The sequence below is a fragment of the Quercus robur genome, chromosome 3, assembly GCF_932294415.1.
Source record: "Quercus robur chromosome 3, dhQueRobu3.1, whole genome shotgun sequence".
Classification (NCBI taxonomy): Eukaryota; Viridiplantae; Streptophyta; class Magnoliopsida; order Fagales; family Fagaceae; genus Quercus; species Quercus robur.
The window spans coordinates 63294586-63349856 of NC_065536.1; the positions used below are offsets into that span (position 1 = coordinate 63294586).

Here is a 55271-nt window from a genome sequence, read left to right on the forward strand (position 1 = left end):
AAATTGAGTCAATAATATATATTTTATTTGAAAAATTAATTGTTGAGATTTTCTAAATTTTGGTAAAAATATTATTTTGTCTTGAACCAACTCCCAAGGAAAGGGTTATCACATTTACACTATACTCTAAAATGACTAATTATACTACAGTTGGAGTTCCCTATAAAAGCCTATATAGAGCTCTAGCTAGTTCAACTTAATACATGACCAGTGTGGGATTCAATATATGTCCATGTAACATACATTCATAAAATATAATCTAATCCAAATACTTTAGGGCACTGCAAGAATGATAATTCTTTTTAATTGTTTTTATTTATGTTTAGAATATTTTCTTGGAAACACATCCCATTTCCCACATAAGGCAATTTTTCCATATGACCAGACAACCCGTACTACTTGAGAAAGGACCGTCCTGGGTTGCTGAAATGTTTTTGAGAGATTTTGGATTGTTGGATTGAAAGGCCTGGATCACGTGTGAAAGGTGAGGATAAGTGTGTCTCCCCCTTAAAAAAATAGACTGTTTTTTGCAAGTGGACGGAAAATATTTTATATGATCAACTATAAATAAACCCAATCTGTTTGGATGGAAAATGTTTTATCGGAATTTATACCTGTACTTCAAGCTGATTTAAACAGTCTCCCTTAATAATTATGCACCAGAATTTTTCTCAAAAAAAAAAAAACCAATAAAGTAGAAAACGTTTTCAAAAATTTTACATATTCAACAAGTTATTGTAAATGAACTCCACACAACAAAAATCCCTCCTAAATGAAACTTCTCTCTATTCTTCCCCTTTGTGTTGACTGACTGTTAGACTCTCTTTCTCTCTTTTTTTTCCAAATTATCCCTTTTACTCAAATCATTCTCTTTCCTTTTCTTTTTTTCCTTTCTTTCACAGGGTCTAATTTTTTTTTTCCCCTTCGTTTGAGACTCTCCTAAATGGTTCCATTTTTTTGAGATTTTTTTTTTTTTTTTGTAAATAAATTATTTTATATATAATTATTTCAGATTGTATGAAATATTGATGGTTTTCCATGCAAATTAAACAATAAAAAATGTTTTTTTCTTCATTTTCGGGATGAAACCAAACACACAAAAATAAGTAAGGTTTTTTTTTTTTAAATATTATCTATAAAATTATTCATTTTTCATAAAAAAATTCCCAACACAACAAAGTCTTATAAGCCAGACTCACTAATCTCATTCACCAAAAGTCTCATGCCCATAGTAGCATTATTTGCTTTTCTCAATAGGAGAATTTAGATCCAAATTCCATCACCGCTACTTATTTTAAAAAAACAAAAACAAAAACAAAACCTAGTCTTTTTCACCTCTTAATTACCCACACCCCTTCCCCAACCCCCCCACCCCCCTAAAAAAAAAAAGGGTGACTTAAAAAAGAAAGTAAATGTCTTTGTTACCCTTTGGACCTAAGCGCCAAAGCCCGCCCCTACAATAGGTACACTCCATTTTATGTATCATTTATATTTTTTACAAATAATAATAATAATAATTCGATAGTTGGGAGGGTCATGTGATGTGAGCACTGAAGGTCTCCACCAAAAATGTCATAATGTCCCAATTGAGTTATAAAACTTTTGACTTTTGTATCTCATTCACGTGTGAATCTACTATTAACAACATTTTTTTTTTATTTTTCACTACTCACAACTTACTACTTTTAAGAGTTATGAAAAAAGTTGTATCACTAAACTTATTCTAATTTCTATGAAAAAAAATCTGGATATTTTTTTTATTGGAAAATGTTTATTTATTTTTGAAAAACGTGTTTAAATTCTCTCAAAAAATGCTACTTACTTTTTTGGAAAAATTGACAATTTTTTTATTAAAAACAATACATATATTTTTATGGGCAAATATGATTTAAAAATAAGTCACGTGAATTTTCTTTTGAAAACATGCTGTTTTTTATTCTTATTTTTAAATATTTTCTTAATTTACTTGAAAACGTGGACTCCTTTATATTGGGAGATGCATTATTTTTTAGACGCATGCCATATTTTTATTATATATCCTTTTTTAAGATACGTTTAATAATTTTTCTTAGATATTATGCCTTTAAAAATTAGAAAAATTATGATTTGATAAATGCCATACTTTTATTATATATATTTCCATTTTTTAGATACATATCGTAAGCTTACTTTTCTAGATAAAATTCTAAAACATGATGATTTTCAAAATTATATACTATATAATAAAAATTAGGTATAGAAACTACCGTTAGTGTTATTCTTAAAAAAAAAAATTTAAAAAACTATTGTTAGTATTTTAATTTTTTGGTTTTTTACATTTCCAACAGCTTAATTGTTTTTATTAATATTTTTTTTTTTTTAGTTCTAAACTTTTTTTTTTTTTGATAAGATAGTTCTAAACTATTTGTGTGGGGTCCAATAATTTATGGGTCCGGCCCACACGCTTATGGGAAGCCCACCGGTCTTGAACTGAAGGAGGCCAGGGCCCAAGCTCGAAACTAGGAAACATAAAAATAGCCCGAAGACACAGCCGAGGACGGTTTCGTCCTCGGCAGGCCCAAAATCTCAAGGACAGGAATGAAACACGAGTACGCTAGAAAGATCAGAAAATATCCTGGGGAAGTTGTCTTTAATACCCTTCCCTAACATGACACTGCCCCTAACAGAGCCGGGATCTTAGGCTTTATGGATCATCTACAGTAATTTTGGGATTAAATTGATGGGACAGATATCTGTCCTGGAAAGATCGACCCTACACGTGGACGGGGAACAACAAACGTAGGCTAGTATAAAAGGAAAGATAAACTAATAAGGAAAGGGGTCTCCCATTTAGCTTCTAAAAAAAGACTTGATGAAAGAGAATGTCTGGAGAATATACGCCGGACACCACCTAAAAACCCGCCGACGGGTAACCGAGGACAACACCATCGCTCCTCGGACATGATCCGAGGAGCCAAATCCTCCTAGACGCAAGATTGATGGGCCTAAACATCCAGCCCAAAGCATCATCTCATGTTGGTTCACCTAAAGTCCGGCCCGAAATGTCATCCTGTGATCCAACGCTGGCCTTTTAACCCCACTCTCTACAAATATTATTGTGAGGGACTTTCCGTGTGCGAGCCCAACATCATCGTTGGGCCGTTAAAGATTTTGTGTCCTTACAATTTGATTTTACATTTGGTTAATAATATTGTGATAGACACAATAGAATTTACTTTTTCGTTTTCTTTTTTTAAATCTATCCTATTTGATTTTACATTTAGTTGATATGTTATTAACAATATTTTTTTTAATATAGGGATCTTTTGTTCTCATCCAACCTACATTTTAGGATTTGAAATGAAACAACCACATTAGCATCAACTCAAAATCTATTTTGTCTCTAAACCAAAAAAAAAAAAAAAAAACCACTTAAGCACTAAAATATCTTTTAAGACTCCCACTTGTAATTATATAGGTAAAACTATTACTTAATGTAGTTTTTTAAAAATAAATTAAGATTTAGAATAAGTACTACCAATCCAAGTTTTAAAAATTAAAAAAAAAACCAGTAGTTCAATTGATTATAACTGAGAATTGGACCATTGTTCGGTTCTTCAACTGTTCCAGTTTTTAAAACTATACTTTCAACCCAAACTTGTATTTTCTCATTATTAAAGTGCACCAAATGGATGAAATTGGATCATAGACTGAATTGGACCTAAAGGACCGAAATAGACCAAATTTTTGAATGAACTGAATTAGACCTAATTGACCGAATTGGACTGAAATAGACCTGATGAACCAAATTGGACTAAATTAAATCCAATGGACCGATTTAGACTGAAGTGCACTGAATGGACTAAATAGGCCGAATTGGACCAAAAATGTGCAATGCACAGGACCACTACTAATATATTCAAAATTTTGAAAATTGAGTCAATAATATATATTTTATTTGAAAACTTAATTGTTGAGATTTTCTAAATTTTAGTAAAATATTATTTTGTCATGAATCAACTCCGAAGGATAGGGTTATCACATTTATACTATAATTTAAAATGACTAATTAAACTACAGTTGGAGTTCCCTATAAAAGCCTATATAGAACTCTAGCTAGTTCAACTTAATACATGACCGGTGTTGGATTCAATATATGTCCATGTAACATACATTCATAAAATATAATCTAATCCAAATACTTTAGGGCACTGCAAGAATGATAATTCTTTTTAATTGTTTGTATTTATGTTTAGAATATTTTCTTGGAAACACATCCCCATTTCCCACATAAGGCAATTTTTCCATATGACCAGACAACCCGTAATACTTGAGAAAGGACCCTCCTGTGTTGCTGAAATGTTTTTGAGAGATTTTGGACTGTTGGATTGAAAGGCCTGGATCACGTGTGAAAGGTGAGGATAAGTGTGTCTCCCCTTAAAAAACAAACTGTTTTTTGCAAGTGGATGGAAAATATTTTATATGGTCAACTATAAATAAACTTAATCTGTTTGGATGGAAAATGTTCTATAAGAACTTATACCTTTATTTCAGGCTGATTTGAACAGTCTCCCTTAATAATACGCACGGAATTTTTCTCAAAAAAAAAAAAAACACCCAATAAAGTAGAAAAACGTTTTCAAAAATATTACATATTCAACAAGTCATTGCAAATGAACTCCACACAACAAAAATCCCTCCTAAATGAAGCTTCTCTCCATTCTTCCCCTTTGTGTTGACTGACTGTTAGACTCTCTTTCCCTCTCTTTTTCCAAATTATCCCTTTTACTCAAATCATTCTCTTTCCTTCTTTTTTTTTCCTTTCTTTCACAGGGTCTAAATTTTTTCCCCCTTCGTTTGAGACTCTCCTAAATGGTTCCAATTTTTTTTTTGAGATTTTTTTTTTTTGTAAATAAATTTTTTTATATATAATTATTTCAGATTGTATGAAATATTGATGGTTTTCCATGAAAATCAAACAATAAAAAATGTTTTTTTCTTCATTTTCGGGATGAAACCAAGCACACAAAAACAAGTAAGGTTTTTTTTTTTTAATATTATCTATAAAATTATTCATTTTTCATAAAAAAATTTCCAACACAACAAAGTCTTATAAGCCAGACTCACTAATCTCATTCACCAAAAGTCTCATGCCCATAGTAGCATTATTTGCTTTTCTCAATAGGAGAATTTAGATCCAAATTCCCTCACCTCTACTTATTTTAAAAAAACAAAAACAAAACCTAGTCTTTTTCACCTCTTAATTACCCACCCCCCCCCAAAAAAAAAGGGTGACTTAAAAAAGAAAGTAAATGTCTTTGTTACCCTGTTAAATATTGATAAAGAATCTTGCACCCATCCCCTCTTCAATCTGAACTTTGAAGCATGAAGCTATTTTTAGCCCATGGGGCCAGTTTGCTGGGAGAAAATTTAAACTTCAAAAGATAGGGAGGGCCCCCATAGCCCAGACAATGATTGGAGAAAAAAGGAAAAGAAAAGCTTAATAATAGCCCAAGAAATATCTTCCATCCAAAGAGTTAGTTGAGGCCCAATGAGATAATTGATGTTCAATAATGAGAAGCTCATATTATGGGGTTGAGTACTTGAGATAACTCCTGCTCCAGCTACCAAACGGTCTGCGAAATAATTCAACTAATCTCACATTGATATACCTACTTACCTAGTACTATAGGTCTACAGATTACAGACTCTAGGGTCTGTTTGGTTAGGCAGAAAACAAAAGGTGATGATGGGAACCTATGGAAGAAAAAAGGGAGATGATGAATTGAGTTTTCATCTTTTTTGTTGGGTGGAAAATGTGAGTGGAAAGAAAAGGGTGGATTTGGACCACCAAAGCTTTGTACTCTCAAATTGGAGGAGAAAATGGATAGAAAAATATGTAAAGATTTTTTTTTTTAGTTTTTATTTTTTGTTGTTGATAATTTGACAATTACCGCGGAAAATGAACATTTGAATTCTGGATATTTTGAAAACACTAGAATGTGCCAACTAGTTAAGTTAAGAGGCAAGATCGGGGGCCACCTTTAATTACTTTATATATATATATATATAATGAAGAGTTTTAAAATTTAGATGCCTTTATTGAAAGAGAATATTAGGAAATACCAAATGAGCTATAGTACTCCTGGCTTTTTGTATAATTTTAAAGCATAAAAGAATCGTATGGTTTCAAAATCAATGACTTTCATTGTAAAAAGATTTGACTTTGTTAATTATACAATATAATTACATAATAGACATCCTAGTTTTTTTTATATAGAAGAAATAGATATCCTCTTAATTCAATAATAACAATCCTTTTTTTTTTTTAACACAAAAATTATAATAAAAAAAAACTATAAAAAGAAAAATAATGCAAGAAGTTTGTGAGGTGTCATAGAAAATTGTATGTCTACATAGCTTCACCAAATTGACCTTGACATTTTGCCTACCTTCATTTCCGTACACACTTGCACAACAACAGCGTGTACCCAAATCAAAAAGGGGGGGGGGGGGGGGGGGGGGGGGGGGTGGGGGGTGGACTATACATTATATGCCCCTCCCTATATTCACATGAAAGCCTCCTTAAATGGGTGTCTTATTCATTAAGAAAAACAAACAAATAAATATGTGAAAGACCCATTTACCTCTTTTTCTTTTTCTTTTTAAGATAGAGGTTCATTTGTTCCTATCAAAAATAAAAAATAATAAAAGAGGTTCATTAGTTCCTATAAAAAAATAAAAGAGGTTCATTTGTTTAGGTGGATGGCATGAATGTATGAGTCAAATCCCATCTCTCTTTTTGTCCACCGTTACGCGTGCCCCAATTGTTTTTTTTTTTTTTTTTTTTTTGAGTAATGCCCCAATTGTTTTTGACCATCTGATTTAACTATTGATTGTTCAATGAAATCGAAATCCACAAAGAAAAGCAATTTGGTCCCTTGTGTTGTGTTATTTTTCACCAGCAAAACAGGTAGGCTGTCGGTGCCATTGTTTGTTTAACATAGGGACCAATGATTATAAGTGGCCCATATCTCAAGCATCACCTAAAAACGCCATTATCTTTTCTTTTTTCCTTTGTTGTACCTCGTAATTGTACGAAAGCAGTGAGGATTTCATTGTAAAAATCTATAAAATCCAGCTATTTCGGCTTGGCCTTTATACATAGCTACAGGCCTTGGCCAGCAATTTTTTTTTTTGTTTGTTTAAACAAAACTAGGACACAAGCATTGTTTGTTCAGATTTGTGTCATAATTAATCCACATGTTGGTCTGGTTCTTCCTCGTTAGCAAATCCATTCCCTTCGATTCTTCTTTGTCTTAAATGATATCACTCCAAAAATTTATATTTAACAAACAATGTTACAGTCCATTTATAGGAAAATGCAAAATTTGGTAAGGCTGGATTGTAAAATTCATATTTTATACCATCAAATGAGAGATTATTACATCAATTTTTTACTTAAAATTCAATGCATAATACTACACTTAATCATAACATCTCAATAAATTCTAAATTGGATTGGATTTTCATTTGTGTATTAGAATCGTTTGAATATAATTTTACCTATGCTTTAATATGAGATATGATAAGGTGACATGTTGAGAATAGAGAGTGTAAAACTTGAGTTTTACATCACATTCTTATAGAATTTGTGGGGGCCAATTAATTAGGGAGTACTGTTAAGACAGTGTTAACTGGGCCTATGACCCAATCCGAAGACATTAGACCATCCGAGAAGGTCCAGATAAGATTATAAGGAGAACGAAATGAAGAGAGGAGTAGAGACAATATGAGATAGGTCCAACAAGCGTCCGAGGATAAAAGCCCTCTCGGCAACATGTGTCCGAGGTCGATCTGAGTGTCATATCATCACGGACTTACTTCGGAGTTACATCATCACCAAGAGTTAGACGTCGGACAAGGGATAAGAAAGGAGAAAGACAATAAATATCTCCAAAAAGCTGCTACCTCCACATTAAATGACTCCCAACCAACTCTTTGACCGCATTAATGTGGAAGTTACGCTTGAACAGTGATCAAGCAGCATTACAGCTACTAGTTGATGGTTTTGGAAAGTGCTAGATGGGACAAGAAGGAATTCTCCAAATCTAACCTACACGTGTGTGGTAGGAATGACACCAAGGTTGGAATATATAACATGGAAAGGTATGCCAAAAGAGGGGGACTGGAACTCTTGTACTATTTGATTATTCAACAAAACCATATGATCCAAACTACTTGGACCATTTCGAGGATAGATTTTCTAATCTGACCTGTGTCTTATAGTCTGAAACCATTAAATTTAATCGTTTTTCTTATGGGATAGATCTAGTTCTTCCATCCACGCTCTACAAATTTATTGTCTGGGCTGCTTGGGTTTGAGCCCAATCCTGTTTTGAGACCAATCCAATTTCAGTCCTTATAGAATTTATTCTCTTATTGAAAATGGTTGATTCCTTTACTTTATTATGCTAATTTACATGTATTCCATTTAACTCAACTTATAGAATTTTTTGTTATCTAGTAATTTCAATTGAGTAATGTTAGAGATACAAACAATTTTACCAAAAAAAAATTACAAACTGCTAATATGGTGAATGATTATTAGCAGATAAATAAATAATATTAACGATGAACTTAGATGAAAACTAGTAAGAAGTTAGCCACAACATTAGTTTGTAAAAATGTTGAAAAATAGTTTGTGTTTGCAGTATTACTCATTTCACTTACACTAAAAATGTAATTTGTGTTGATAATCGTCATAAAGCAATTATTATAAAACAAACACTATAGATTCAAATCTAATTGTATCTAAAAAAAATGTTAATTTATCTTTTTTCCTATTTTTACACAAATTATGTAAAATAAACCAATGAAAATATACACACCAAAACACACTAAGCAATAAATCTAGTAATTTTGTTAAAAGACTCATAATTTAACTAGCACTTCTAGGTATTTTCAACAAAGATGTACATAGTTTAAATCACCTCTCTTCCAACTATCAAATCATCAACCAAAAAAAAAAAAGTAATAATTTTTTTTTCATAATAGTTAACTTTAAGTGTTTTGTTTACCATATAAAAGTGATATTATTTTAATCAAAATTTACTAACTTTAACAAATTATGAAAGAATTTATTCTTCTAACATTGCTATATAACAATAATAATGATCATTGTCATGAACCTTATAGTTTAAGTACAACCTCAAAGATGTTTTCAAGTCTCAAAGAATATCCCAAGTGCAAAAATTCCCCTCCCCAACTCTCCAAAAAAGTAAAAAAACATTAAAAAAAAAAAATCATAGTAATGATCGTTGATCACTAGGCAGTAACTCTATAATTGTCCACAAATGAATTCAAAATAGTTAAAAATTAAAAGTAAAAAGAGAAAGGCATAAAAGTATTTTGCTTCTCCACCATACATTTCACATTCTTCCAACCACGGCAGTCCACGTCAAAAAGTTGACAAAAAAAGAGACCAAGAATTACGCTACGTGGCATTCTACCATTGGCCACTGTAGTCAATACCCGCACAAAAGTTAGAATTACAAACACGCCGTCCCAAGTTTCAACTTTACTAGTAATCTTGCTTTTGCGGGTTGGATTTGGTTTTTAAATTTCAATTCCCCGCGAAATTAATTAACTAATCAGTATTTTTTTTAAATAACTAATTAAATAAAGAAAAAGTTAACTGATATCTTAAAAATATTAGATTAAAAAATATTTATAAACTTATTATGAGAAAAAAAAATTTTATAAATCAAGGGAAAAAGTTAACGAATATTATAAAAATAACTATCAAAGTACCCATCAAATAAAGAGAAAATTTAATTGTTGCGGTATTAATTTATGAAATATTTTTTTATGAGAAAAGAAAAAAAAAGCAAGTCATTTTTTTTTACAATTTTTTTATATTTCTCATAAATGTGATTTCAAAATTTTACTATAATAGTTTGTTAACAAATATACTAAAGATTCTTGTTAATAGAACCCTAAATATAATAAGATAAAAGTTAACCGATAGTACAAGGACATTGATTTAGGATATATATATTTTAATAATTTTCTTGAGAAAGCATAGCTAGAACATTCTGAACTTGAACCAAATATATCACTCCTGAAGTAAATCATCACACCTATAATCCAACCAATTGTAATTAATTTTTTTATATCTCACTATATTTTTTAATATTAAAATTTTCTTAAAACAATCTATTATCAAATGTTATTAGAGTATATGTTAATTAGACTCGATAAATAAAATATATAAAAGGAAAGAGAGAGCTTGGCACTTAGATTGTTTAAGACAGTCAAAGCGCGAATTCTAACAACTATGAAGACTTTTCTATTCACTCTATAAAAGAATTATGAACAAAGTCACCATTTTAGACCAAAAAAAACTGTTTCTCTCTCTTTCTCTCATTTTCAACTTTCAAGTCTTTCCCACCGTTAACGCGTAGTCTTCAAGTTCCAAAACGACACAGCATCGAACTTTCTCTCTCTATCTTTGTTTTCCTGAGATTTTCTCGCTGCCTCATTTTCCGGCATTTTCACGAGCAGAATTCCAAGGTAACTAAACTAACTTAACTGTTTTTTTTTTTTTTTTTGAATTTCAAACTTTTTGAATTTTATTTTATTTTCGTGTGGTGGAACTGTGAATTTCCTTTTCTGTTTATTGTTTGATTAAATATTTTTCCTTTTTTTTTTTTTGGCTTTTGCTTTTCCTTTTATGTTTTTTTGAAGTACGGTGAGTTCGGATCTGTTTGGTTGCCGAGAAAATTTGGAGTAAACTTGAACTCTGGTTTTTGGTGTTGAAATGAAGTTGATCAGTTGAATCATGCTTAAATTAGTAAAGTTGTTTAGTTTAGAGCAGAACAAAACTAATTTTTATTTGAATTTTTTTTTTTTTTGAATCTGTTATTTTCTCTCATTTTCTCAGTAACCAGTCAGGGCAGTATAAGATATTTTTGAGCTATTGAATAATTAGCGATTTTTTTTTCTTATTTTTTTTTCTTTGGCTGAGTCAATGGCGGCATTAAACTGCAATGGCAGTCAAGTAATTTTGGGAAAAAGATTAGGTTTTGAATGAGTAAACAAGGGGTTAGTGTAAAATAATCAAAATAGCCTGATTAAAATCGAATATTTTAACACTAATTTTGAATGAAGTTAGGATTTCAATTTGATCAATTATATTTTTTGAATAGTGGTTGAAAGAAATAGTGTGGTCCCATTTGCTTCTTAGTTTAGTATAGGTGATTCTAAGATGGTTTCCTAGTAATATATGTATAATTTTGTCTCTAACTACGAGTTCTTCTAGTTTAATTCAACGAGTCTTCACTAATATAATATTGGGCTAACCTTAGTGTATGTATTATATTGTTTTTGAACGAGGGAAGTAATTGCCATCTCCATTTTTAAGCATTTGGTGATGGTGAAGAGCTCAGGAAGGTGTTGACTCATATTTTTATAGGTGTGATTTGTTAATAATAATATATATTTGCATACCCATACAGTGGCGACTCCAGGAATTTTGTTCAGGGTGTTCCTATTTCACTTTGAAAAAATTTCGGGTCATTTCGGTCTATTTCGGGTGTTTCAGGACGTTTTGGTAAATACCGGCCGAAATTCAAGATTTTGCCTTAAAAAAAAAAAATTTCTTAAAACCAAAACAAATTTGCATTCTATACATCGAAAAACCTCAAAAGGAAAAAAAAATGAAAAGAAAAGAAATGAACAAAGGTACCTGTACTAAAAACTATGAGTTCATTTGAAATATTAATAAAATTATTAATTATTATTGTTTAGTTGTTTCATAAATTTGTTTGTCTTTTATAAACTATAATTTGTTGTATTGTTGTTTCATTAATTATTAAATTATTAATTATTGTTTAGCCTAACATAATTTAATTTGTTTGTCTTTTATAATGTATTAGTTAATTAAATTATTAATTATTGGTATTTAGTTGCTTTGTTAATTTTTTTTTTTTACTAACTACTAGCAGTCTAGTTAGCACACACCCCACTATGCATTAGCACACACTAGCACACACATTATTGTTGTTTCATTAATTATAAAATTATTATTTGTTGTTTAGCCTAACATAATTTAATTGATTTGTCTTTTATAATGTATTGATTTATTATACTGCTTTGATTATTGTTGTTTAGTCTAACAATAAACTATATTGCTTTAATTTGTTTGTCATTAATTATACTGTTTTAATTTTTTATATTGTTTAGCCCCATGTGTTAATGTGCACATTACACTAAAAGAGCCCCTGATGACTGATATGCACATTATTTATGTGTAGCACAATAATTAAAGCAGTGTGTAACCCAGCCCCATGTGCGCATCTCACCCCCACCTCATTCATCAGACAAGCACGCTTAATGATGCCTAATGCTCCTGCCAATTAGAAAATTTCACAATCACAAATTACACTAGTCTAAAAGATAATTAATATCAACACCAACACACTACACATACCAACCCAAAAAAAGTAAAAAACAGACAAAAAAATTAATAAAGGTGAAGTCTGGTTTGGCCAATGAGAGACACAGTTCAAATTTCAAAAGACTAAAAGGGAGAGTTAGTCTTATTAAAGAATAAAGAGAGAGAGTTTCATTCATTTTGTAATTTTCATTTCATTCAAGAGAGAGAGAGAGAGAGAGAGAGAGAGAGAGAGAGAGAGAGAGAGAGAGAGAGAGAGAGAGAGAGAGAGACTGAGAGACTTAGAGAGAGTCAGAGAGAAAAAGAGAGAGGAAAATGAAATACCTTGAGGGAGGGAGCTGACTGGCGACGGGCAAGCGACGACGGCGGAACAGCTGAGACAGTGAGACCGTTCTGATCTGCGACGACGGGCAAGCGACGACGGGCCAGCGACGAGCGACGACGGCGGGCGACGAGCGACGACGACTAGACGAGGAGCGGCGGAGGTCACGGAGCGAGCTGCGCCTGCGAGCAGTGGCGGCGCCACCGTGGGTTTGGTTTGCTCTGGGTTTGGGGTTTCTTTTTTGCTCTGTATTTTGTTTCTCTTTTGCTCTGTATTTGGTTTCTTTTTTTTTTTTTTGATAAACGCCTCTGTATTGCAGTGTTGGGTAATGGGGTTTGATTTGTTTTTGCTTTGTATAGAGTATAGACTGTCTTGATCTCTGCCAACGACGTGACCGTGGTTTGATTTCTGATTTGCTCTGTTTTTTTTTTTTTTCCTTTTGGGTGAGAATTCATGGGTTTTGATTATGTTGGGCTTTCCGGGTTTCCCGTGGGCTTGGCTTGCCGTGGGCAGTGGGCTTGGTTCTGTTAACAAATTTTTTTTTTTTTTTTTTTTTTTTTTTTTTTTTTTTTTTTTTTTTCAGATTTTAGTTCAAAATTTTTTTTTGGGTTTTTTTTTTTTTTTTTTTTTTTGGCTTGAAAGCAGGACAGATAAATTTTTTTTTTTTTAATTATTTAATTTGAGGGTATTCCTAATTTTTTGATTCAGGGTGTTCCTAATTTTGGGATGAGGGTGTTCCTAGCATAGATTAAATATAAAATTTTTTTTTTTTTTTTTAATTTTTTTCAGGTCAGGGTGTTCCTGGGAACACCCTGACCTGTACGTGGCGCCACCACTGTACCCATAGAGACAAGCCCATATATTTACAAACACGCGTACACAGCACAAATAGATTGTTTTTATCTACAAAAACGTCCTTCATGAATTTGAGAGAAAATGTTCCATTGTGTGGGTGGCTCGAGAACATTAATTGAGTCAATGGTCAAATTGGGATTTATAGTGGAATGAAATTGGTGCAAAACCCAATTGAGCTCATTGTGGAAACTTATCTCAACAAAGGGTAATGTTCAAACTTTTTTTATTTAGCTCCTCATTTTGTGTTTGTTTCATTAAAACAGTTTTCGTTATGTGATTGTAATACATGGAGGTTTACCACATTTTCATATTTTGGGCAAAATAAGGAGCGGATGTTCAGTTAGTTAACCTGTTGCTTACATGGTTTTAGATGCAAATATGTATATGTACTTTGTTTAGTTAATTTTGTTTGCAAACTTATAGACTGACTGTTTTGAATATAGGTTCAGTGTTGAGTGTCTCATGTCAGAGGCTTTATGAGTAACTTTGGTAGTAGATTTTTCATACTCAAGAGCAATCAATTTCAGGCAAGAAGAACATTCTTGTATAACCTGACAGTTGACGTCCGACGAGAACAGACTGAGAATGAGAAGATCTGAAGCATGCACTTCTGAGAAAGAAGTGCATGTTTTAGTTCGTATAAAGTGCGCGTTCAACCTCCATGTGACACTCTTACATTAAAAAAGAAAATGTTATCCCCATGGCCAACTGAGCAGAACTTTTACACGCATAAAATTTTGAAAATGTTCTCCCCATGGCCAACTGAAGTTTGCAAGATGGTAATCTTGAAAGCAATATGTGTTAGAAAAGACTGGTGTCTCTGTTGCCTTCAAACACGTTCACCACATTGGTCAATTTATTGTTTTGTATCGAGGCATGAGCTTTCCTGTTAATGCTTGTCTTGTATTCTAAATTCTAATGGCAATAGTGTGACTCGGAACTACTTTGAAAATTTAGTTTGACCTTTAGAGAATTGGCAATAAAATGTGGACACAGGATCCTAAAGGATGCAAAGATCATTTTAAACACAAAAACTTAAGGAATAAAAGAGTTATAACAGCCACTACAGTTGCTATGCCAACAATAATGAAATCATGGCCCTGCAATCCTCACTATATCAAATATTCCTAATGAATAGGCAGAAAAAAATAAATAAATAAAGGCCTGTGCTTTTAGATTATGTCTTTGAAAATCAGCTCTTCAACCTATTAAATACGAACTATATTCTTCCAGTGATCCAACCAAAGATATTAAAATGCACAGCCTTTTTAATTTTTGGTTAGCATGTCTTAAATGACCATCTCACCTAGTAAATTATTATAGACCATTTAGGTGTGATGTTGTAATGAAAATCATTTACAATTTATCTCAAACAATCTTGTACACAGCCAAACAAATTCGATATAGCTTCTAAAATTCAAAATGATACACATATTCTACAAAAGTCAGGATTCTATGCCATTGGTGTACATAGTTTTTTAAATTAAGAAACCAGTCAAGTCCAAACGAATAAATAAAACTAGGAAAAAATTATAAGTTGATATGATATCCATTGCCATTGGGTAAAAGACGAAAATGAAACAGTGCTACTAAAAAGGGAAACATATCTTGGCATAAAAAAAAAAAAAAAAAAAAAAAAAAAAAAAAAAAAAAAAAAAAAATGACGGAAACAGCAGAGGAGAAACAGTTTCAATCTGATTTTTTGATTGAGGCATATTTCTTCAGAGTTCATCAAAATGTCCTCAGTTTCTTCGAAGTTGACAAGTAATCAACAACATCATCATCATCATGTCCAGTAGTTAGAAGGGGCAAGCTAGGTATAGCAGATTCTTGAAGAGGACAGGTGCATTCTACGTGGACCCCCCACCACCGTTTTGTAGAATACCCATTGACACTTATTTTATAGAATACCTAGATTTGAACGTGATTCTGGTCAGTAGGATTTGATTCATCCAATTGCTGCTGTAGACGCCGTTGACTTGGAGAAAATAAGCACAGAAGATTATCATTTTTTTCCAATTGAAGAATATTCCCATATGCAAATATTTCACATTTTTCACAACCATTGATGGACAAGTAAACAGAGAAATGAAAATAATGTGGAATACAAACAACCAATTTTGGAAATTTGCGACCAACCCAGAAAAATATGGAAATTTCAACACTTTGATAATTAAACCATTTTGGTATCTCAGTTCCCCAAAAATGAATAGTACGATCAACACCCCAATCTTTAGATTCAGCATCCGCAGTTTCAGATGGGAAGTAATTGGATAACTGCAGATCCATTAATTTGTTGCTTCTTGCACTACCACATACACATACTCTATTTGGTAAAATCCCAATAATTTATATTACCTGCATGCAATTAGAAAATTCAATATTTTTCATTTAGCAAATCTTGTAAAGTATTTAGAGAAAGTAACAAAAATTGTTTCTATATGATGATGCTGAAAATACCACCAGTAAGCCGCACAGTCCTCGCGCACTACAAACGGCACCTGCACAATGAAAAGAAAGGACCTAGCAGAGAGTACCGGTGTAGTACCGGCCAAACACCCTCCGAAGGTCAAGTCAGAATTATTCTCATTGCTCTCGAGTGCTAGAGAGGGTCAATTATGCGTACCTTGGTTTGTGAGGGAGCATGGTTTTTATAGTAGTAGGGCTTGCCCTCTTTTCCTTGGAGTAGAAGTCTTTTCCTTATAGGAGTCTCCTTGTGCGTATTTTGCGGGATTCTTTCCATATAGGAGTCCTTAGGTTTCATGTAGCGTGGGGAGCAAGTTATTTACTTATACACGCAAACGTGGTGATCAAGCATTCAATGACTGACGCCGTCAGTCTATGTTGTTCCGTCAGATTAAGAACCGTTAGCTTCGGGATGTCGAGCAGCTTTATGGTACTATATGTGGAGTTCCTTCACTCTATAACGCCGTCAGCTCTTTAGAAATGCTGACGGCAAAACATGTCCTGTCACCCTAGTCCACTTATTTTATCCTCATCACTTGCCCCCTACTCCATTCTTCCGTCAGTATTTATACTGACGGGTTATGGAGTTTACTTTCCAAAGAGGCAGGGATATTGTTCGCACGGATCTGTGTATTTAATGCTTTGGACAGGTGGCTCGTTTCTATTGGCTCTGCTTCTGACAAGGTGTCGCTTCGTCTTCCGCGCCTTTTTTCCCATATATAAACAGCACCTCCCCTCATTTTGTACTATTTCAACCCCGCTGATCTTTTGGAGAGAGAGACCGTCGCCCACTTTTCGCCAGCTTTACTTCCATCATCTTATCCGTCGCTGTCTTTAGCGCCATCCAGAAGGCCACCATATCAGTAAGTTTTCATCTCCTCTCTTCTCTCTTCATCTTTTTTATTTTTGCCTCATTAGTGAGGACGTCAGTCTAGGTACTTAGATTCAATCCGTCACTTGTAGGTAGTCAGATGTCAAGTGACACATCTTGTGACGAGTCGTCAGTTCGCGAAGGAGCGGGCTATGACGAGACCTTTGGTTCTGGAAATGAGTCAGAGGACTTTTCAGTTCCGTCAGCAAGAGAGACGTCGGCCCAATCTCCTGACGGCGATGAGAGTTTCGCTGAGGGAGATAAGGATGAGGAAAGAGGGGATGGAAACGACGGGGATGAAATGGATGTTGACGGAGACAATAGTGACGGGGATGAGGGATCCAGCGAAGGAACCTCGGAGGGTCCCGGAGATAACCGTCCCTTCATTCTCCTTGAGGATTGGGCCGTTAACAAATTTTTGCCTAGGATGAGTGGTAAGGTTTTTAGGGAGTTGCGTATTCGTTACCAAATCCCAGACCACATCCCAATCTGTCTCCCTAGCGAGGATGAGAGGTGTTACTTCAGGAGGACCGCTGACGTTGGCATGTATGATGCCATGTTTGCTGCGGGCCTGAGGTTGCCATTGACGGCTCTACACTGTCAACTTGCTGATTTCCTGGGCATATCCGTCACCCAAATTGCCCCAAACGCCTGGAGGACTTTCATAGGAGCTGAAATCCTGTGGGGCAGTTTTAGTGGAGGACACCGTCAGCTTACGCTAGGAGAATTTTTTTATTGTTATAGACCCCATCATATTGCCTCGTCTAAGGGGACATATCACGTCAATGCCAGGGAAAAAGGGTTACGGCTTGTGTCAGACATGCCAGATTCCAATAGGAACTGGAAGAGTAGGTATTTTTTCGTTGAGGGGACGGATTGGGTTTGCCGTCAGGAGGAGTGGGCGACGATGTCCCGCGGCTATTTTGACAACACCTGGGCCTTTGTCAGGTACTTAGGTTGATCCCGTCGACTAGGTTCCTTCTGTTTTTTTTTTTTTTTTTTTTTTTTTGAAGTGACGCTACTAACACTTGCTTTTGTTTCTTTCAGCCTATACCCGTTCGCACATAACTGACGAGTAAGAGGAGTTCATCCAACGGATTCTGGAAATCCCTTTGGAAGACCGTAAGTGCAGGGATTTGATCACCCTTGACACCCCTCACTTATACTGTGGGGGTCCAGAACCGTCAGCGGAAGCTCGAAGGCTGGAAGAGTTTGCACGTCGACGTGAGTAGACTTTTATTTGCCCTGTCAGTTTCATTCCTCCGTCCCTTGCCCTAATAGTCTTTTTTGTGTTGTAGAGATGGAATCCGCGAAGTAAAGGATAAGGGCTGCCGCAGCTTGTCAAAAGGAGGAGAGGAAGGCTAAGGAGGCAAGGGGGGAGGCCTCGTCAACCCCCAAGGCCGTCGCCAAGGTGACGAAGAGGAAGCCTGACGGGAGTGACAGCCGTCCCTCAAAAAAGGCTGCCGTCTCTCCTGGAGACGAACCATGAAGGAAAAATCCCCTCCGAAGCCTAGCCATGGCGCGGGCAAGGGGGTGATGACTTCTACTAGTCCCGTCAGCGAGGGTCCCTGCCGCCTCCTGACCCATAAGGAATATGCCGTCGGGGAGGTTGAATCCCTAATAAACCGATGGACATAGAGCCTTGTGACCAGGTGGGGACGGAGGATTTAGGGGCGCCGGCTCTCTTCGATCTCACCAGGGTATGTTTATTACATTTTTGATTTAACAAACTTTATTTTGTTTTGGTATACTTTTTGACTGACGGATATGTTCTTTCAGGCCTTGGTGCGCGTCAAGGCCCTTCACGACCGTTGTGTGGCGAAGGAGGGGGTCGTCACCCGAGTTCATAAGCATAACAAGAATCTGTTGAATCAGCAATCTCAGTACAAGGAAGCCGTCCGTATCCTCAACCAGGAGCTGCAGGAAGTTAAGGAGAAGCTGACGGAGGTCACCCGTCAGAAGGACAAGCTCCAGGAAGAGGTGACGGATCTGGGCGAAAAGTTGCAGACGGCGGGGGCTGACGCGATCAGAGACTTTAAAGTGTCGCAATCTTTTATCGACTCATGTGCCGGATATTATGGCACTGGGTTCGATGATTGCCTTTGGCAGGTCGCGTCAGCCTTCCCGGATTTGGACTTGTCTGGGATTACCATGGATGATGGAAATGATGGAGATGACGCCTCTCCTCAGACTAATCCTACTCCGGAGCATGACGATAGTGTAGTCCTAGCTCAACCTGCTGCTAACCTTGCTGCTTCTGATTTTCCAGCTGTGATTGTGGATATTGAGGACCATTAAGCTGACGGCAACCCTGCTGAGGTTCCTGCTGCTTAGTTTTTATTTTGCATTTTAGCCGTGTATTTATTTTGTAAACAATCGTTGCATCTGAACATTTGGCAAACAGTTGTAGTTTTAAACAATGTTTAAGTGCCCTTTTGGTTTTCTTTGGGCTTTTGTTTATATACAGTTGTTATGCGTTTATTTCCGTTGCTTTTATATCTCTTTATTGATGATGGCCCCAGACGAAATCTTGGTAAAAATTCCCGTCTGTTTGGGAACCCGTCAGTTCTTCGAACTGTTGGAAGACTTCGTCGACATGACTTCGTGTCTAGTCTTCTTACCTCATTTTTTTTACCGGTTTCCTGTTGGATTTTCGGCCTTGTTTATTATTTTCCAATCCCCGTCAGCTTGGCAACCATCCAGTTTTCTGTTCCGTCTGCTGAAGCCCGTCGGTTGACAGCTTCGTTGGTTGGTCGCACCGTTTAATGGTCGTCAATCTTCAAAAAAAAATTTAGCCATCTTACGGGCTTAGTGTAAGTCCGTGGGTTTCATATCGGCTCGATCGTGTCTGGTGAGACTGTCAATTTTTCTTGTTCGTATGGTGATTGCCTCACCACTTAAGACCGTCAGCTTTTTTAGCTTTGGCCTTGACGACTGTCATCTTTGTAGATCTTTTGGTTTGAGGGCCATGTCCATATGATGATAGCTTCATCTATGGGATTGTCAGCTTTCTGGCCTTAGCTTTGCTGACCTTGTTATCTTAGTGGGTCCATTGGTTTTAGGACCCCGTCCACATGATGATTGCTTCATCTATGGGACCGTCAGCTTTTTGGCCTTAGCATTGCTGACCTTGTTATCTTAGTGGGTCCGTTGGTTTTAGGACCCCGTCCTCATGATGATAGCTTCATCTATGGGACCGTCAGCTTTTTAGTCCGTGTATTATGGACTTGGTCGTTTGGTTTGTTCACTTTTGCGAACTTAGTTGCCCATTCTATCTACTCTAAGTCGTAGGTTTCTAAAATAGATACATCAGCAATTTTGAATAAACTCCTCTTATTGCCATGCATTTGTAAATAAAAGTAATTAAAACCAAATCCTGCCCTTTGGGCTAAAAAAAAAGTATTGTTGCAAAAGAAAAAAAAACTAAAGTAAATGATAATTCTGAGGAGTGAGACTAAAGTTTGCTGGAAATAAAAAAAAAAAGGTTGATCTTCATGCTGCCGCTCCTACTGGTAATACTTCCGTAGGTGCTCGGTGTTCCATGGGTGTGGCAGTTTCTTTCCTTCCAACGTTTCTAGATGGTATGTGCCTTTCCTCTGCCACGACGTAACTCTGTAAGGTCCTTCCCAATTGGGGCCAAGTTTCCCTTGGGTAGGGTCCCTAGCGGCGCCCATGACCTTTCTAAGAACAAGATCTCCAACTTGGAAGTCCCTGTGTCGGACCCGAGAGTTGTAGTGTTTGGTCATGCGGTCCTGGTACCTAGCGAGCCTTTGTTCTACAGCTGCTCTGATCTCGTCTACTAGGTCGAGCTGTAGTCGCATAGCCTCGTCATTTTTGTTCTCATCGTGGTTGTGCACCCTGTAGCTTGTGAGCCCAACTTCTGCTGGGATGACCGCTTCGCCTCCGTACATCAGTCGGAATGGTGTCTCTCCTATAGGTGTCCTTGCCGTCGTCCTGTATGCCCATAATATGCTCGGCAATTCATCGGGCCATATACCTTTTGCCCCCTCGAGCCGAGTCTTGATAATCTTGAGCAAGGATCGGTTCGTTACTTCGACCTGGCCATTAGCTTGAGGGTGGGCGGGGGAGGAGTAGTGGTTCTTTATTCCTAGCTGTGAGCAGAAATCCCGAAAGGGGTCGTTGTCGAATTGCCTTCCGTTGTCCGAGACAAAGACTCTAGGAATGCCAAACCTGCATATGATGCATCTCCAAACAAAGCTTCGCACGTTCTTCTCTGTTATTGTGGCCAAAGCTTCAGCTTCCACCCACTTTGTGAAGTAGTCAATGGCTACCACCAGGAACTTCAGCTGTCGTACTGCTGTAGGGAAGGGGCCCATAATGTCTAACCCCCATTGCGCGAATGGCCATGGGGCCGTCACCGGGGTCAGTTCTTCAGTTGATTGTCTAATGATATTGCTGAACCTTTGGCATTTGTCACAGGTCCTGACGTAGGCTTCGGCGTCCTTCTGCATGGTGGGCCAATAGTACCCTGCTCGTATAAGCTTGTGTACCAATGATCTGGACCCTGAGTGGTTTCCGCAGATTCCTTCATGTACCTCTCTCATGATGTAATCTGCCTCTTTCGTACCTAGGCATCTCAGATATGGTCGGGAGAAGCCTCTTTTATACAGGACGTCTTTTATCATGACGAACTTCGCCGCCCAGACCTTAAGTTTCCTTGCGGCCTCCTTCTCGTTTGGTAAGACCCCGTCTTTCAAATATGAGACTATCGGCGTGGTCCAGCTGTTTTCGGAGCATATTTCCTGCACGTTGCTGGGATCTATTAGCGGAGAAAGCTGAACAAAGGAGAGTACATTACCCGGGATGGCCATTTGTTCTGCTGAAGCGGCCTTTGCGAGGCGGTCGGCTCGTTCGTTCTCTCCTCTAGGAATTTGGACGACTTTAGCTTCCAGGTCATCCACTCTCGCCCTTACTTTATCAAGGTATTTCTTCATCATTTTGTCCTTGCACTCGTAGTCTCCATTTATTTGGTTAGTGATGACCTGAGAGTCGTAGTAGATGACTACCCTTGCGGCTCCTGCTGCTTTGGCGAGGTCGAGCCTTGCTATCAGCGCTTCATACTCCGATTCATTGTTGGTAGCGGGGAAGTCGAGACGGACCATACATTCGATGGCGTCTCCTTCGGGCGATATTAGCACAATGCCGGCCCCTCCGGCTTGTTTGTTGGACGATCCGTCCGTATATATGCTCCAATGAGAGGACTCTTTTTGCCCCCTTGTCTTCGTCATGGGTGAATTCAGCTATGAAGTCTGCGATGACCTGTCCCTTGATGGCGGTTCGCGGGCGGTACTGAATATCAAACTCGCTCAGCTCTATAGCCCACAACGCCAATCGACCCGCAGCTTCGGGATTGCTCATTGCCCGTCGTAACGGCTTATCGGTCAGAACATTTACCATATGGGCTTGAAAGTACAGTTTGAGCTTGCAGGCTGCCGTAACTAACGCAAAGGCGAGTTTTTCCATAGGCGGATATCTTTCTTCAGCACCGCGAAGCGCTCGGCTTGCATAGTACACGGGCCTTTGTACTTTTTCTTCTTCTCTGACTAAGGCAGCACTCACAGCTGCAAGGGAGACGACTAAATAGAGAAAAAGCTCCTTTCCTGGTTGTGACGAGCTCAGCAGCAGTGGGGAGGAGAGGTAAGCTTTCAATTCTTCGAATGCTTGCTGGCACTCGGCAGTCCACTCGAAGGATTTCTTTAGCGTTCGGAAGAAGGGTAAACACTTATCGGTTGTCCTTGATACGAATCTATTCAGTGCCGCTATTTTTCCGTTAAGGCTTTGCACCTCCTTCACATTCCTTAGTGGCGTCATCTCCATGATCGCCCGGATCTTGTCCGGATTTGCCTCGATTCCCCTTTGGGACACCTTGAATCCTAAAAACTTTCCTGCCGTAACTCCAAAGGCACATTTTTCTGGATTGAGCTTCATGTTGAAGGAGCGAAGTGTGTCGAATGTTTCTTTGAGATCTGCCAGATGGTCTTCCTCCCTCCGGCTCTTTACTAGCATGTCGTCCACATAAACCTGGACATTTCTCCCAATCTGTCGTGGAAACATTTTGTTCATTAGTCTTTGGTATGTTGCTCCTGCGTTCTTCAGGCCGAAAGGCATCACTTTGTAACAGAAAAGGCCTTGACTGGTGACAAACGACGTCTTTTCCTGATCAGCTTCACACATTCTGATTTGGTTGTACCCTGAGAAAGCGTCCATGAAGCTCAACAACTGATGTCGGGCCGTTGAGTCTACAAGTACATCGACTCTGGGGAGGGGGTAGCTATCTTTGGGGCAGGCCTTGTTAAGGTCGGTGAAGTCCACACACATCCGCCATTTCCCGCTCACTTTTTTGACCATTACCACATTTGCTAACCAGTCGGGATAGTACACTTCCCTGATGAAGTTTGCTTCCTGTAACTTTCGGACTTCTTTTGCTATGGCTCGATCTTGCTCGGGGGCGAACACCCTCTTCTTTTGTCGGATAGGTGGAAAGGCGGGCGATACGTTCAATCGGTGCACCATAACTGAAGGATCTATCCTCGGCATATCTTCATGACCCCAGGCGAATACATCTCGATTGCCTCTGAGGAAGGTAATGAGTTCCTGACGGATAGCGGGGTGAGCGAGTGTTCCAATTTTGGTCGTTCGGCCAGTATCGGAACTGTCAAGGGGTATCTCTTCTAACTTTTCTACTGGCTCCGTTGCTGTCCGGTACTCTTCTATGCTTAAAGCCTGAACCTGATCTTCCATTTCCATCATGGCGACGTAGCATTCGCGCGCGGCCATCTGACTTCCGCGTAGCTCCCCTACTCCGTAGTCGGTTGGAAACTTAATCATCAGGTGGTAGGTGGAAGTTACCGCCTTCCACGAATTAAGTGTGGGTCGTCCGATAATAGCGTTGTAGGCAGACGAGCAATCGACCACCAAGAATGTCACGTCCCTGATTATCTGCTGAGGGTAATCACCTACTATTACGGACAATGTGACCGCACCCAGGGGGAATACCTGGCTCCCTCTGAAGCCAACGAGCAGGGCATTTGTCGGAACCAACCGCTCCCTGTCGATCCTCATCTACTGGAATGCTGGGTAGTATAAAATATCTGCTAAACTGCCGTTGTCAACCAGCACTCGGTGCATGTTGTATTCTTCCACCCGCAAGCTGACGACTATCGCATCGTCATGTGGATGGTGAAGGCGTCGTGCGTCTTCTTCTGAGAACCCGATTATGGGGCCTTCTCTTCGTGCTATCTTCGGCATGACTCCCGTCAACTGAACATTTTGTACCATCCGAAGGTAGGTCTTGCGGGCCTTCTTGGATGACCCGGCGACAGTCATTCCTTCTACGATCATCCTTATGTCCCCTATCGGGGGCCTCGGTCGCTCGTTATCTCGTCGAGGGTGTTGGTCTTGTGCGGGAGGATCCACCTTCTCCTTGCTAACGAATCTCTGCAGTTTTCCTTGTCTGATAAGGGCCTCAATCTGTTGCTTGAGGTCATAACAATTAGCCATATCGTGACCATGGTCGCGGTGGAAACGGCAATATTTATCCCTGGAACGTTTGTTGGGATCACTCTTTAGCTTTCCCGGGAATGTTAGAGCCTCCTCGTCCTTGATCTACATAAGGACTTGATCTATCGGGGCTGTCAGCGGAGTGAAGTTCGTGAATCTTCCTCCCAGGGGCTTGGGGCGCCTCTTTTCCCTTCGGTCTCCTGTTCTTGTCTTCTTTCGGCCTTGATCCTGCCGAGTTTCTTCTTGCCTTTCTCTTTTCCTGGGCCTCTCTTCTCTCTTCTCGGGCTAAGAGCGCGTCTTCAGCGTTCATATACTTTGTGGCACGATAAAGTACTTCTGACATGGTTTTTGGGTCGTTTTTGTATAGGGAGAACAAAAACTTGCCCTTCTTCAAGCCATTTGTGAATGCCGCAACAAGTATCTTATCGTCGGCTTCGTCGATCGAGAGCGCCTCCTTGTTGAATCGGGATATGTAGGCTCTTAGAGTTTCATCCTCTCGCTGTTTCATGCTCATCAAGCAAGCCGTAGACTTCTTGTACCGATGGCCTCCAATGAAGTGTGCGGTAAATTGAGCGCTGAGCTCTTTGAAGGTGCTGATGGAGTTCAGTGTCAGTCGGCTGAACCAAATTCTCGCTGCGCCCTTCAGCATTGTGGGGAAGGCCCTACACATGATGGCGTTCGCTACTCCTTGACGGTGCATTAGGGTTTTGAAGGTCTCCAGGTGGTCTAGTGGGTCCTTGACTCCGTCATAACTGTCTATCTGCGGCATGCGGAACTTACTCGATAAAGGGTAGGAGTTGACGGTGGCAGTGAACGGCGAGTCAGTTCGGTTGACAAGTTCGTCAAGATCGCTTGATACTCGCCCCTTGAGAGCGTTCATCATAACCTCCATTTGTTCCTTCATGGCCTGCATCTCCGCGATAATAAGTGGTGGCGTGGTTTCTGCGAGGGAAGGGATGCTTATGTTCTGTCGTTCTGGTTTGCTCGGGGCTTTGCTGGCCTGGGGTCCCTCCTGGTTTCTTCTGTCGGCGCTGGTTCCTTCTTGATCTGCTCCTTGGTTGTTTGGCGCAGCGTTCTTTTGGCGCAATTACTCTTCTAGGTCGCGGTTTTGTTGGGTGAGGCGTTCCACGGCCGCGGCGAGAGTCTTGACTTGCTTCTCGAGGGCGGTCGTGGGTGGTTCTTCTTCTTGAATGTCATTAGTGGTTGCCATTGAGCGGGTGAGCACCATGCGACTTTTGTGCGGGAAGCGGTAATATGACTTTACACTACGCGTTTCCCACAGACGGCGCCAACTGATGATGTCGAAAATACCACCAGTAAGCCGCACAGTCCTCGCGCACTACAAACGGCACTTGCACAATGAAAAGAAAGGACCTAGTAGAGAATACCGGTGTGGTACCAGCCAAACACCCTCCGAAGGTCAAGTCAGAATTATTCTCATTGCTCTAGAGTGCTAGAGAGGGTCAATTATGCGTACCTTGGTTTGTGAGGGAGCATGGTTTTTATAGTAGTAGGGCTTGCCCCCTTTTCCTTGGAGTAGAAGTCTTTTCCTTATAGGAGTCTCCTTGGACGTATTTTGCGGGATTCTTTCCATATAGGAGTCCTTAGGTTTCATGTAGCATGGGGAGCAAGTTATTTACTTATACACGCAAATGTGGTGATCAAGCATTCAATGACTGACGCCGTCAGTCTATGTTGTTCCATCAGATTAAGAACCGTCAGCTTCAGGATGTCGAGCAGCTTTATGGTACTATATGTGGAGTTCCTTCACTCTATAACGTCGTCAGCTCTTTAGAAATGCTGACGGCAAAACATGTCCCGTCACCCTAGTCCACTTATTTTATCCTCATCACTATATATATCTTAAAGAAAGAGAGAGACCTGACTTAATAGCCCGCTTGGAGATTGGGTATCCAACAACATGCAATTCTCTGCATCAACCTGCGTTATCGATTGTGGAATTCCTTGAAATACACGAAGAAGATTGCAATCCAAAATAGCAAGTGATTCTAATCTGCCAAATCAGCTAATGCTTCCAGGGGTTGTAACAATATTGTTTCCACATAGATTTATACTTCCCAATGCGGGGAAGTAACCAGGCTTCATCAAGAGATCTAATTCAACTATGCTTTCATAGCTCACGATACTCAGGTGTGCCATCTTCTCAAACCCATATCTAGAAGAGCTATCAAATGAATCCCACGTCGGTCTCAATTTGAAAGTACCAGTCCACAATTTCTGAAGCTGTTATAATTTATAAATGCCATCTGGAACATCCCGAAGGTTTTTGCACTTAAAAAGGCTTAATTTGTCAGGCTTAGTGAGATGCTCGATTGATGAAGGCACCTCTCTAATACCACTCCCATCTAAATATAAAGTCTTTAAACATTCCATTTCTGGATGAAAATTAGGGAGCTTCTCAAGCCTTGAGCAATCGGAAAGATCAAAAACATCAAGAGATTTCTACCTAAGCTGGCTTGGAAGAATTTGAAGATTTTCGCAATGATCGAGATACCGTGCTTCAAGCTTTTCAAGAGATCCAAAGCACTCATCAATCTCAACTAAATTTCGACAAAGAGAGAGGTCCAAATTCTTTAAATTTGGGGCCCATAATTTAGGTAATTTAACTAAATTTTCACAATGAGAGAGGTTCAAATTCTCTAAATTTGGGGCCTGTAATTTAGGTAATTCCGTAATAAATTTACAACCACTGAGATTGACATCTATCGAATTTTCTAACTGACCCTCCTATAGGGAAAAAAACAATATCAAAAGTTAACTACAACAAAATTTGAAATAAAAAATTCAACAAAAATCCCAATTTAAAAATATCCATAATCATACCTACATGATTAGCTTTGGCAATCTAATGTGACTATGTGGCATCTCAATAGCAACAAGTTGTTGAGAAAAATATTCGAATGGCTAATGAAAAGGATAATTGGGCCACTTAAGAAACATTAGACTATGGGGAAGAAATTCAAGTGGTTCACAAATATGTACATTCTCAACTATTAGAAATTTGAGATTTTCCATCTTTTTGAAAGCTTCCGTGTGTAGTTGCACGTTTACCGGTTGGGGCGAATGCAACATTATGCCTTGAATTTTTTTTGATCCCTAATTGGAGAAGCATCAAGTCAACTCATAATAGAATTTTCCAAATGTATAATGATTTTAAAATTTTAAGCGAAAATAATACTGATGAACTAATATTTTATAAAATGACAGGAAAAAAAATGAAAGAAAAAATACATTACATCTACCTAGTGAAAAAGGAAAAAAAAAAAAATAAAGAGAAAAATTCTACACAATCAACTTACTGTGTTATCTTCCAGTACATGAAGGACATCAACCTTGAGCCATAACCTACTACGACTACCAGGGTGTCCAGGGGACTCGCTATGAACAATTTGCCGACCTAAATCTTGCAGTAAATCATGCATCCACAAATATCCCCCGAAGATGGTTATGAGAGATTTTTCCACTAGAACATCTATATCAATGCTTGGCCTGTAACGGGGAGTTTGTAGCATATTTGTTACATGATCTTTATCTTCTCCTTTGAAGAAACAAGCAATATCTAAAAATATTTTTTTCTCTGTTTCTTCCAAGCCATCAAAACTTATCCGGAGTGTATACAGAACTTTTTTTGGAGGAGTTTCTTCTAGTCTATCTAGGGCACTTTCCCATGCTCAGGGCTTCTATGTTTCAAGAAGGGACCCAAAACATTAAGAGCCAAAGGAAGGCCTTGAGCATAACATATCGCTTTCTTGGACAACTCCACATAACCTTCTAAAGGATGGTCTTTCTTGAAGGCTTTTCGACTAAAGAGCTGAAGAGCTTCATCACTATTCAATTCCTTAGCCTTGTATATTTCAGCTCTAGCCACATCATGTTTGATCAATAGATGTTGATCTCTTGTTGTTATAATGACTCTACTCCCTTGACCAAACCAAACTCGCTCGCTTGCTAACGCTTCTAATTGATCAAGTTGATCCACATCATCAAGAACGATAAGAACACTTTTATTACATAATCTTTTCTCTATCACATTACTTCCCCATTGAACATCTGAAAAATTAATATTTCTTTCAATCAAGATATCAAAGAGAAGCTGTTTCTGTAAATGAACTAAACCATGTTTTCCACATTCTTCTCTAACATTGACAAGAAAGCTGCTGCCATCAAAATAATAACGAAATCTATCATAAACAACTTGTGCTAGAGTTGTTTTGCCCAATCCCTGTATTCCCCAAATCCCTATAAAGCGAATATCATTCAACCCCATGCCTAATAAATTCACCAGTTCCTCCATACGAGAGTTTGTTCCAACAAAATCCTTGTGGACAATTAAGTATGTAGAAATCAGTTTATTAGATATCTTTCTAACAATTTCTTCAACAACGTTTGCCTCATGTCTACAACGAACATAGGACAACAATTTGTTGAGTTAGCAAAGGCCATATGGAGAAAAGATTCAGCAAATCAGTTGTCCTTGCTTATCAAAGCATTTCTACACACACACGCACACATATATGTGATCTAAGTAGTGGTCTCATAAAAAAAAAATCTACATGGTGGTATCGAGTGAGAATGGTTAAAATATGCCAACATCTTTAAATATGAAATTAATAACCTTCAATTAAGCTTTTGAAATTGAAAATATAATTGAAATTATTCCTAGATTTTTTCATCACAACATGTCAAAATTAGACCAGGCAAAATGGGACTTGAGCACCTGATTAAACTTGAAGGAAAAAAAAAAAAAAATTGAATATGGGTCGGGTTTTTTTGGACACATAAAAAGACAAGTCAATTCAATCTTGTGAAAGTCTGGGTCAGGTTGACTTGCAGGTTGACCATTTTTTAACAACATATGAACTTTTCATTTTGAGTCCTTTTTTGTTCTTTTCTTCCATTTTTTTTTTTTTGGTCACTTCTACTTATTTAATTTCTTTTATAGAATAGTCATAGTTAAATAAAATATAGTTCTTTATTGACATGTGTTTATTGAATACTAATTTATATTAAAATTTTATATTGGAGTTGAAAATATATGACAATATTACTCACCAACTTGGTGTACAATTCTCAAATAAATTGAGATGTAATTCATATTAATTATTTACTTATTTTTCTTTTCCCCAATATGTTATATTTTATACGTAACATTTTATATATTTAGTTATCTTTGAAGATAATCTAAGTTTATTTATATTTTGGATGCAATAGGTGCACCTAATGAGGTTGTTAATGTGATATGGTCCAAATCTAGTGTTTGTTTTTTCTGTTCTTGTGTAATGATGATAAGATTAGTAAACAACTTTGGACCATATAACTTTAAATATTTATGTATTATTTAATTTGGACTATGTTCATTCATGATTTTATGTATTATTCAACTTTGTCAAAAAAAAAAGAAGAAGAAGATTTTATTTGTTATTCAACATTTATTTTTAAGTGATCTTATTTGTTATAAAAGGAAGAGAAGATAGAATGACTGATTTTTTTTCATTTTATATATATTTTTTAATGTGAAAAGATATGGGTGATATTAGGTCGACCTAGCCCTCAAAAGACTGGGTTAGAGTCGTAGGTTTTGTGACCCATTTAGGACAACTATTTCTAACTTGAAACCAATTTGATCCAAACTCAACTAGGTTGAACCCAAACTTGATCAACCCACCTCGTTTGCCAGGTCTAGTAAAATAATATATAAAAAGGATGGGTTCAAATTACATGTTATATGGTTTTATAAGAGTTAAACATTTTCTAAACCCTACAATCCTATTATAGATTTATCAATGAAAATTCAATAGATGAAAATTCATTATTTGTCATATTATAAAAGAAGACTAAATTACAATTTGCATCATCTAACTTTGACCAAAATTCAATTCATTTCTCTAACTTCACTTCCATTCAATTGAGTCTTCTAAATTTTAAATTTTCAAATTTATTCAATTAAGGTCTTCAGTTAGGCTTCGTTTGGGAGTTCATAAGAGAATGGAATGGAATGGAATGAAAATGAATAATCATAAAGAAATGGAAATGAATGGAATGTATTTAAGTAAGGGAAAGGAAATGAATGAAATTGAATTAAGTAACCTTGTTCGGATATTTTAAAATAAAGGAATGGAAATGAATAGAATGTAAGTAACCTTGTTTGAGAGTAATATAGAAGGAAAAAAACAGAATCATTTTATGAAAATATTACGATTAGACCCCTATTTCAAAATAAATGGCTAAATATATAGGAGTATTTTGAGAGTTTTAGTAAAAAATTAGAATAATTACATTCCCTCCATTAAAACTCTCTCAAATAAAGGAAAGGAAGAATATTCTAAAATTATTTTTTTCATTCATTTCCATTTAATTTCATTTCATCCTTCTAAACAAGTGCTTAAGATCATATTGTTATTATCCCCAAAAACATTTTTAAAATTTAAAATTAAAAAATCTAAAAAACTAATACAAACTTTTTAAAATGCAGGTGGCATCTACGCGATGAAGGTGGTGGACAAAGAGGCCTTGGTGAAGAAGAAGAAGGTGTAGAGAGTGGAGATGGAAAGGAAGATGCTGGACCATCCATCCTTTTTTGCCTAAGCTCCACACCGAGTTTGAAGCCTTGCATCTCTGTTGCATTGTCATGGAGTTTTGCTCCGGCGGTGATTTGCATCCCTTGTGCCACAAACAAATTGTCAGTGACGAAGAAGGGTGTAATGTGTGGAAGTTGTTTGTTTGTTGGGAAAATTATGGAAAGGTAAAGAGAAGTCGTTTCAGAAAAAATATTGTATAGAAAATTTGTTATATTTTTTTTTTTTTTTTTTTTTTGGGCGGGTTAAAAATGTATAAATTTTTGTTGTATTTATGTATTCTAGAGGAGATTTTTTTTAAAATTCCTTTCCCTTTTTTCCTCTAATTTGGAAAAGAAAAGATAAATATTTTTTCCCTGATTTATAATTTTTTTAATTAAAAATTTTCAAAATAACAAAACCACATATTACTGAGCATGAATTGTAATTTAACCTATAAAAATGAGTTACTATTTTGTGTAATTTTGTCTGTATATTAATTTGGGGCAAAAATTGTAAAAGTGAGTCTTTATATAGACATCTTTTTTTTAGCATAAGCAATAAGAATGTAGGGCAAGTTTAATACTATAATGGGCCCAAGCCCAGTAAGCTAACATGTATACACTAGCAAATGACATGGATCATCAATCCTCACAAATCTAATGTAATTGTTTAGGTAATTTATTAAACAATTTTTTTTTTTTGATTGATAAAGAAAATATAGTGTAGATGTAAGTTATAGCTTTTATTTTTTTTTGGGACAGCACCTAGTAGTATTGGAATTAGTATGACGACATTGTTATGTTTAAACTACATCATAATTTAAAGCTGACTATAATATATATATTTCAAAGAAGTAAACATGTAATTTTTTTTGAGAAGATGTAAAACATATAATTTGAATGCTTAAAAGTGAGATGAAAAAAAAATTAACTTGGAAGTATTAATAGTATGGTCATATATTCAAAAAATTTTAAATGTTCTATGTATGTCTTTGATTTTTTAAAGTCCTTTAAAAACTATATCGCAATGTACAAAAAAGTTTTAAAACAACAAATAAAATTCCAAAAATTGGTTAGAAAAAATTGTGAAACCATACCATGTCATAATTTTTATGCTACAAATAAGGATTTTTTTTCCTTGATTATATTGGAAGAGTTAAAAGACTAAAGTATATAGCAGTTTCAAAGAATTCTGAAAACAACAACATATAAAAATTGGCAAATTGATTAGGGGATATTGCGATAATATATCATATTATAATTTTTTTTTTAGATAATGACAGAAATTTAATTCAATGTGAATGTATATCATGTTATTATTTTAAGGTTACAGATAAGATTTTTTTGTGCTTTTGGAAAGTGTTATATTTTCAAATAAAAATATTAAATTAAGAATATTTTATACACACAAAATTGAAATCTCAATTTTTAGGAGAACCTGAGGGAATTTAGGGGTGGGGTTGGGGGCAATTGTGCCCACCCTACTGGTCTGGCTCCACCCCAGATGCAACAGATAAGTTCATCACCTCTTATAACAACACTCTTATAGAATGGAATATTTAATTAGAAAAGTAATGATTTGAGGGGAGATGAACTTATCTGTATTTAATAGAATTTCAAGAATGAGAGCGTCATATCTTGAAATGTCTCTCATTCTTGAAATGTTTGGGAATGAGTGTCATCTTGTGAAACCTCAAAGAATATTGGTGCATTACTTTTTAAATAATTAAAATACTAAGAATAGGCAAGTTTAGAGGGCATGAATGGAATACTAATATTTTCTACAATGGAATTAGACAAGAATGATGGACTTGTGACCTGCTATCTCTAACAAATATACATAAAGTAACTTATGTGTGATCCATATAATATTTTTGACTTGAAAATTTATACGAGAAAACTCATCAAATTCCCTTTGAAGTGTAATTGATTATATACAAACTTTGCAAAAGTTACTCAATTATCACAGTTGAAATTTGATTGACTTAAATATCATTAGCCAGTAGAAAATCAAAAGGCAAAAAGACAAGAAAAGAAAGTGATCGTATGGTCAAGTGAATAAATTCTTACTTGTCTCGTAAATCCCATCCAGCAATTTTAGCAACTTGTGTCAAAGCAGCTTTCCATCTATATACTTCCTCTATGTTATCTTTGAAAAACTCTTCATGTTTAGCAAAGGCTTCTCCAAAAGTATTCTTCAGATTCCTCACATCACTAGGATCTATGGAGTGAAAAAAGGAAAAGCTATAAGCCTTTCCTTTTCCATGCACTCAACAATCTTTACTAGTTCAATCAAACACCAACTCGATGAAGTGTAGTTTTCTGAGATAACGACAACAACAAATCTTGATTCTTCAATTACTCTCAAGAGCTCTAGATCAATGAATGTTCCTCGCTCAAGTTTTTCATCATCCCTGAATGTGAATATACCCTTCTGCTTCAAAGCAGCATATAGATGGTCTGTGAAATTTTTACAGGTGTCACTACCCCTGTAGCTAAGAAAGACATCGTATTTAAATCCAGATGTGGTAGAAGAAGAAGAGCAGGATACGCTTTGTGTGCCCACAAAAGCCATTGGATATTAAATTGGCAATTCTTGATCTACAAAATAGATATGCATAAGTATAATGAAGCCAAAAATAGAGAGAGAGAGAGAGAGATAAACCGGTCACTAGTCTGGTTTTTTAAACCCACAAATCCGAAAATTTTATCTTTGCAGGAATCTGTTCCGACCACGGTCAAACCGTCCGGTTGTCAGAACCATGCATAGGTTTGTCGGTTTCTTTCCCTAAATTAATTAATTTTTTCTAAAAATGCAATGGTTGTTAGGACTCAAAAGCCGAAGTTACCTCTTTTTTGCCGAATCTGTTTGTTTGGGGAGAGACTAACAAGATGGCTTGAGTAGATTAGAGGCTTTTCCAGATCTGCTGGTTTGGAGGGTGAATAAGTAAAGTAAGAGAGATTGAGGCTGGCCTGGGTTCGGATCGTGAAGTGAGGCGGAGGTAGAAAGAGAGAGATGATTGAGAAGTGAGAACTGAGAGAGGGAGAGAGGGTCAGTGAGAGACAGAAGTAAAGTGGGGTGGGGAAGAGAGGCAAAACGTACTAGTGGGGCTATTTTATTCTAAAACTTAAAAGGGTCTAGTTAATGTATGCCCTTAGGGCATACATTAACAAATCCGTTTTTGGAAAAATTTTATCGGGAATTGAAAAAAACTGTCAAAACTTTTTCAATTCTCAATAAAACTTTTTCTAAAAATGGTATACTATTGTGTACCCTTAGAGCACGTTAGTAAAATCCATATAAAGCCATGTTGACTATTCAGCAAAAAGGAAAGAACCATATGGAATACTGGAATGTTCTTTCCTATTTTTTATTATTTAATCAAGATATATATTAAATCTTTTTAAACATTATATTATTTTCAAATCTGTCATGGCTGCAATCCCAAATTATGTTATGCAGGGGGCTGCTTTGCCGAGTCATGTTTGTGAAAAACTTGATAAAGTCAATAGGGATTTCTTGTGGGGTTCATCTACAGAGAAGAGAAAGCTCCACCTTGTTGGATAGAGCAAAATAATTAGGCCCAAGGATGAGGGGGGGCTCGGCATCCAGGCAGCAAGGGCCAAAAACATTGCCTTACTAGCCAAGCTCAATTGGAGACTCTATCACGACCAAGATTCCTTGTGGGCAAAAGTCTTATTAAGTAAATATTGCTCCCAGCATCGCCGGGTTTCTTTGAATCCGGAGAAGCTTCCTTGCTCTTCTAATTGGGCTGCAATCAAAGTGGGGTTTCCTATATTTAAACAAGGTATTTGCTGGAATGTGGGAAACAAGTCGAAGCTGAGTTTTTGGGAAAGTAATTGAGTGAAGGGTAATACTATGAGAGAATTAATTGAGGGCCCTCTTCCCCAACATGAGGAGTCTCTTACTATTTCGGATATTCATCAAAATGGGCATTGGAACCTTGGAAAAATTTCTTTTGCTCTTCCTAAGGTGGTCATTGATAGAATTCAAGCCATTCCTATTCAATCCTTTGGTGAGAGGGAGGATACTTTAATGTGGAAATTTTCAACTGATGGAGAATTCAGTATGGACTCAGCCTACCGTTTAACTATTTCAGATCAACCTAAACCTCTATCCTTTTCTGGCTGCTAGGTTTGGGGTGTGGATACTTTGCCAAAAATAAGGCATTTTTTGTGGTTGTGCAACCATGCTAGCTTACCTACTAGGCAAGTGATTAAACATAGGGGAATTGATTGCTCTGCTCTCTGCCCCTTATGCAATGTGCAAGAGGAGTCGATCATACATACACTTAGAGACTGCCCATTTGCAAGGAAATTTTGGTTATCCATTGGGGTGCCTCAAGTTATTACTGATTTTCTTAGTCTTGATTTGCTGGTTTGGCTTAGAATTAACTGCTTGTGCAGCAGAAACATTCAAGCTAAAGGTCTTCCCTGGTGCTTCATCTTTCCTTTTGCGGTTTGGTGGTTATGGAAACATAGAAATAGGGTTGTTTTTGATAACTGTCCAGCCAACCCAAAGCTTTATTTGTCTTGTATCCAGGCTGTGAGAGAATATTTTTACTGTGTAAGCAAAACTCAAAAGTCCAAACATAATACTGCTGTTCAAGTGCGCTGGTTCAGTCCACCTATTGGCTGGTTTAAGCTAAATTCTGATGGGGCTGCACTTGGAAACCCGGGCAAGGCGGGTGGGGGAGGTCTAATACGTGATTATCAAGGGAATTGGGTTAAAGGGTACATGAGGCATATCGGTTTTGCTTCTAGTATCATAGCAGAATTTTGGCCGTTGAAGGATGGGCTGCTGCTTGCTTCCCAACTTGGCATCTCTAAGCTTCTTGTGGAGTTGGATGCTCAAATTGTGGTCAACTTGCTTCACTCTTCCAGAACTTGCAATAACTCTTTTTCTTCTCTGCTTAATGATTGCAGATTCCTCCTTCGCCAGTTCCAACAAGTCAGGGTCAACCATGTCTTTCGGGAAGCGAATAGATGTGCGGATTTTCTTGCTAAAGGTGGCTGCACCCTTGATGGGAATTTTGTTGTTTTGGACACTCCTATTTCGGAAGATCTTTGTATTATTTTAAATTCTGATGCTCGTGGAATGTACTCCTTAAGGTTTGTAGCCAACACTTCGCCTTTTATGGCTAGTTAATGCAGTATTCCCCATTAACCAAAAAAAAAAAAAACATTATATTATTTTAATCATTATTGATAAATTTTTTACATTTAATTTATTTATTTTTATTTTATTAATTATTAAAATAATTATTACGTCATCACGGTTCAACCTTGGTTGAACCTCGGTTTGACTTCAAAATCATGCCATCTTGTAGTTAAAAAATAAAAGTGAGGATTAAGATTAAGAAAAGAGAGTGAAGGCATTGAAAAAGAGTGAATTGAATCAAAGAAAGAAATAGGAATCAGATCCGTGCAACAGGAAATGTGTTTGCAATTGAAGAGAAGAAAGAATGAGAGTAAGAATTTGTAATTTAAAAGAGAAAAAAAAAGAAAAAAAGAAAAAAAAAACAACAGTAGAGTAAAAAAATGTGTTAACACTACACTCACACTCGTTTTCCACCAAGGTACTATACTGTAATTTAATTTTCTGACAATGCGCAATGGACTTAAAACTTAATCAATCATAAATGGGTAATGTGTTGTCAAGTTTGTGTCTGTGAATACTACCATTATATGCCTTCCCATATATAGATATATTTTTGTTTTCTAATATTTGAAATAAAAAGTGCTTTTAAATACATTACTAGCTTATGTTAAAAAATAGGCAAAACTACACTATTGGTCCCTGAAATTTACCCTGTGTGCGCAATTGGTCCCTCAAGTTTGAAGCGAGCACAATTAGACCCTTAAGTTTTAAAACTGAGTTATATTGGTCCTTTTACTATCTGTTGTTAACGGTGTTACTTACGTGACTATCGGAACAATGACTTGGCATTTTTTTAAATGATGTGGCATGTTTTTAATTAAAAATTAAAAAAAAAAAATAGTTTTCCGTTCAGATGAAATTGAAAAATCATATTGACTGGATTAAAAATAGATCATTGAGAAAGCTCCTCCGGTCTAGTCATCGATTGGGCTGCTCTTGGAACCGGCGCTGGTTTTCTTAGGCAAGAGCATGTTGTGAATGTTGGGCAAAACGCCACCGTTTGTGATGGTCACAGACCCAAGAAGCTTACTCAGTTCCTCGTCGTTCCTCACCGCCAACTGGATATGACGTGGCACTATGCGTGTCTTCTTGTTGTCTCTCGCTGCATTCCCAGCCAATTCCAAAACCTAAAAAAATGAAAAATTCACCGCACAAAACTTCTTTTTAAAATTGATAACAAAGAAGTAAACTTTTACTTTTAAAAGAAACGAAAGTAACAGAATTTGTAATTGTCAAAAACTGTAAACTGACCTCGGCGGCGAGATACTTGAGGATGGCGGCGAGGTAGACAGGGGTGCCACCGCCGACGCGTTCGGCGTACTTACTGGTTTTGAGGAAACGTGCGATACCGCCGACGGGGAACTGGAGACTGGCCTTGCTGCTCCGAGATGTGCTCTTCTTGGCGGTGCCTACGGCGAGAGATTTGCCTCTTCCGACCATTGAAGAAAGCGAGAGAGACAAAAGGGACTTTTGGGAATCGAAGAAGGTTTGAGAGGGAACTGAATGCGTGTGTGAGTTTCTTTGAATAGTGTGGAATGTGAGAGAAGATGAGTTGGGGTGCTCTCAGATCCTTCTCTTCAATCTTAGATCCTTTCTTCAATCTGATATTCTGGCTAGCCAAAATGATGCCGCCGGAGCAAATCCTTTGCCTACAATGCAGTGGCTATGCTTGATGATGGTGGATTGATCGTTGATAGGAATTTAAAATATCAGATTTATTTTTAATTCAGTGAATATGATTTTTCAATTTCATGTGGAAATTTTTTTTTTTTAAATTTTTAATTAAAAACATGCCACATCATTTAAAAAAATGTCAAGTCATTGTTCCGTTAGCCACGTAAGTAACACCGTTAACAGCAGTTAGTAAAAGGACCAATACAACTTAGTTTTAAAACTTAAGGGACTAATTGTGCTCGCTTCAAACTTGAGGGACCAATTATGCACATAGGGTAAACTTCAGAGACCAATAGTATAGTTTCGCCTAAAAAATAACTAGTTTATTTTGTTTTTTTTTTTAATTATTAAATTGTGAGATAAATATATTTAAGCACATAAGCTAGGGAATAAAAAGAAATGCACTAAAGTTGTTACGAACTAGGGCTCTCCACAAGGATCCTTCTCGTGCAGCCTTTACCTGGAAACGTAGAGAAAGAATCAACACAGGTGACAAAACAGAAACCCCTAGGTCCGTTGGAAAAAAAAAAAAAAGAACAGCAAATACAGAGGCTAAGCAATCCAATTCGAATACAAAAAGGTTTTAGGTGACCTTTAGAGATGAAAACACACATTCAGGAATGGCGGGAGCTGATGTTCAACCCCACCAAGAGCAATGAGTTGTTTAGCTTGGAACTGTCGTGGGCTTGGGAACCTGTGTACAGGGGAGGAGCTCGTTGAAATAGTATGGGCAAAAGATCACGCTATAGTGTTTTTAGTTGAGACACTTACAGACGATGCAAGGCTAGAATTTGTTCAAAGTAGTATTGGTTTTGATCATAGATGGGTGGTTCCAAGAGTGGGAAGGAGTGGAGGATTGGTTATGTATTGGAAAGATTCGGTAAACTTAAAGGTGGAAGGTTCTGATAGGCACTATATTGATGCCGTGATTGATAAAAATTCAAAGAGTGAATGGAGATTAACCGAGTTTTATGGTGAACCCGATATAGCTAGAAGACATGAAGCTTGGAGTAAGCTAAGGAATTTAAATTCACAACCGGAGAAGCCTTGGCTTTGCGTTGGGGATTTTAACAAAATTGTTAGACTAGATGGGAAACTTGGGGGTGCAAGAAGACCCCATTGGCAGATGCAGCAATTTAGGGAGGTGATCGATGAGTGTGGATTCGGACTTGGGGTTTGAGGGCTGGAAGTTTACTTGGAGCAAGAACTTTGAGGATGGAAGATCAATTTGGGAGAGGTTAGATAGGTGTTTGGTCACAAATAGCTGGTTTATGAGGTTTGCAGGTTCAAGAGTGTTCCACTTAACTTGTACGTCATCAGATCATGTTCCCATTCTCATCTCACTCTTAGGTTTGATTCCTCCGGTTTGAAAAAAATTATTTCATTTCGAACAAATGTGGCTTTCAAATTCAAGTTGTGAGGATGTGGTGTTCTTGGCTTGGGGTAGTGGAAATGGGCACGGTGATGGAGGAAATATTTTGAGGAAAGTGGAGAGGTGTGGGAAAGATTTGGGGCATTGGGAGAAAAATGTTTTCGGTAATGTAAGAATGGAGTTGAATCGGTTAAAGAAGGTTTTGGCCAAAGAGGAAAGGGCTGCAATGTTTAGTGGGAACAATTTTTGGGATAGACAAATTAAGAAAGATATTGAGGTTTTACAAGAGAGCGAAGCTACTATGTGGGCTCAACGTTCTAGAGTTCTATGGGCTAACCAAGGGGATAAAAACTCAAAGTATTTCCATTGTTGTGCAACAAAGAGATTCTGGAAAAACTCCTTGGAAGAAATTAGAGATGTGGAAGGGGTATGGAGAACTATTAAAGAAGATGTGGGTGAAGTCTTGGTAAATTACTACAAGTCACTATTTACTTCATCAAAGGGTAGTGTTTCCGCTAGCATGCTTGAATGTGTGCCTACAATGATTGATGAAGAGATGAATGCAGCCCTATGTAAGGAGTTTGAGGCGTGGGAAGTCATTAGTGCCCTCCAACAAATGACTCCCCTTAAAGCACCTGGACCTGATGGTATGCCGCCGCTCTTTTACCAACATTTTTGGAGTACGGTAAATCATGATGTAACTTCATCCATATTGTCTTGGTTGAATTTAGGTACCATACCATCTCCTTGAAATCATAAGTATGTTACTCTTGTGCCGAAAATAAATTCTCCTGAATATGCCCACCAATTTTGTCCCATCAGCCATTGTAATGTACTTTACAAAATATATTCCAAAGTCCTTGCCAATCGCCTAAGAAAAAAACTTCCATCCATTATAACAGAACACCAATCAGCCTTCACAAAAGAATGATTAATTTCAGATAACATTTTGGTGGCTTTTGAAACCTTGCATAGTATGAAAAACTATAAGGGGGGCTCATATGGGTATATGGCATTTAAACTAGAGATGAGTAAGGCTTATGACCGGGTGGAGTGGTATTATTTAGAGGGTATAATGAGGAAGATGGGTTTTAGGGAGAAGTGGATAAATCTTGTGATGGGGTGTGTGAAAACAATTTCATATTCTGTTTTGGTGAATAGTGATCCATGTGGGATGATTTTTCCTACTAGGGGGATTAGGCAAGGAGACCCACTTTCTCCTTCCTATTCCTCCTTTGTACGGAAGGGCTGAATGGGTTGATTAAGAAGGCTGAATTATAAGGAGATATCCATGGCTACTCCTTTTGTTGAAGAAGCCCTAAACTAACACATCTGCCCTTCGTAGATGATAGTCTTATTTTTTGCAGGTCTACTATGGAGGAGTGTGACAAGGTGTTGGATCTATTATACAAGAATAAGGAAGCCTCGGGGCAAAAAGTAAATAGAAGCAAGACCTTGTTATTCTTTAGCAACTTTTTACCAGAAGAAGTCAAGCATGGAATAAAGGTAAAATTGGGGGTACTGGAAATTAGGAACTATGAGAAATACCTTGGGCTGCCCTCTCTAGTTGGTAAAAGGAAAAAAGAGAGTTTTAATTTTATAAAGGAGAAGGTGTGGAGGAAACTTCAAGGTGGGAAGCAAAACTACTTTCCCAAGTTGGAAGGGAAGTGCTCTTAAAGGCAGTCGTCCAAGGTATCCCAAGTTACACAATGGGATGCTTTAAATTGCCGGTAAGTTTGTGCAATGAGATTGAGTCCCTTATTAAGAAGTTTTGGTGGGGACAACGGGGTGATCAAAGAAAGATTCATTGGGTGAAGTGGGAGGATTTGACAAAATCAAAAACCATTGGTGGAATGGGTTTTCGTGATCTTGCCATGTTTAATGACTCTCTTTTGGCAAAGCAAGGTTGGCGGCTCCTGCATAATAAGTCCTCACTCTTCTACAAGGTATTTAAAGCTCGTTTCTTCCCTAATTCTTCAATAATGGAGGCTGCTGATTCAAGGTTGGGTTCCTATGCTTGGAAGAGCATCCTTAGGGGGAGGGATATTATTAAAAGGGGGCAATTTGGAGGATTGGGAGTGGGGAAAAATCAATATATGGCAGCAACGTTGGCTGCTAAGAAAACAGCCTCCAAGGTAGCCAATGTGTCCATTGGAGAGTTTTGAAAATTGCATGGTGGATTTGCTCATAGACCCAAACACAAGAACATGGAACGAGGGGCTGATTGATGGTTTATTTGTGGAAGAGGATGCTGAATTGATCAAGAAGATTCCTCTTAGCCGAGCTGCAACTGAGGACACTTTGTATTGGCCATACTCCACATCGGGTCACTACACATGCAAGTCCGGTTCTATGTTCCTTAAACAAGAATTAGAGATGGAAGCAAGCCAACAAGCCCCACCAATTCATGATAAACAGGTCTGGAAGAAGATTTGGCAACTGCAAGTTCCTCCAAAAATTAAAAATTTCCTTTGGCGTGTGTGCCGTAGTGTTCTTCCTACAAAACAGGCATTGTTAAAGAGGAAAGTTACAGCTGACCCGATCTGTGTGAGGTGTCGTTTTGCTGTGGAGGAGTCCGTGCACGCTGTTTGGTCTTGCCCGGAGTTGGGAGAGGTTTGGGGTGTGGGTGAAGAGTGGTGTTTCAGGTCAGAGGTGGAGTTTATAGATGTGAAGGAGCTTCTGTCATGGCTGATTGCAGAAGGAAAACCACTAGAGTTATTTGCTTATACGGCTTGGATGGTGTGGACTCAAAGAAACAAAGTATGTGTCACCCAACAAGCTGTTCCACTCCATCAATTGGCTAAATAAGCGAAGCAAAAATTGACTCAGTTTAGAGTTGATCAGTAGAATTCTGAAGTGCTGGTCATAGACAGCAATATTGGAGGCTCTAGATGGTCATGTCCGCAAGATGGTTTGGTGAAAATAAATTTTGACGGAGCTGTTTTCTGTGAATCAAATCAGTCTGGAGTTGGAGTGGTAATCTGAGACAATAATGGAGCTGTGCTGGCTTCCTGTTCAGAAAAACTTCATCAAGCATACAAACCGAACGAGGTTGAGGTGCTGGCTGCTTTGAAGGCAGTCACTCTTGCACGTGATTTGGGCTTTCGAAAAGCGATTCTTGAGGTGATTCTCTCAGTCTGATCAAAGCATTGAAATCAACAGAGGATAGCCTTTCTCCAACAAGTCTGCTGATAAACAATGTGAAACGGGTTGCTAGTAGTTTGAACGATTGGTGTATTCTCATGTTAAGAGAAACGGCAATAGGGTTTGCTCATAGTCTGGCGAAAAATACATTACACATACCAGATTTACAAGTATGGATGGAAGTTGTCCCATTGCATATTACTTCGATTTTAGATTTGGATGTAATTGTTTCAAGTTAAATAAAATAAGTTAGCTTCTTTCTCAAATAAAAAATAAATAAATAATAATAATAATTGATAAATGGACTACTTCAAAGTAGTCCAACTAACAGTATATTCTCTCATTATCTAATTAACCAACTCTTAATAATAATATGTATTGTGTATCTAAGAGTTAGAACTCTTTAGATATACATCACTGTCAGTTTCTTTAAAATCTTCTCTTTTCTCCCTGTGTATGTTAAAAATACTTAGTATTCTAAAAAAAAAACTCCTAATAACAAAAACAAATCTTAAATAATAAAATTAAATAAAAACTAAGCACATAATAGAAGTGCATTAGCTTTAAGAGATTTTTAAAACAACTTTAGAGGTTAAAAAAATAATTACAGTTTTTGGTTTATCACTTTTTATATAAGATTATAATAATTTAATGTTACAAAATATTTCACATTATTCTAATCTCATCACCTCATTAAATGGTGGTAATCTTATATTACTTATGGGTAAAAATATAGTAATTTATACTAACAAAATTGTGCATACTAATAAATTTATTATATTTATAAAAATAATTAAAATTAAAAAAAAAAAAACTCTAAAATATATCAAAACCACTAAAAAGAGAATGTTATTGTTTGAAGTAAACTGCAATGATATGTAGCACTATAAACCCGTGTTTTCCACGAAGGTACTATAATGTGCAGTAGTCTCCTCTAATAATTTTCTGACAAGGCGCAATGGGTTTTTATCGGTCATTATCAATTACCCATATATTCATTCAAACGTACAACAGAAGCTTTACCACTCTTTCCACAATACATGCCTTCTTCTCTTGTTGACTGAGGATAATTAAAATGGGTTCGGTAACAAATTTATTTTTGAAAAAGTTTTATTGGAATTGAAGAAATTGTCAAAAAAATTTTAATTTTTGATAAATTTTTTAAAAAAAACAAGTTTACTATGGTGTACCCTGAAAAACACGTTAGTAAAATCCAATTAAGATTAAGAAGAGAGTGTGAACGCATTGAAAAAGATGAGTAGTGGGTGAGGTATGTCCGTCTGTGTGAGCACTACCATGATACCATCCCATCCCATGGGTGTCAGTTGTCTCCTGACTTTCCTCTAATAATTTTCTGACAATGCGCAATGGATCATAAACTTCTATGAATTATCCACAATACAGGGAATCACTTGGTTGATTTAGTACATTTGTTAAGAGATATGTTATGTGAGACCAGAAATACTACATGCAATGATAGAAAGTTCAGCCCTAGCTATTGTCAAAACGTTGACTTTATGAGGGTCATTAATTGTTTCTTTTTCCTATATTTCATTGGCAAGGACATTAATTACAAGATGAGAACCCAAGACATTAATCAGTTTTTGGTATAAGTAAGGATCGAACTCTAAATCTTTTATTCAACTATCAGAGACATTACCAGTTAAGTTAATTGGAACCCACGATTAAAAATTGAGATTTCCATTCTTAAATCTCAATAAATTAACTATCGTTCAATTTTGGTGTAGGCATGGATTGAACCCATGATTTTTTTTTTTTTGGGAGAAGGAATCTCAAAAGAGTTTGCAACACTTAAAATCTAAAAATAGTAATTTGTAAGTGCACAAGATTCGTTGATGTAGTTGATTAGTTTATAGCATGGAATTTTTTTACTGATACTTATTAAAATAATATTATTTTTAAAAATAATTTTGTTTTCATTTAGGGAAAGGATTTGCAGCACATTAAGTTGCAACAATTCCTACAAAAAGGCACACATGTCAATACCTCAAATAAGCACATGTCCAGACTTATATTTAAATGAAAACTTCCTTATCAAGATTGAATTTTTCCCCAAATGGCTACTTAACATGTGTGTATTCAACAAATCTTTTCCCTTTGGTTTATTTCAAATCCCCTTTTTTGATGTGATGGAGTGTTTAGAATTAATATTTAAATCCAAATATTTTGTATCTTATTTATTATAGGAAACTCATTCTTGATATGTTTAAATTAACATTTTGTTTTTAAAATATCAAATGTTTAACTTTAGGGCTTTAGGAATTATCTTTTCTATTATTATTATTATTATTTATGGGAACTTTAGGCATTATATTAGAATTTGCTTTAATTTTTTATAATTCGTGAAAGCCTGCTTGTAAGGATGCCAGTTAAATGAGTATGCAAATTGCTCATCATGCATTACTCCCTTTCGATAAGGGAAAGAAGGTAGAAGTAGCTTATTGAACTACTCCATTAATATGCTTAGTTTTTACTTCAGAAATTAAATTTCGTTATTATGATACAATTGATTTTGATAAAATTTATATTTTTTTAAAAAAAAGTTACTAAAATTTATTTCATTATGAAAATCCATTGAAAAGGTACAATGGAATAATGTATTATTAATCAGTTTATCAATGAAATTTGTATTAGAATGAATGATAGTAAGTTTAGAAATTCTTTTTAAAAAATTATGTTGGGATAAGATTCTCTTCCATTAAATCCTTCAATTTCCTCCAATTTTTAGTCAAATGCAAGACACTTGACATTTATTTAATCTTGTGTGTTTAATAAAAATTGAAAGAAAGTTGAATATTTAAATAGGAGTTGATCTTATTCTTATCCCAATCTAAATTAGAATAAATTAGCTTAATTAATTGGAGGAATCCCTTATTTTAGATTCCTGCTAAAAAAATAATAAAAATAAAAATAAAAAACTCCTTTGAGATTGTCTCATTAATTACAAAATAAGTTTTTATTTTTTTTATTTTAAATTTTGTATTAAACCATAGTCGATTTATTGAGATTTGAGAATGAAATCAAATTGTAAAAGGGATAGAAATAAAGAAGGACAATCCTCAAGCCAAACTTGGGAGCCCTATGTAGTCCTCATCTTGTAATGTACTTGTCAAAGCATGAGCAACTCTCTTACAATGCCCTATTAAATATAGGAAAAAGAAACAATTAATGATCTTCATAATAAAGTTTTCCAACGTATGGACTAACCACTTATGTTTATCTAATACATACGTTCAATTCATTTTTTATCTTTCCTTCTATGTTTTTAAGAATACTGCAATTAATCAATTAATGAATTTTTTTTTACTACCAAAAAATTTTGAAAGATAAAATATAAATTTCTATTAGGTCCTGTGTTTTGGAACCATGCCGAATAATGTGTCTTTTATTGAGTTTTGATGTGTTTTAAAGCTGTAATTGAAGATGAAGTTGAAGACACAAAGTTTGCTCAAGAAAAGTGCAGTTTCAACATGTATCTTGATAGCAATCTTGATACCTCTCGATAGCAATCTCGATACTACCTCAATACCTATCGATAAAAGCTCGAAACCTACTACCTCCTCGATAGTAGTCTCGACACTACCTTGATAGTAGTCAGGATGACTCGGAGATTGTCATAAACTCTTTAAGGGAGGAGTCTACTTCTATGTCCTCTTTTGGTTATTTGATCTAAGATGCTAAGTTTACTGCAGATTCATAGCTTTCTTCTTAAAAAAATAAAATAAAATACCATGTCAAGTTCTATAACTTTTTAAAGATAGTTTTAATTTATGACGTCCACTTTTAATAATAACTTTTTATCATCAAACCAAGGTACCAATTGGTTTTTGGAGATTGTCATCGACTCTTTAAGAGAGGAGTCTACTTCTATATTCTCTTTTGGTTATTATATCCAAGATGCTAAGTTTACTGCAAATTCATAGCTTTCTTCCATAAAAAATTTAAAAAAGAAAAAAAAAAAAAAAAAGATATCATGCCAAGTTTTCTATTTTTTAAAAAATAATTTTAATTTATGACGTCCACTCTTAGTAATGACTCTTTATCATCAAACCAATGCACCAATTGGTTTTTGGTGTAGATAGAGATTGAAAGCTAGATCATTTTTTTGACAATAAGAGACTTTACCAACTAAGCTAATTAGAGCTCACAAATACTACTCCAAGTTAAATTACAAGTGACATTATATAGTAAAAATTATTTTTTAGAACTATTAAAATGACATTACTAACCTATATAATAAATAAATACGGAAATTTTATTAAAAAACTAAAACAGTCAGACCAAAAGTAGAATAACCTAATCACTTCCATCCAGATAATATCCTAGGATTTTATCTCAAGTAAACTCTATAAAATAATGAATTTAAAGGGTTATATAATATAGATTCCACGTTGATTTTGTTGTTTGAGTTTTGGTCGTTGGCGTCGCCCAAAAAGTACATGAAAAGAACAAGGAAAGAAGGAAAATAAAAAATTAGATCTACAACATCATTGGAAGTTAGAAACTATAGACTGTGTTTATTTTATTTTATTTTATTTTTGGATAAGTAATCCTTACATAAACATTGTTTTAATTCACAGAGTAACACATAAAAATAACAAATTTCACAATTTATTGGGATAATAATATTTATTTATTTTTTGATAAGTAATCCTTACAAAAATACTATTGTTTTTGTTCAAAGAATAATGCATAAACAAAAAAATTTCACAATTTATTGGGATAATAATTGAGTTATGCATGAGTGATACACTATATGGAGAGTTAATAACCATTTAGCCTAAATGATTTAGGTATATGTTAATTAGGTGATTTAAAACATATGTAATTGGTCATATAGTGAGTTGGAAGAAATTTTATCTAAATTGATTTAGAGGAGAATTTTGTCCATATAGATATAAAGCCAATTACCAGTGCAAAAAGAAAAAAAAAAAAGTAATTTATTTTTTTATTTTTTTGAGAATAAGATATAAAGCTAATCTTACGCTTCTTTTTTTTTTTTTTTTTAATAAGTAGATAGTAAAGAAGGGGGAGGTAAGATTCGAACTACTGACATGAGACACCATAAATGAGATTATGAGACCATTATTGTTAGACAATCACTTGAACTCAAACCTAATTATAATTTTAAATATGAATTCATGTGAGACTAATTGTATTGTTTATATTAATTTCTAGTTAATAAAAAATGGTGTCTTGGTTGATGGTTTTTTTTCCACCTTAAAACTGATATCATGAGTTCAAATTAATCTTTTTTTTACTGATTCATTCATTGACATGAAGCTGGTTTGGATAATTAACTTGCTAGATTTATATAATTCATTACTCATTTTTTATTTCCGCATATTTTAAAGATATAAAGATATAGTTGTATAGAGAAAATGCTATGTAATATGGCTAAAGACCTTAACTGGGTTTAGGCAAATGTATGATCATGCAAGAATGTGCATCTTTGGAATCTATTTGTACAAATGAATTGGTACCAAAGAGTGGAATAAAGCCTTTTTTTTATTTGTACTGATAAATTGGTTCCAAAGAGTTGAATAAAGCCTTTTATAATTTAGGCAAATCAATTACTTTTAAAGTCAACTTTTAAACACAAAGCAAAGGAAAAATGAAGGCCCATTTGGTTAGAAATTTTTAGTATTGTTATTTAAGTGTTGTGGAAATACGTGTAGGTTAAAAAATGTTGTGCAAATACTTGTTTTAGTGTTTAAATACTGAAAACTGTTGTTTAAGTACATGTACCAAACACCCCCAAAGTGGTGGAAGTTGTTCTTGCTCTCAATGAGGACATTTATTCATTTGAGTGTCTTTTTCTAGCTATTTTTTTTGTGGTTGGATTTCTCTAAATTAAGGGTAAATTACAAGTTAAGTCCCTAATATTTACATTGTTTTTCAATTTAGTCTCTAACATTTCAAATGTTTTAATTTGGTCTTTAACCTTTTTGATATTGTGTTAAAATAGTCAGCCGTTAAATAGTGGATTGAAAAAACTGATGTGAGTAATGGTGAGATTAAAATATTATTTTTATGCCACATAAGATGTCATGTGTCCTTAATTTAAAAATAAAATATTTAGAATTAGTTTATCTTCATATTTGAAAGTCTTCTTTTCTTTTCTTTTGCTTTCTTGGTAACCAAATAGGCTAAAACCCCAGAATTCAAAACCCAATTTCCATCCTTTTCCCACATTTTCCCAAGGTTTTCATAATTTCTCTGGCCATAAAAAACCTTCGGTAGAGGAAAAATAAATAATAAATGAATTTCTCTAATCTTTTTTTTCTCACCTCTTCTTCCTCTTGCATGGATTTGGTGATGCCAAAGCTAAAAGCGTATAATGGGAATGGGAAGACATGCCTAGTGGAAAGCTATGGTGGAGTACGCAAATGACATGCTTGGTTCGGCTTTTGTGCAATTTTGCTCTAAGAAGAAGTGTAAGGAAAGTATTGGTGGCAGTGAGGGTATGAATTTGGGAGAGACTGCTTGGTGTGGGCAAATGGTTCATTGTCAAAGTTCATGAAGGGGGACATTTAGGGTGTTACGTCGCTGATGGTGTATGTGGTGAAGATGTTTAGATGATTTTGCTTGGCATTTGGAGGATCATGATTTGCATCATTAGGCAACTTGAATTACTTGCATATTATGGGGAGATCAATCCTCTAGGTGAGTTTTTGAATGAATGGGTGTGGGTCCTACTTAATTGGGCTTCCTCTATTATTTCTTTATAATGTGTGTTTTGTGTTTGGTTAATCATGTTAGCTTTTTTCATGAGATTAGAATTAAATTGACGCATTTCAAATTATAGATACCAAACTTGTACTTGACCGTATAAATTACTATTTAGAATTAATACTAAAATGACATTGATTACTAACATGTATAATAAATAAATATGAACATTTTATTTAAAAAATTAAAAATTAAAACAGTCGTTGTTTTTTACCATAGGTTATAGAACATCCTTAAATCCAGCTCATATCCTAGGATTTTTTCTCAAGTTAACTCTATAAACGAATTCATTGGCAAAACTGGGAATCGTTGTCCAAACCAAAGAAGGAAGGGGGATGGGGTTTATAGACATCCAGAGCTTTAATTTGGCAATGCTAGCAAAATAGGGATGGAGGTTGATGCAGGCAAAGGATTCATTGCTTTATGGGTGCTTTAAAGCAAAATACTTCCCAAGATGTAGCTATTTGGAGGCGGTGTAGTCTCCAAATTGTTCCTTTGTTTGGAGGAGTATAATGACAGCCCAAGAGATTTTAAAGCAAGGATGTTGCTGGAGAGTTGGAGATGGTTCGGCCATTCGGGTTACTAAAGATAAGTGGATCCCTAATCATCCAACAAACATGGTGATTCATCCACCTCAAGAAGATGAATGGGAGTGGAGGGTGGTGGAGCATATTGACTAGACAACTCGGACATGGGATAGACATTTGGTCGAGACAAAGTTTCATAGAGATGATGCGGAGGCCATTCTTTGAATTCCGCTGAGCAAAAGATATACTGACGATATTCTGTTTTGGCTACACAATAGAGAGGGGAAGTACACAGTTAAATCTGGATATCATATTGCAAGACAGATTTGGAAGGAATCACAATCACAAGGGGAGTGCTCTACAGGTACAGGGGTCAGTCCGGTTTGGGGCAAAATATGGAAACTCCACGTCCCAAATAAGATAAAAGTCTTTCGCTGGCGTGCTTGTCAGAACATCCTCCCAACCCGTGAAAATTTAGGTCGAAGACATATAGTTGAAGACAGCCTATGTGAGCTGTGCAAGAGACCAAAAGAATCTGTACTACATGCCTTGTGGGAATGCAACGTTGCAATGGATGTGTGGGCAGGGAGTTTGATGTGGCCATCTTTCAGGAACTACAAGCTTCTGGATTTGGGGCAATAATCCGGAATGGCAGTGGAGAAGTTATGGCGTCAATTTCAGCCAGAGGACAACCGGTTATTGATAGTGAGGAGGCAGAAACATTAGCTTGTCGAAAAGCTTTAGAATTTGCAGTAGATGCAGGATTCAGGGATTTAATTGTTGAGGGAGACAATAAGGTGGTCATGACCTCCGTTGCAAACACTCATACTGCATCCTCTCGGCTGGGACACCTGTATAGAGACATTAATTGCATTGCAGCAGGGATAGCCGGATAGGCAACTTAACTGTGAGTCGTGTTCCCCGAACAGCCAATACAGTGGCTCATGCGTTAGCACATTACGCTAGAAATATCGAGGATGAGTTGGTTTGGTTGGAGGAATCCCCTCCGCTTGCTTTTGAGGCGTTGTATTTTGACTCTTCATAGTATTCAATGAAGTTTGCTTTTGCTTTTGCTTTTGCTTTTGATTCCACGTGGATTTTGTCGCTTTGAATTTGGGTCGTTGGCGTGGCCCCAAAACCAAAAGTACAGAAAGGAACAAGGAAAGGTGGAAAACAAAAAATTAGATCCACAAGGACCACAACATCATTGAAATTTAGGAACTATACGCTGTTTTTCTTTTTCTTTTGGATAAGTAATCCTTTAATAAACATTGTTTTATTCAAAGACTCACACGTAAAAATAACAAATTTTCACAATGTTTTTTTTTTTTTTTTTTTAATTTTTTTTTTATAAGTAATCCTTACATAAACATTGTTATTTATTTATTCTTTGATCAGTAATCCTTCCATAAACATTGTTTTTAGTCAAAGAGTAAGGCATAAACAAAAAAATTTCACAATCATTAATTGTTGGACAATCACTTAAACCCCAAAGCTAATTATAATTTTAAATATGAATTGATGTGAGACTAATTGTACTGTATTTATTAATTTAAAAATGATATCATCAGTTCTAATTAATTTTTTAGTTTAGCTTAGGTCCAATATTGCACTGAAGCATTGGATTCATTGAGATGCTGACACATGTCAAATGTAATATTTTTCATTTATTAAAATTCCAACAGGTTCACTGCTCCTATATATTGAACCCAATCCTTACCCAATCTGACAGAAATTTTCTTTCCTAGTAATGAAAGTTCCCTATTGGTTTCTCAAAAAAAAAAAAAAAAAAAAAAAAAATCCTTACCCATGAATCTTTAGCTTACTATTCAAGTCATGCTATTTGGTTTTATTTGGCATTTTGAAAGCATATATTTTAGTCAACGTTTTGATCCACTAAGATAAGAAAATGAGGTATTTCCAGAAGCCAATCAAGTAATATTTTATATGGACATCCCATACGTTGTTATCAAATCAAGAGTCTTGTAACTTAACTAATTGGCAGGTTGAACTTCCTAGTATTTCCTATTTGTACGTTTTTAGATCCCTTAAAACACAATTGGATTAACCTAGTTAATTAGCCATGTGATCACTTAGTCCAAATTTCAGATCTAGGTTAACACAATCATATAATCATATCAATGTAAAATGCGAAATATAAAGAATACAAAGATGTGATGACCCAAGAAATCAAACCAGTAAAAACCTGGGGAGGATTTAACCTAGCTATCCTCAAGGTAAACTTGAATCCACTGTGAAAGAATCGAAGTTTTACAATAGCGACTTAGATCACTAACATCCTATTGCTACCCACCAGTAGAAAACTTACTGACATGACCACGTGATAGCTCCAAGACCACGGACTCCTTTCTTTGATTCTCTAGCAAGTACAAGCACTCTTGCTTGTGTATCTTTAAGCTTTTATTGCAATAACTGAATGATCATCAAGTTGTTGAATCGAATTCTCCTTCTTGATAATCCTAAGTATGTGTGAAGGTAAATACCTTTAGATCTCACAAAAGATTCACACACATAGCAAAAAGAGCTTCCTAAAACGTGGCTAGGGTTTTCCCTTTTACACTTAGGGCAAAACATAAAATCCTACACGTTATATGGGCTTAGGGCTGAGTTGGAAAATTCTACAGAAAAACGTTCTGCCCGAATTTCGATCAGTCGAGTCTAATTCTCAATTAATCGAGCCAGGTAGAATCATACTATAACTTCTACAGCAACTTGATTCCAACTTTACATAAAACGCATACACTTTGAGCAAGTCTAAATAAGACTATAAAACCTGTTTTGATCATGGTTTGCCAACAATACAAATTAGAGTTCTAATACATTAGTTCCTAAGTACTTAGAACCTAACACTAACTAATAAGATATATCAAGGGTTCAAATCCCTCTCAATTATATATATATATATATATATATATATATTGTTGTTGTTGAAAATTTATGAATAAACACCATCCCATTTTGAATTAATTAACATTCTTATACATTCTCCAAAAATATATATATATATATATATATATTCTTATAGTACTTGAACGTACAATATTGGTCATCAAAACAATGATGACTTTGAATTAATGATAAGAGGATAGAAATGAAAATTAAACCATCATAGTGGTTGTCACTACCATTTTTTAAAAGGAAGGGAACTCAATCTCTTAACCACATTTTCCCTTGGGAAACACAAGACATTCGATTAGGTCTGACCCAGAAGTATCCACATAGAGATAGATTAAGTTGGTTGTTTCTAGATGCATCCACATTACACTCTATCCATGGAGTATAGCCAATTGCACCTTTTATTGCATTTTTTATGTTTACTAAGCTGTAAGAGTTCCCATCTAGATTTATTCTTGTATTTATTTTCACATAAAGCATGAATTATTAAGGACATTATAGGCAATCAAAACCTAAAATCTAGTAAAATAGGTGTTACTTAAAAAACAAGACACTAAAATATTGAAAATTGAATTTACCTGCACTATTTAGAGCTTTGAGAAGGTTTGTCTTCCCTTTCAAACTAAGAGTTGTATCGAAGTATCCATGTTGGCTAAGTACAGACTCTGAGCATGTCCCATGTTTCTCCCACTTGTGTGTTCAAAATTGTATACTGTTGCTACTAGGGCAAGCTACTGATGGCCAATTTTTTTGCATATTGCTTATGAGGTCTGATATCTATAGCCATTATAAACAAGAAGATAATCATAGTTCAATCTAGAAAAAAAATTATAACAATATTTAACTAATTTAATTGAAGCCTTCCCAAAATAAATCTATATTCTATATATTACTAAAAGCTGAAGCGTAGCATTTAATGTTGCTACCTCCACGTTAAGCCACATCAATAGCCACGTCATCATTTTTTGTTTCCAATTTTTCTTATATATTTTTTTAAACATTTTCTCATTTAAGGTAACTTAAAAACTCCATTATTTAAAAATTAAAATATCTTTTGACCATTATTTTTATTATTAATTTTCCAAAACTCTCCCTCCATTTTACCTCTTCATCTCCCCACTACTTTCTACCTTAATATCATTCTTTCTCTACCTTTTTATCTTCCTTTATTTTGACTCTTCTTATTCTCAACATCTTTCTAAAAATTCGACATTTTCATTTTCATTCTATGCATAGTTTTTTCACACAAAAAAAAAGTTACTTCTCTCTCTCTCTCTCTCTCTCTCTCTCAATTTTTTTTTTCATTTTTTTGTTTAATTTTTTTTTATTGCATCAATTCTTTAGGTTAATGAACTTTTGTGTTAATTAGAATTCTACTTTGGGTTGATGCAATTTTGTTTTGTGTTTTAAGTTGTTATCTTTTATATTCTCTTTGATTAAATATTATCCTACTGCATTATACATATAGAATATAATAATATAATGTTATTATATTACATAGATTGAGTGTGTCTAGGCCTATAGACTGAGCAATTTGTAGATTTAAAGGCTATTGAGAATGAACTTTTTGAATCAAGACTAAAAAAATATGAACTACTATATATTATCTAGATAAAAACTTTTATCATAGATACATTAATTTTTTTTTTTTTTTGCCACAAATTTAAATCACGTAAACTTAATAATTTTATATTATGTGTTAACATCATCTTTGCTTCTTCTTCTTCTTCTCAAAATATTATGTATCATCTTTAAAGGATGCCAACAATATTGATCTTAAGGGAAAAGTTACATAAAATATTGAGAAAAAAATGTTTTATATTACAATCTACTAAAAATGCTTTTTAAATATTAAACATTTCTATTTTTCGTATCATTGATGTGTTCTACAACTACCATATGTGTTAACTTAAGTCTTAATATTCTTAAGTTGTTTCAGCAAAAAGAAAAAAAAAAAAAAAAAACAAAAAGTTGTCACAAAAGAGGAGTTCATGTAAAGTTTTTTGCAAAATGAAATATCTGTTTTGTAAGGCCACCAAACTTGATAATTTGCAAATGATGGAACCACTCACAACAATATTTGTATAGTTATTTAGTTCCTGCTAAAGCAATCGAGTATACTTTTAGTCTTCAAAAAACACACATCTACCAGTGGTTAAATGTTCATCTTAGATAGTTTTAACTTTTTATATAATTTTACCTTTACATATCCATCTATTTTAATTTATACTTTTTTTTCAGAAAAACTTTAGTTTAGATATCTATAAGTAAACAATGAAATAAATATTCATGAATAATAATAATAATAATAATTATCTATACATATTTATTTTGTGCGGTTATAACTATACATATAATTTTGCATTTATATATTCATCTACTTTAATTTATATGTTTATAAGTTAATAATGAAATCTATAAACAAGGTAATTAAAACAATCATATTTCTACAATTCAAAACTTTACATATAATTTTGCATTTATATATTCATCTACTTTAATTTAGATGTTTATAACTTAATAATTAAATCTATAAACAAGGTAATTAAAACTACCATATTTCTATAATTCAAAAAGTCACAATTTCTTTTTTCCAAAAAATGGCCTTTTACATTTCCTTGGCATTATTTTTAATTATTATTATTTTTTTATAAA

The 55271-nt window shown here is 35.7% G+C and overlaps 4 protein-coding genes across 4 annotated transcripts; 2 read left to right on the plus strand and 2 right to left on the minus strand.

The window, feature by feature from the left end:
• Positions 1-27934: 27934 nt before the first annotated feature.
• On the minus strand, positions 27935-33623 carry LOC126719919 (TMV resistance protein N-like). The gene is made up of 3 exons (XM_050422417.1): positions 33353-33623; positions 33119-33269; positions 27935-28889 (listed from the first exon to the last, which is right to left on the minus strand). The coding sequence occupies exons 1-3, from the start codon at positions 33621-33623 to the stop codon at positions 28145-28147; spliced, it is 1167 nt and encodes a 388-aa protein (XP_050278374.1). The 3' UTR covers positions 27935-28144.
• A 3497-nt stretch (positions 33624-37120) lies between these two features.
• On the minus strand, positions 37121-37779 carry LOC126718834 (probable histone H2A.1). Its single transcript, XM_050421189.1, has 2 exons — positions 37482-37779; positions 37121-37357 (listed from the first exon to the last, which is right to left on the minus strand). Exons 1-2 carry the CDS (start codon positions 37668-37670, stop codon positions 37145-37147), a joined length of 402 nt encoding a protein of 133 aa, XP_050277146.1. The 5' UTR covers positions 37671-37779; the 3' UTR covers positions 37121-37144.
• Positions 37780-39298: 1519 nt separating this feature from the next.
• LOC126719920 (uncharacterized) lies at positions 39299-40027 on the plus strand. The gene has a single exon (XM_050422418.1). It carries the CDS (start codon positions 39299-39301, stop codon positions 40025-40027), a length of 729 nt encoding a protein of 242 aa, XP_050278375.1.
• Positions 40028-40985: 958 nt separating this feature from the next.
• LOC126719921 (uncharacterized mitochondrial protein AtMg00310-like) lies at positions 40986-41441 on the plus strand. The gene has a single exon (XM_050422420.1). The coding sequence runs from the start codon at positions 40986-40988 to the stop codon at positions 41439-41441; it is 456 nt and encodes a 151-aa protein (XP_050278377.1).
• The last annotated feature ends 13830 nt before the right edge of the window (positions 41442-55271 follow it).

What these genes read in the sequence shown, in the direction of transcription:
- LOC126719919 (XM_050422417.1), bottom strand. Translation starts at nt 33,623, where the DNA reads ATGGCTTTTGTGGGCACACAAAGCGTATCCTGCTCTTCTTCTTCTACC. An exon ending in AGAAAACTACACTTCATCGA is followed by an intron (nt 33,270 to 33,352) that starts GTTGGTGTTTGA and finishes TTCACTCCATAG; the next exon opens with ATCCTAGTGATGTGAGGAAT. An exon ending in GGATGGGATTTACGAGACAA is followed by an intron (nt 28,890 to 33,118) that starts GTAAGAATTTAT and finishes TGTTCGTTGTAG; the next exon opens with ACATGAGGCAAACGTTGTTG.
- LOC126718834 (XM_050421189.1), bottom strand. Translation starts at nt 37,670, where the DNA reads ATGGTCGGAAGAGGCAAATCTCTCGCCGTAGGCACCGCCAAGAAGAGC. An exon ending in TCAAGTATCTCGCCGCCGAG is followed by an intron (nt 37,358 to 37,481) that starts GTCAGTTTACAG and finishes TCATTTTTTTAG; the next exon opens with GTTTTGGAATTGGCTGGGAA.
- LOC126719920 (XM_050422418.1), top strand. Translation starts at nt 39,299, where the DNA reads ATGTGGCTTTCAAATTCAAGTTGTGAGGATGTGGTGTTCTTGGCTTGG.
- LOC126719921 (XM_050422420.1), top strand. Translation starts at nt 40,986, where the DNA reads ATGGGATGCTTTAAATTGCCGGTAAGTTTGTGCAATGAGATTGAGTCC.